This window comes from Muscardinus avellanarius, assembly GCF_963383645.1.
Source record: "Muscardinus avellanarius genome assembly, chromosome: 12".
Classification (NCBI taxonomy): domain Eukaryota; kingdom Metazoa; phylum Chordata; class Mammalia; order Rodentia; family Gliridae; genus Muscardinus; species Muscardinus avellanarius.
This window is the reverse complement of record NC_137798.1, coordinates 55,654,935-55,727,023: the sequence shown is the minus strand read 5'-3', so window position 1 is coordinate 55,727,023 and position 72,089 is coordinate 55,654,935. Positions and strand designations below refer to the sequence as shown.

Below are 72,089 nucleotides of genomic sequence, written 5' to 3'. Positions count from 1 at the left end.
TGCGGCTCAGAGGTGGAGCACTCCTGGGTTCCATCACCAGCACTGCAAAATATAAAAGAAAAAGAAGACCAAATGAACGAGTTCTTGTAAAGTATGAGGGGGCATCAGAATGGAAGAATATTTCCCCCTAATTATGACCCTATCACACCGTGAGTCATCCATTATTGATTTCAGTTCTTATCCTTGGGATGAACAGAATTAAATGAAACAGATCAACAAAGAAATAGACTAGAAGTTGGAAGTAAAGGTCCCAAAAGCCATTCTTAGACTATCAAATGGTACTTAGTGAAGTACCTTATCAGACAGAAGAAGGTGGGTGTATGAATATAAAGTAAGCCCTTGATTTGAAATTACTTAATTGAAGCAAACTACTGTGTAAGCAGAGATTATATTTCTTGTGTATTTATTTATTTTTGTGGTACTGGGGATTGAACCCAAAAGGGCACTCTATTTCTGAGCTATATCTTCAGCCCTTTTTTTTATTATTTTCTTTTGAAACAGGGAGTGCCCCACTAAGTGTGGGTGGGCTCACTGAGTTGCTGAGGCTGGCTGCAAACCTGTGGTCCTCCTGTTACAGCTTCTCAAGTACTGGAATTGCAGGCATGCACCACCATGTCTGGCTAGAGCATGTGTATTCTAAGTACTTTCATCCTTGTTAAACTAAGAAGCACATGCCCAGAATCACACAGTAGTTTGGAAAAACCATCACGAATACAGGCCAAACTGGCTCACAAGTCTTTTCACAGTCTCAGGGAGTATATAATTTTATATTCAACCTAGTATCAAATCAACCATATCCCCTTCTACTACATACCTATCAGAATGGTTAAAATAAAACAGTGGCAATACCTAGTACTGGTGACAATAAGTAGAAACTGGATCACGTACACACTGTACAGCCACTTCAGAAAACAGTTAGGCAATTTCTTATCAAATTAAACATGTAGTTACCAAAATAGCCCAGCAATTGGACTCTTGAGCACTTAGAGAAACAAAATCAGATTCACACAAAACGCTTACAGTAATGTTTGTAACAGCTTTATTCATGACACCTGAAAATTGGAAACAACTCAGATGTCTTTCAAAGAGTAAAGGGTAAAACATATTGTAGTACATTTACTTTATGAAATACTACTCAGCAATAAAAAGAAATGAACTAAGCTGGGTGCGGTGGCGCACGCTTGTAATCCCTGCACTTGGGAGGCTGAGACAGGAGGATCGCACAGGTTCAAAGCCAGCCTCAGCTACTTAGTGAGGCCCTCAGCAACTTAGTGAGATCCTGTTTCCAAGTAAAGTGTAAAATAGGTCTGGGAGTATAGCCCGGAGGTAGAAAAGCCCCCGGGTTCCACCCCCAGTACCACCAAAAAAAAAAAAAAGAAAAGAAAAGAAAAGAAAAGAACTGATACATGCAACAATTTATAAGAATTCCAAGAGATTACTCTAAACTCAAAAGGCCAATCCCTACAAAGCTACATACTGTGCAATTACCTAAGAGTCTTAACATGATAAAATTTAGCCAGGTGTGGTGGCACACTCTTGTAATCCCAGTACCTGGGAGACTGAGACAAGAGGATCGCCATTCCAAACAGCCTCAGTTACCTAGTGAGGCCCTTTGCAACTCAGTGAGACCTTGTTTAAAAATTAAAATAAAATAGGGATGAGAGTGTAGCTGGAGGTAGAATGCCTCTGGGTTCCTTCCTAAAACCACACACACAAACACAAAAGATAAAGCTTTAGAAGGAAAGAAAAAATTGGGGGAGGGTTATAAAACTGTGGTTATACAGGGCATCTGGGAAAATCCCTGTGGAGATGGAACTGTACTGTGCCTCAACTGTGGTGATAGATACAAGAATCTACACACTCTAACCTTCCGATCTAAATGCCTACCAAGACATGTAAAACTAGGGAAATATGAATAAGTCTGTGTCAATGTCATTTGCCTGATTGTGACATTGTACTATAGTTTCACCAGCTGTTTTCACCAAAGAAGATGGGCAAAAGGTGTGCATGATCTCTATATCTTACAACTGCATGGGAATCTAAAATTACCTCAAAATTAAAAAATGGAATTTTAAACATAACCATCTTTTTTTCATCTGTGATGCCATAAGCAGGCAACATTCTATTTTTTTCGCAAATAAAATATAAGCTGGGCGTGGTGGCGCCCACTTGTAATCCCCACGCTTGGGAGGCAGAGACAGGAGGATCGCGCAGGTTCGAAGCCAGTCGTGCTGGCTTAGGAGACCCTGTTTCTAAATAAAAATATAAAAAATAGGTCTGGGAGTGTAGCTCGGAGGTAGAAGGGCATCCAGGAACCCCAGTACACCACACACACACACACGCCACTCACAGTCCTAGTGGTAAACTATTCAAGCATGACAAACGCTCTCCTTTACCTAATGCTTTACTGTGCTCAAGCTCTGATGAACATTTTCTTCTGTGATCCGCTCAAGAGCCCTAATTCACAGAGGAGGGACTGAGGCAAAGAGGTAAAATGACTTCCCAGATCTAGATCTACTTTCAAACAGGCTTCAAGTAAGGTCCTTCCAGCAACAAAGTTGTATCACTCTGTTTTAGTTCTGTTCCGCTGTCCTTACCCTAAAAATTCAAAACTGCCATCAAGCTGAGAAAATAAGTATTACACTGACACGGTGACAGAACTGCATGATTTTACAGTTGGAAGGTCCTTTAGAGATTACAAAGCCCTTATTTTACAGATAAGAAAATAGGGTAAGGTGACTGCACAAGGTCCAGACAGCATATTTAACACGGTACCTCTGTCCAGTATTTAAGAAAAGGTCAGATTGCTCAGCAACGGCTGAGACTGAACTGTAGCCCAGTGCCCAGTCCAGTCCAGTGCGTGCTCACAATTAGCAGGACGAATGAATAACTGAACGATAAAGCCAGACGTCTTATAAAAGAAGTCCAGAAGGCTGCAGGCTGCCAGGCGTGGCACAAGGGTGTCGGGGTGCCCAGGTGAGCTAGGGCAGAGCCCGGAGCGCCCCAGCAGGAAAAGGGGGCCGCGCAGTTAAGATTGTTATTTTTATTTTTTGTGGTACTAGGGGTGGAGCCCAGCGGCTACCTCCGGGCTATACTCGCAGATCTATTCTATACTTTAAATGAAAACGGTCTAAATTGCTGAGCGCCTCACAAGGTAGCTGAGGCTGGCTTCTAACCTGTGCGATCCCCCTGTCTCAGCCTCCCAAGCGCTGGGATTACAAGCGTGCGCCACCACGCCGGGTTTAAGATTTTTAAATAGTCTCAGCCGGGCGTGGTGGCGCACGCTTGTAATCCCAGTACTTGGGAGGCTGCGACAGGAGGATCACGGTTCGCGGACAGCCTCAACTACTTAGTGAGGCCCTCTGCAACTCTGTGAGACCCTGTTTCAAAATAAAGAATAAAAAAAATAGGGCTACACGGAGGTAGAATGCACCTGGGTTCCATCCCCAGTACTGCAAAAATAAATAAATAAATAAATAAATAAATAAAGTCTCGCTAGTTTGATGAGGGTCTTGTGATTTGCTGAAACTGTCCGCAAGCCTGCGATCCTCCTGTCTCAGCCTCCCGAGTACCGGGATCACAAAGCGTTCTCATGGTGATCACGCGCAGCCCAGGTCTGTTCGGCGGAGAAATTCGAAGGCGCGCGCCTGGACGGGGTCAGTTTTTAGGTGGGCCAGGCGCGGGTGGAGGGGAGAGGGCAGGGCGCGCCCACCCCCCGAGCCCGCCCGCGCGGGGCCCCGCTCCGCTACTCACGGCGTCGCGGGTCGCCGAGCGTCCCCACGTCCGCCGCGCGCCGGCCTGCCCTTCGCCCTCCGCCGCGCGCGCCCATTGGCCGCCGGCCTCTCCCACGTGAGGCGAAAGCGCGCGCCTCATTGGCCGGGGCGTGGGGGCGGGGCCGAGCGCCGCGGGACCGCGCAGGGTCGGGTGGGAGCCGCCTCCCGGGAGGCTGAGCGAGGGCAGGGGGCGCCGGCCATGGTGCCCGCGCTGCGTTGCCTGGCCGGCGTCTGCGGTCGGGCCCGCGGGGGCTTGGCGGTCGCCGGGGCGTGTGGGCCGGCGGCCCGGAGGCCCTGGCTGCTGCGTGTGGGCGGCCGCAGCGCCAGCAGCAGGTGAGTGACCGCCGGCCCGCCCCGCCCCTGCGCGGCCGCCGCTCTCCCTGCGCCTGGTGCGGGTCCCGGGTCCCCACCTCCGGTCCCGAGCCAGAGGGAAGGTCGGGCTCCTGAGGCGCTCCAACCTCAGATCCCTGGAGCTGCCAGCTGTGGGGTTCATTTGTGGCATTTTTGGGCGGAGGAAAAGCATTGTTGAGTAAAGGTCAGGATCTGCTATAGGCGAGTCAGTGAACCTTAATGGCTCACTTGTGAATAGGATCTTGGTCTCGGGTGGGCGTTTGGGGCATAAAAGGACCTAGCACGCTCTGAGCAATCAATATACTGCTTATTAGTTCGCAGCTCTGGCGTTGCTTGGAAGATCTGGAACCGGCCTTAAATCTGCCGGGTCCTGGCACCACCCGTAGAATTGCCCCAGTGACAGGCATCTCAGTTGCAGATCAAAGCCGGCAAAATCCAGTGCCCTGTCATTTCAAGTTTGGAGGTCAGTCGGGTGTGGTGCAAGCTTGTAATCCTAGTACATGGGAGGCTGATACTGATCACAAATCTGAGGACCATGTCAGCATTTTACTGAGGCGCTCAGCAATCTAGACCCTGTTTCTAAATAAGTAAAAATCGGTCTGGAGGTGTAGCTCAGAGGTAGAATGCAAGGCTGGAAAGCTGTAGATTATTTTGAGAAATAGAGGTGGGTAATTATAAGTTTGGAGCTTAGTGAAAGTCAGAAGGTGTGGAAAGACAGGAGAATGGGCTACATCACAGCAGGGTTTTATTGACTTTTTTTTTTTTTTTGGCACTGGGGATTGAACCCAGGGGCAAACATTTTACCTCTGAGCTACACCCTCCACCCAATTTTATTTTATTTTATTTTATTTTAAATTTTAGAACAGGCCGAGCGTGGTGGCACACACTTGTAATTCCAGTGCTTGGGAGGCTGAGACAGGAGGATCGCACGGGTTCGAAGCCAGCTTCAGCTACTTAGTGAGGCTCCCAGCAACTTAGTGAGACCCTGTTTCCAAATAAAATGTAAAATAGGTCTGGGAGTGTAGCTCAGAGGTAGAAAGCCTCTGGATTTCACCCCCAGTACCACCAAAAAAAAAATTTAGAACAGGATCTTACTAAGTTGCTGAGGCTGGCCTGGAACATGTGTTCCTCCTGTTTCAGCCTCCTAAGTGCTGGAATTACATGCATGTAGCACCACACGGGCTTTTATTTACTTATTTAAGGGGTACTGGAGATTGAACCTCTTGGAGGACATTCTACCACCAAAATACACTCACTAGCTTTTTTAATTTTTAAAATTTGATACAAGGTCTTGCTAGGTTGGTAAGAGTTCTGCTAAGTTGCTGAGGCTGGCCTCAAACCTCCAGTCCTTCTATCTCAGCTTCCCAAATACTGAGCTTACAAATGTGTGCCACCAGCATGGCCACAGCAAGGTTTAAATTTTAATTATGCACTGAATTGTACTTAAGAGCCACAGGGAACTATTTAAAGGATTTTAAGATGGGGGAAGATGTGGTTGTTTCAAAAGTTGACCGACTACTATGTGCTAATGAATTGGAAAAGTATAGGAGTGAGATACTTTGAGGAAGCATTTTTCTCTCTCCCCTCCCACACTTTTGTGTGGGTACTGGGGAATAAAACCCAGAGGCATTTGGCCTCTGATCTACAACCCCAGCCCAGCCCTTTTTTATTTTTTAATTTTGAAACATGGTCTCACTAATTTTCTAAGGATAGCTAAATTGCTGCGGTTGACCTTGAACCTCTGACAGGTCAGTCTCAGCCTCAAAAGTTCTAGGATTATAGTTGTGGGCCACTACTGCCCTGGGAAGGCTTTTCTTAAAGGATGATCATTCAGGAAGGAAGGGCCTAATCTCTGATAATTCCCTCATCCTATGGTTCTTTTTTTTTTTTTTTTTTTTACCTCTGGGTTACACTCCCAGACCTATTTTTATACTTTTTATTTGGAAACAGGGTCTCTTAAGCCAGCGCGGCTGGCTTCGAACCTGCGCGATCCTCCTGTCTCCGCCTCCCAAGCGCGGGGATTACAAGCGTGCGCCTCCACGCCCGGCTCATCCTATGGTTCTTATAAGATAGATTTAAGTCAGGAAGATTTGTTGACCAGTTGTAAACTGTACATACCACTTATACTTTTTGTGTGTGTGTGTGGTACTGGGGTTCCTGGAAACCCTTCTACCTCTGAGCTACACTGCCAAACCTATTTTTATACTTTTTTATTTGGAAACAGGGTCTTTTAAGCCAGCGCACGCAGCTGGCTTCGAACCTGTGTGATCCTCCTGTCTCTGCCTCCCAAGCACGGGGATTACAAGCATGCGCCACCACGCCCGGCCCCCACTTATACTTTTTAGCTTTTAAAAATTTTTATTTTGGGGGATGACTTGGGATTGAACTCAGGAACATTACTTTTGAAATAGTTGTGTAATCCATGTTTTTCATGCCTAAGATTGTGTTTTTGAGTGCGTTCTGAACTATTTCCCCAGTCGTTTCCCCGCCCCCATGTGTGTGGGGGGGGTTCTGGGGATTGAAGCCAGGAGTATTCCAACTCTGAGCTACACTCCCAGCCCTTTTTGTTTGAAACAGAATCTAGCTAAGTTACCACATACTGGCTTTAAATCTGTGATCCTCTTATCTCAGCCAGGAGATACTTGGGAAGTATTGGGATTACAGGCGTGTACCACCATGCCCGGCTTATTTCCCTAAAGCTTGATCTTCTCGCTGCTCTTTTCTTCTCAACAGAGAAGAAAAAAAAAACTATAAATTCTGGCACACTGAGGTAGTAAAGGCATAATGTATTTGTATATCATTGAGAATACTACTAATCTTAAAAGACCAGATAGTAGAGGAAGTGTAATAGTTTAGTAATCGCTGCTCTCACTGGCCAGGTGGGGGTACCATAGAGACATGGAGTAGCTTGGGTGACCAGCTGTCTTCCCAGCCAATTAATCTACTGACCAGCAGTGCATGTAACTTCTTAAAGGTGTGTTCATGAATGTGAAGTCAAATAGCACAAAGCCCAGCACATATTTGGGTTTAATTATTACAAATTTATGATGTAATTGTCCACTGGTGATGAAAATTTCGCCTGTGAAGCATAGTGAGGTCTACTATAAACATGCATTCCTTTAAAGGCTGTTTCCTCTCAAAGCTCATTTGATGTAGTCATTGTCGGTGGAGGAATTGTGGGGCTTGCCTCTGCCAGAGCACTTATCCTGCGACACCCTGCGCTCTCCATTGGCGTTCTGGAAAAGGAGAAAGATTTAGGTAGGTCTGTTTTGGGGGTGTTCTTTGAGCTGGCTTGGACACCTGCTCCTTCTGTTGAGTTCTGAATCCGTCGTGCTGAATGTGTTATCTTATTCCCTTGAAAGCAAGACCTAGGACGAGGACTCGTGTAGGTAATTTATTTGAGAGGTTGTCTGTGGTGGCAGAAAGGGGTTAGGGGATGGGGAAAAGCCACACCAAGGTGCATTGTTGTTGTTATTTATTATTATTATTATTATTAATTATTTGCAGTACTGAGGATTGAACCCAGGGACATTTTGCCTCCAAGCTATACCCCTGGCCCTATTTTTTATTCTTTATTTTGAAACAGAGTCTCTCTGAGTTGCAAAGGGCCTCACTGAGTGGCTGAGGCTGTCCTCAGACCACGATCCCCCTGTCTCAGCTCCCAACAAAGGTGCGTTGTTGAGGTCCCTGTGGGAACTGTGTGTGCGGTGGGACCTCTGAGGAGCAGTGTAAGATTTCCCAGGAGTGCACTCATTTATCCTTAAGCTTCTCCCTCTCTTGTTTGAGAAATGCTTCTGGTGATGTGTGTCATCCGCACCCTTCCCCCAAAGACAGAAAGGCACTGAGGCAGAGCGCCGAGCGCCGAGGTGGACCCTTGAAGTGGCGTGCTGATAGGAGAGGTGGGTGTGCACACCATAGTTGTAGCTGAAACCAGAGGGGGCAGGACTGGTATGGCGTGGACACCATGGACAGCTACTAACGGAAGTTACCAGTTGAACGAATTCAACGAGAATTGTGAATGACGTAGTCTACAGTAGCTTCAACTCTAATTTTCTCTCGTCTCCTGGGTTTTGGTATTAATCATATGCTTTGTCTTGTCTGATTTCTTTTGCTCTGTAGCTATTCACCAGACTGGACACAACAGTGGTGTCATACACAGTGGAATTTATTATAAGCCAGACTCTCTGAAAGCTAAACTGTGTGTCCAGGGTGCATCCCTCATCTATGACTATTGTAAGCAGAAGGGAATTTCCTACAGGCAATGTGGCAAGGTATGGCATTTTACTGGGGGTTGATTTATTTGTAACTAGCATTTTCTTAGTGATTTTTATTATTTCTTGGGTACTAGGGACTGAATCCAGGGGCATTCTACCTCCAAGCTGCATTCCAAGCCCTTCTTATTTTGAAATAGGGTCTCGCTAAGTTGCTGAGGCTGGCCTCAAATCTGTGATCCTCCTATTTTAGCCTCCCAAGTACTAGAATTACTGGTGTGCACCACCATGCCTGACCTTAGTGATCTTCTTTTCTTTTCTCTTCTTTTCTTTTCTCCTCTTTTCTTTTTTAGAAGTACTGGGGATAGAACCCAGGGGCATTCTACCTCCAAGCTACACTCCCAGCCCTATTTTTTATTTTGAAACAGAGCGTCACTGAGTTGCAAAGGGCCTCTCTAAGTAGCTGAGGCTGTCTGCAAACCATGATCCTCCTGTCTCAGCCTCCTAAACCTGGGATTACAAGTGTGCACCACCACACCAGGCTCTAATTTACACTTTAAAGTGGACAATTCAGTTTTTAGTATATTCAGGATTACATAATCATTATTACTACCTAATTTTAGAAACCGCATACAATTAGCAGTCATTCCCCATTTCTGCCTCCCCTTACCCTCTAGCAACCACTACTGTACTTTTTGTTTATTAATTTGCCTATTTTTGTACATTTCATGCTCAAAATAGATCTGTCAATAACTAGAGCTGGGATTGATAAATCTATTTTGAGCATCTTTTCATAGCCTATTGTTCATTTATATATCTTTGGAGAAAGGTATATTTGAATCTTTTGCTCAATTTAAAATTGGATTATGCCGGGCATGGTGGTGCACCCTTGTAATCCCAGCATTTGGGAGGCTGAGACAGGAGGATCGTGGTTTACAGACAGCCTCAGCTACTTAGTGAGGCCCTTTGCAACTCAGTGAGAACCTGTTTCAAAATAAAGAAAATAAAAAATAGGGCTGAATGTGTAGGTCGGAGGTAGAATGCCCCTGGGTTCCATCCCCAGGACCGCCAAAAAAAAAAAAATTAAAAATTTGGATTATTTGTTGAGTGCTATGCTCTCTTTATATATTCTGTATGCAGTATGCAGTAGTCCCTTCCCAAGACCCCAAGACCCCTTGTGAATGCCTAACACTTTGGAGAATACTGAACCTTAAATATGCCTTGATATTTCTTATGTATACACACCAATGATCAAGGTGGTGTGTGTGTTATTGGAGATTAAACGCAAGGGCATTTGGGGCATTCTGCCTCTTGAGTTACAGCCCCAACCTTATTTTAGTTTTTTTTTTTTGGGGGGGGGTTAATTTTGAAACAGTCTCTCATTAGGTTGCTTAGAGTCTGTCCCAAGTACTAAGCTTGTAGGCACGTGCCACTGCACCCAGCAAAGTGCTAAAGGTTTTAATTTTAATAAAGTCCAGTTCATATTTTTTCTTTTGTTGCTTGTGCTTCTAGTATTATACCTAAGAAATCCTTGCCCAACATAAGAGCATTAAGGTTAATTATTTGTTGGTTTAAATAGCCTATATACCTCAGCTGGATGTGGTGGCACATGCCTCAAATTCTAGTACTTGTGAGGCTGAGACAGGAGGATCACAGGTTTAAGTTTTGAGTAAAGGTGATGAATTTACTATTTTTTTTTCCCTCTGTAACAGAAGACATTAGTAAATAGTGTGTAATTTTTTTTTTTTTCGGCACTAGGGATGGAACCCAGGGGCATTCTACCTCCAAGCTATATCCCCAGCCCTAGTTTTTATTCTTTATTTTGAAACAGGGAATCACTGAGTTGCAGAGGGCCTCACTGTCCGCGAATCCCGATCCTCCTGTCTCAGCCCCCCTAATGCCGGGATTACAATCGTGCACTACCACGCCTGGCTAATAGTTTGTAATTTATTCCAGGAAATAAAAGGGACCGATTTGTATCAGTGATGTCCTGTTAAAGATTAGCTGTCTTTTTGATGTGCTGATATGTCACATTTTCTTATAAAAATAAGGCCTTTTTTTATTTTTTGGTGGTACTAGGGGTGGAACCCAGAGGCTTTCTACCTCCAGGCTATACCCCCAGACCTATTTTTTATTTTATTTGGAAACAGGGTCTCACTAAGTAGCTGAGGCTGGCTTCGAACCTATGCGATCCTCTTGTCTCAGCATCCCAAGCACAAGGATTACAAGCGTGCGCCACCACGCCCGGCTAGGCCATTTGTTTTGAAAGATACAGTGGCTAAGCAACCTGTGCTTCTCTCCCCACTGCAGCTGAGGGAATGGTAATGATGAGTTACTTACAGCCAACAAACAAGTAGAAACGAAGATAGTAGAAGTGACATTGAGGCTGCATTTCACCTTTGGGAAAAATGTATTTTAGTTCTGTTTTCTTAAGACAAGGATCGCAGGTTTGCAGCCAGACTCAGCTATTTAGTGAGGCCTTCCACAACTTAGTGAGACCCTGTTTCAAAATAAAGAGTAAAAAATAAGGCTCGGGATGTAGCTTGGAGGTAGAATGCCCCTGGGTTCAATCTCCAGTTCTGAAAAGTAAAATAAATTTTCTTGGTGAAGTAAGAAAATTAAATCATAAAGAAAGGGGAAAGTAGATATATGAAGAAAATTTTTGTGTGTGTGGTGTTAGGAATTATTCTTTAATTTGAAACAGGGTCTCACTGAGTTGCAGAGGGCCTCACTAAGTAGCTGAGGCTGTCCACAAACTGGGATCCTTCTGTTTCAGCCTCTCTAGTACTGGGTTACAAGCGTGTGCTACCACACTTGTAACCAGATGAAAAATATTTTTTTTAATTAACCCTGTTTGAGTTATTAAATAATCTATGATTCTCAAGCCGAGCGTGGTAGCTCACGCTTGTAATCCCAGTGCTTGGGAGGCTGAGATAGGATCACGTAAGTTCGAAGCCAGCCTCAGCTACTTAGTGAGGCTCTCACTATAAATTAGAAAATAAATTAGAAAAATAGAGCTAGGGGTATAGCCCAGAGACAGAAAACCCCTGGGTTCTATCCTTCAGTACAACAACAACAAGAAATAATAATCTATGATTCTTACTGAATATATCTTCATGCATGATGATACATTTAACTCTACCCATGCTGTTTATCTTTTTTTTTTTTAAGCTAATAGTAGCTGTTGACCAAGAAGAAATCCCTAGACTTCAGGCCCTCTATGAGAGAGGCCTGCAGAATGGTGTCCAAGGCCTGAGACTGATCCAGCAGGAGGACATAAAAAAGAAGGAGCCATATTGTAGAGTAAGTAATTCACCAGCCTCATGTACATGGAAGTTCTCATTTAGGGCTCAGTCCTGTTACATGAGGCCCGAGGGTGAGTTTATAGGAGGCAGGAATCATAAAATGAGTTTCTTGGTCCTGGCACAGAAGTCCGATGTAACAGATATAAAAGGGCATAACACGAACCCTTGATTTCTTCATTCCTGTGAGAAAATACCAAGTCCAGCCCGCAAAGGCAAGGTGAGACAGTATGGTGTGGAAAATACTGAACAGTGAGGTGCGCCTGGAGCATAGTGTGCAGGGAGAGATAAGAGAGGAGGCTGGAAAGGCAGGATTAGGTCTATATAAAGGAATTGTCATCCATACTACTAACTTTGAAATTTTCCTAGTAGGCCTGGGAAGCAACTGAATTAATTAATTAATTAGTTAATTTATTTATTTTGTGGTACTAGAGATTAAACCTAGGGACAGTCTCCCTCCAAACTATACCCCCAGACCTATTTTATTTTTTGTTTTGAAACAGGATCTTGCTAGGTTGCTGAGAATCTTGCTAAATTGGTGATGCTGGCCTCGAACCTATGATCCTTGTGTCTCATCCTCTCAAGTACTAGGATTACAGGAGTGCACTACCATGCCCGCCTGTAACAACGTTTTTGAGGAGGGTGGCTGTACTGTCTGATCTCTGTGTTAGGAGATATGCCTGGCTTGAACGTGGAGGATGAGTTGTAGAAAGCATTTATGGGGAAACTATTCTTGAAGGAGATATATGTATATGTATATTTCCAGATATATATATTTCCAGTTAATGGCATTATCTCCTGTTCACCCTCTTCCATTATTTTATTGATACTATACAACAGTTGGGCTCTGCCTGTTTTAGAGAATGTGGCCTTGGCCAGGTAGTGCTCATCAAAATCTTGGTATTGGCTGATGTGGTGGTGCATGCCTGTGATCTCAGTACCTGGGAGGCTGACACAGGAACTTGCAGGTTCGAGGCCAGCAGTACTTCGTAACTTCCTAAGACCCTGTTTCAAAAATAAAAGAATAAAGTAGAGCTGGGGATATAGCTTAGAGGTAGAGGGGCCCCTGGGTTCAGTCCTCAGTACCCCCTCCCCCACACAGGCTCGGCTTTGAAAAATATTATTTACGGACAGTAGTCTATAGCACATAGCCTCTCCATCTCTGCAGACCATCGGAGTGGCACTCCCGCACCACAGTGCTTGGCTTTCCCTGTCCTACTCCCACCCCCAGTTTCTCTCTTTGCATTACGCTTTGGTCTCGTGGCATTGGCCCATGGGGAAGGAAGGTCACTGTGTCACTCACTGTGGTCTCTGCATAAGGATGTGGTTGAAGACCTGTGTTGTGTACTGTGTTACACAACGCTCTGCTCTGAGAACCCTCTGAAAGTTCTCTTAGATCTTAGTTCTGAGAATAGTTTCGCTCTCCCTGAGGACAGTTGGCTTGTTTTGATTTTATGGACATTGAATCATTTCACTGATTACATTTATTACAAGGAAGCCAGGAGACACATTCAGACCCCATCCTGCCAGCTATCTCACACCTAAGGCGTACATTTTAATTTTTTTTTTTTTGGTGGTATTGGGGTTCCTGGAAACCATTCTACCTCTGGGCTACACTCCCAGACACCTATTTTTTATATTTTTCAAAATTTGGAAACAGGGTCTCTTAAGCCAGCGAATCTGGCTTCGAACCTGCGCGATCCTCCTGTCTCCACCTCCCAAGTGCAGGACTACAAGCGTGCGCCACCGTGCCCGGCCCATTTTAATTTTTTATTTTCTTGTCTTACTGGGAATTGAACCCCGGGGCATTCTACCTCTGAGCTATACCCCTAGCCCTATTTTTATTTTTTGGTTATTTATTTATTTATTTATTTATTTGAGACAGAGTCTCACTAGGTTGCTGAGGCTGTCTTCTAACCTTTGATCCTCCTGTCTCAGCTTCCCAAGTACTGGGATTATGTATGGTCCATCATGCCCAGCTATTTTAATTTTTATGTACTAATTTAATTTCCTTCTTTATCTTTCCATTTCATTCTCATTAATTGTCTACCCCAATTTTTTTTTTTTTTGTACTGGGAATTGAAACTAGGTACATTCTACCTCTAATCTACACCCTGGGTCCTTTTTAATTTTTTCTTTGGAAACAGGATCTTTCTAAATTGCTGAGGTCTCACTAAATTGCTGAGGCTGGCCTTGAACCTGTGATTCTCCTGGCTCAGCTTTCTAAGTACTGGGATTATAGGTATATGCCACCATGCTCTGCTAATTTTTTGTAGTTTTAAGACAAGAGCTCACAAAATTACCAGGCTTTGAAATTGCTATTCTCCTTCCTCAGCCTTCCAGGTAGTTGGGATTCTAGACATGTACTATGTGGGACAATATTTCCTGAAGCTTTCCTTGAATCTGTGATTCTCCTGTCTTAGCCTCCCAAGAACTGGGATTACAGGTATGCACCACCATACCTGGCCAACTAAATTGTTAGTATTATCCTACATTAGCTTTCAGGTTGTATTTTGTTGGGGGTACTGGGGCTTGAACCCATAGCATTTTACCCCTGAGCTACACTCCCAGCCCTATTTTATTTTCTATTTCTATTTTGGGGGTCTTGCTAAATTATTGGCTAGCCTTGAACCTCCTCCTGTTTTAGCCTCCCAAGTAGTGGGATTACAGGCTTGCACCACTGCACCTGATTTTAAGGTTATTGTACTCAAAATACTATCTGTATGTTAAAGTTGAGCTGTAGCTATTGACCTGTGCATTCAGGGGTTTGGGGGCAGTAACTAGTTCTGATGAACAGTCTTACATGTATCTACTGTGTTGAAACAGAAGAAATGGTTTCATATATTGAGCAAATGCTCTCATGTTCTAGAAACAAAACTATCAGGAAAATGATAACTTTTGCCAAATACTTCTTTCAGTTTGTAAAAACAGACTGATGTTTTATAACCCTTAGCATGATCTGACTGTGTGGAAATTTTGACCAGGGGTTGGTGGGAAAGCCAAAAGCCTTTTGTGTGTGTGTGTGTGTGTGTGTGTGCGTGTGTGTGTGTGTGTGTGTGTGTGTGTGTTGCTAGGGATTGAACCCAGGGGCACAGAGGCATTCTACCTCCAAGCTACATGCCCAGCCCTATTTTCTATTCTTTATTTTGAAGCAGGGTCTCACTAAGTTGCAGAGGGCCTCAGGAAGTAGCTGAAGCTGGCAGTGAACCTGCGATCCTCCTCTCTCAGCTTCCCAAGTACTGGGATTCCAAGCTTTGCCACCACACTTGGCTCCCAAAAGCACTTAAGAGCCAAGCAGGTAGTGTGTTGGGGTGGGACGATGAATATAAGACTGAGATATTTAAAATAATATTATTTCAAGTGTTATTATTAAAGTTGCAACAACAACCCTGCTGTGCTTGCTAAACAAGAGGATAGCAGAATTGACCAGTTGCGCTGAGTTTCTGGACATTAGTTATCCTGGGAACCTTTTACCCTCTTGTGAGAAATTAACTGGGAGAATTGATAGACTCAGATACATAGTAAGGCAAAGGAAATGGTATTACCAAGGTCCTATCACCAAAGTGTAATCTGGATTTAGTGTGTATTACAAAAGGCCAATGGCACACATTCAGCCTGTTTTTTTTTTTTGTTTTTTTTTTTTTGGTGGTACTGGGGTTCCTGGAAACCCTTCTACCTCCGGGCTACCCTCCCCGACCTATTTTTTTTATATGTTTTTATTTGGAAACAGGGTCTCCTAAGCCAGCGTGGCTGGCTTCAAACCTGCTCAATCCTCCTGTGTCTCCGCCTCCCAAGCATGGAGATTACAAGCATGCGCCACCAAGCCCGGCTCAGCCTGTATTTTAAAAAAATAAAATAAGCATGGATTTAGTTTATTCATCTGCAGAATTTGGGTATGTCTTAAGTGTCAAAAATAAAGAATCAGGTTGTTAGTTTCTTCTATTACCTGAAGGGAAAGTTTGATTTAATCATAAAATCATTTCATGTTTGTAGTCTTGAAGATAGTGTCTGCAGCAAATCAACACAGTGCACTGCAAACATTGTGAATTGCAAGCTAGAACAGCTCTGAGTTTTCACCAAGTGTACGTGATGCATGATACACCACTGGGAAAATCTCAATAGAGCTTACTTAAAACACAGTCATTTGATGATACAGAATATGATTCAGAATCAGATGTGAATCAGATATGGTAGGAGGTGAATTAAACAGGAAAACTCATCGTAGTAGGTGGAAGAGCCTGTCAAAATTAACTCCTCAGAGGAGGAAAATTGTTTCCTGATTATAGAGATTTTCTTATTTAGTTAGTATTTATTTTTTGTTAGAAACATACGTGCTCATGATCAAATGTAGGCACTTAGCAGAACAAACTTCTCTGTTGTTTTTTTTAAGACTATCAGATTTTTGCCGAACAAGGATAATTGATGTGTGTCATCCATTAAAGTAAACAAGCAACTAAGTGATGTTGTGTCTTATACAATGTATCGTTATGAATCTCAGTATGATGTTACAATTACAGTAGACCAACAAAAGATTAATACAAAATACACACGCACAAAAATTCAGCCAAAAATAAAATTTTGAACAAGCCCTCATTGATTCTTGTTCTTATTGCTTAACTTTTTCATAATTCCATTCCAGGGTCTAATGGCAATTGATTGTCCATATACTGGCATTGTGGACTATCGGCAGGTAGCTTTGTCATTTGCCCAGGATTTCCAACAAGCAGGTGGCTCTGTCTTGACCAATTTTGAAGTAAAAGATATTGAAATGGCTAGGGGAAGCCCTTCAAAAAGTAGTGATGGTAAGCTATTCTTGTCTTTTGTTTCAAATACTTATATAGACTTGGAATTGTTTTGATTGGGGTAGTGCGGTAGGAGCTCCTGGTAGGAGGGCCACCAGGAGCTAGACTACTAGGATGAAGCGCCAGAGGCAGATGCAGAAGGGAGAAATCGGATGCAGGAAAACCAGAACTCCTGAGGGTTCTGGTGCTAATAGAACTATGCTCAGATTAAACATTCTGACTGATGCCAAACTCTGAAAGTTGCTAACACTTCTTGACCCTACATTTTAGAGTCAGTGTCTCTTGGCAATACATGTTAAACGTACAGATTTTATTTTAGCATCACCTAGACTTACTGAGTCAGACTGACCGGGGATAGGCCCTTGGAAAAGGTAGCAGTTAGTGATTCTTGGACATACTTTCAGTTTCAGAATTGCAGCCTAGGTCATATTCTGATTTTGAACTACTCTTTTTTTTTTTTAAGTGAGAATTAAGAGTATTCTGCCTCCAAGGCTATATCCCTAGCCCTTTCATTTTTTTGAAACAGGGTCTAAGTTATTGAGAGTCTCACTAAGTTGTTGATGGGGGGTATAGCCCAGAGTTAGAATACCCCTGCATTCAATCTCCAGTAAAACACACACATACACACTTTTTTTTGTGTGTGTGGTACTAGGGGTGGAACCCAGGGGCTTTTCTACCTCCAGGCTATACTCCCAGACCTATTTTATATTTTATTTGGAAACAGGGTCTCACTAGGTTGCTGAGAGCCTCACTAAGTAGGTGAGGCTGGCTTTAAGCCTGCGCGATCCTCTTGTCTCAGCCTCCCAAGCACTGGAATTACAATTGTGTGCCAAGCCCAGCACACACACACTTTAATTAAGGGACGAGGGTATAGCTCAGAGATATAGTGTCCCTGGGTTCAATTCCTAGTATAAATAAATATCAAATCCATGATACAGGTAGATTATATTCTTTATTTGTTATAAATATGTAACTTTTTATTTTGTTTTATGCTGGAGATTGAACCCAGGGTCATTCTGCCTCTGGGCTACACCCCCAGCCCAATTTTTTATTCTTTATTTTGAAACAGGGTCTCACTAAGTTGCAGAAGGTCTTCCTCCCTAAGTAGCTGAGGCTGGCCTTGAACCTGCGATCCTCCTGTCTCAGCTTCCCAAGCACTGGGATTACAAGCATGTGCCACCACACCCGGCTTGGGAACTAATTTTTATAAGTTGTCAGTTTATTATTGGATTTTGTTTTGTGTCACTATAATTGTTCCTTCTTTGAATAATGCAATCCCTGGAAGAAATCAGGTTACAAACACTTGAACACTAAGGTTTTTCATATCATAGCTTTAGTTTTGTGGGAAAATTTTTACTGATTTATGATACTCTATTATACAGCATGATTCTAGGATTGTAGTTCAGTGAAAAGCTGAGACTATGTTGGAACTGAGGTGGGAAATAGTTGATAAGCATTGATTAAATGAGTTAAAGCAAGCTAAATACCATGCTTCTTAAGTTTATATTGTTAAGTGTGAATTTACTTAGTCTTGTTATTTGATAAAAAGCTTCAGAATGAGCTGGATGTGATGGCCCACTCTTATAATCCCAATACTTGGGAGGCTGAGACAGGAGGATTTAGGGTTCTCAGCCAGCCTCAGCTACTTAGTGAGGCTCTCAGCAACTCAGTGAGACCCTGTTTCCAAATAAAATATAAAATAGAGTTAAAAATAGGGCTGGGGGTGTAGCTTGGAAGTAGAATGCCCCTTGGTTCAATCCCTGGTACTGGAAAAAAAAAAAAAAGCTTCAGAAGCTGGGAATGGTATAGTACATGCCTGTCATACCAGTATTTGGGAGACTGAGACAGAAGGGTTGTAGGTTCGAGGACAGCCTCAGCAAACAGTATGACTCTCATCAACCTAGTAAGACCCTGTTTCAAAATAAAAATAAAACTTGACTGGCGTGTAGCACAGAGGTAGAATGCCCAGGGTTCAATCCCAGTACCACACACAAACCCTTTAGTATGAAAGGTAGAGTATAATTATTAATTATGACAAAAGTAGTCTTTTAAACTTGTTGAGTATATTTCAAATAATTATGACCTCCTTTTTCTAAAAACACTAAATAAAACTTTAATTCTTTTCTTTTTTTCAGGGCTGAAATATCCAATTGTTATAAAGAACACAAAGGTAAAGGTTCTTAAGCAAAACTGTTGTCTGCTTTCACCCTCCCCCCTTCCTTTCTTAAAATGTTTACTTAACTCCAGGCTATACTTGAAGTAATTGAATGAAATTTGCTTCTTGTAAGAGAAATTCTTTTTTTCCCCCTAGTACTGGAGATTGAACTCTGGGGCATTCTACTTTAAACCACATCCCCAATCCTATTTTACTTGTTTTTTTTTATATTTTTTATTTTTTATTACTTTTTATTCTTTGTAGTACTGGGGATTGAACCCCGGGACATTCTACCTTTGAGCTACACCCCCAGGCTGATTTTAGTTCTTTTTTTGGAAACAAGGTCTCACTAGGACCTCATTCCTATGTGTGTTCATGCAGGCAGTGGGCTGGGGCAGCTCTTGGCCAGGAGGGTCACTAGTCAGGAAATAGAGCTGGATATGCAGATGAACTCACTGGGCAGTGAATATCTGTCACCACATTGAATGAGGACAGCTCCCAGAAATTGTTGACTACTGTTTTGTTTCTGCCTGCCAAGTCATACGCAGTTCTTGTTTTGATCAGCATTGAGAACGTCCAAAGAAGCCCGGTGTGGTGGTGCATGCCTGTCATCCCAGTATTTGGGAGGATGAGACAGGAGAATCACAGGTTTAAAGATAGCCTCAGCAATTTAGGAATACCTTGTTTCAAAATAATACAGGGCTGAGGTTGTAGCTCAGAGGTAGAGTGTCTCTGGGTTCAATCCCCAGTACTAAAAGAAAAAAACATCACTTAGAGGAGGGGATTGACCAAGGTGACCCAGCACATACATACCCCTGCCGTCTACGCTTTGTCAACCTGGCCCCTTATAATCATATTGGGGTTCCAAATAAAGACAGTAAAATTATGCTTCTACCTAACAAGACGTAACTATTTCCCTTTGAGATTCTTTAACTTAAATACTAAATTATAAGGGTAACCACTCTTGAACCACTACTCTTAGATTAGTAGTTGTCAACTAGAAGGGATTTTGCTTCCTAGGGGACATTTGGCAAAGCCAAAGACATTTTTGGTTATCACAGCTGGGGAGAGGGGCAGACCTACTGGCATTTAGTGGGTAGAGGGCAGGGATGCTGCTAAAACTTCCTCTGTGTGGAGAACAGGCCCTCAAAACAAAGAAGTCCATCCTCAAATGTCAGTAGTACTGAGCTTGAGAAATGCTGTTAGATAATGGAAGGATGATAGAGGCGTGTGTATGAAGTCTTCTCAGACTGCCATAACAAACCACCATACACTGACTGACCTAAATAACATCACACCGTTCTGGAGGACGGAAGCCCAAGATCATATAGAACTGTCAGGATTGGTTTCTCATCAGGCCTTTATTCCTAGTTTGTAAAGGGCCGCTTTCTCACTGTGTCTTCACATGCCCCCTTCTCCAGGCCTTGGGTGTTCTTCCTCTTATAACAGTCTTTTAAGGAACTGTACTTTTAGGACCTCATTTAACCTTAGGCAATTACCTTCCTAATGGGCCTATCTACCAATATACTCATGTTGGGCTTAGCGCTTCAATATATGAATTTGGGGAAACACAAGCCCATAACAATGAGGATAAACAGAGACCTGGGTAATATATAGACACATATGTTTATTTCAGAGTAAAAAAGACTCATACCTACTATATTCCTCATTTCCGTAACTGGTCATGTGGTCACAGCTGACACTTATAATTTCCTTCTTCTGCTACCTATTCCATATTCTTTTTGTCTTTAGCAAGCATCTCAGTAGGTCATAGTTCTTAGTCTGGTGAGGTAAATCAAACAGTGAGTCTTGAAGTATGTGTACCATTAGCATTCCTGCCTGTTTTGGGTTGTAGTTTCTAGTAACTTCTGGAACAATACATGGGAATATTAAGAGGTCTCTCAGTGGATGACATGCTCCGTTTTATCATCCCAAGCCCTCTCTGTGGTAGAAATCCATTTCTCCTTGAGAGTCAGGATCAGTTACCCCATTCAGTGATACAGTCCCCTCTTTGCCTGTTGATTCATTGGCCTGTTAAACCCGAGGAGGCCAGTAGTGGCAGTGTCAGCTCCTAGTTTAATGGAACCATTGCTTATTTTCTAGTGGAAATATTTCTCCTTTGAAAACTAAGACATCAAAATCTTCTGAGCCCCAAAGTTGAAAGTTGAAAGGGTAGAAAGCAAAAATTTCACTAGTCACTAGTGGATCATTGGGTAATGGTAACAATGGACTCCTTTTTTTGTGTGTGTGATATGGAGTATTCTATCTCCAAGCTCCACCCCCAGCACTTTTTTAAAATTATTTTTTATTTTGAGCCAAGTGTGGTGGCGCACACTTGTAATCCCAGAATTTGGGAGGCTGAGACCGGAGGATCACAGTTCATGGACAGCCTCAACTACTTAGTGATGCCCTCTGCAACTTAGTGAGACCCTGTTTCAAAATATAGAATTAAAAAATAGCACAGGGGGTATAGCTCAGAGGTCGAATGCCCCTGGGTTCCATCCCCAGACCCGCAAAGTGTGTGTGTGTGTGTGTGTGTGTGTGTGTGTGTGTGTGTGTGTGTGTGTTTTACTGGGAGTGGAACCCAGAGGCTTTCTACCTCTGGGCTATACTCCCAGACCTATTTTATATTTTACTTGGAAACAGGGTCTCACTAAGTTGCTGAGAGCCTCACTAAGTAGCTGAGGCTGGCTTTGAACCTGCGCGATCCTCCTGTCTCAGCCTCCCAAGCACGGGGATTACAAGTGTGCGCCACCACACCCAGCTATATTTTTTATTTTAAAACAGAGTCTCACTAGGTTGCTGAGAGTCTTCACTAAGTTGCTGAAGCTGGTCTCAAACCTGTGATCCTCCTGTCTTAGCCTCCCAAGTACTGGGATTACAGGCGTGCACTACCAGCCTCAGCTAGCTACTCCTGTTTCTACCTCTTGGTTTCAGATTTGTGAATCCTGGGTCTGGGGGAAACACTACCATACTTCAGTCACTAAGTTAGAGACATAGTGCATCCTGAGGACATTTGCCCAGTGTTGCTATAACTGAATCTTTAAAAGCTCACCCCACTTCCTATTACCCAGGGCCTTCCATATGATAGAGAAAATGAATCCCACACGTGTGAGCTGATTGCTACACTTCATTTACTACAGAATAAGCTCATTATTTAGAAGCAGTGCTTCTGTGTAAACACTACGATGGTGGAAAAGGCATCTCATTACTTTGTAGATGCCAGTTTCAGCAGAAGTACTGAAGGCAGAGAAATGGGTTCTGTATCTAGATCAAGTGTTTTCTCCAGTAAGAACAAAATTCTACCTTTCTCTGGTGGAAGTGGTCCAGGGGCCACATCACTTTTTCCATGGGTCTCTGTTGGCAGGTCACGCTACCTCAGTGATGGCTGGAGACAGGCCAGCCTGGGTGAGTAGGTCCGTGTTGCTGAGCCCATTCATCACCTTCATCCTTGCCATCATTTTTTTCAGCTATATTGAGGTATAATTGACAAATAGAGTTATAAATATTTTAGCTATACAGTGTGATCATTTGATGTATGTATACATTAGGAACTGATTAACATAATCAAGTTAACACATCATCTCACACTGTGAGTGGAAACACTTAAGATCTGCTCCCTTAGCAGATTCCAAGTGTGCTACAGTATCATTCACTGTAGTCACCATGCTATACATCAGATCTTCAAAACTTACTCATCTTTTAACTGAAAGTTTGTACCTCTTAACCAACATCTCATTCCCACCTTCCCAGCCCTTATCCCTAGCAGCCACCATTTTCTATTTCTATTTCTATGAATTCAACTTTTTTAGATTCTCCATAAAAGTGAGATCATACAGTGTTTTTCTTTCACTGTCTGGCTTATTTTCCCTTGCATAATACCTTTCAGCTTCATCCATGTTATCCTAAGTGGAAGGGTTTCTTCTCATTCTTTCATCTGTTAATGGACACCTAGGCTGTCTCATGTCTTGGCTGTTGTGAGTAGTGCTGCAATAAACTTGGTGGTGCAGATTTCTTTCAACATGCTGATCTCATTTCCTCTGGATTTACACCCAGAAGTGGGATTGCCAGATCATATGGTAGTTCTGTTTTTAATTTTCTGAGGAATTTTCATGCTTTTTCATGATGTCTATACAGTTTTTATATTCCCACCAATAGGGCATTCTACATCCTCACCCATGCTTTTGTTTTTTATCAAAAAGACATCAAGTAGCCATACTAATAGGTGTGAGGTGATATTTCATATGGTTTTGATTTGCATTTCCCTCATGATGAGTGATGTTGAGCAACTTCTCTTATACTTGTTGGCTATCTATATGTCATCTTTAAAAAAGTTCAGGGGTCTACTGCCCATTTTTAATTGGATTTTTTTTTTTTTTTTGCTATTGAGTTGCTTGAATTCCATATATATTTTTGGATATTAACCCCATATTAGGTGTATGATTTTCAAATATTTTCACTTATTTCATGGTTGTCTATTTACTCTGTTGAGTGTTTCCTTTGCTGTTCAGAAGTGTTTTAGTGCAATATACTCACTTGTTTATTTTTGCGTTTGGTACAGTATTCAGAAAATCACTGCCAGTGACAAGGAACTTCCCCTGTATTCTTTGTGTGTGTGTGTGTGTGTGTGTGTGTGTGTGTCCGTGTGTGTGTCCTCTTATTTTCAAACAGCGTCTCATTAAGTTGTGTCGGGCCTCGCAAGGTTGCTGAAGCTGAAATCCTCCTCTCTCAGCCTCCCAAGTACTGGGATCACAGGCATGCACCACATACCTGGCTGCTTTCTTCTGGTGCTGTTGTAAGTCTTGAATTTATAACTAGTACATTTCAAGTTAATTTTTTGAGTGGTATAAGACAGGGATCCAGTTTCATTCCTTTGAATATCTAGTTTTCCAAGCACCATTTATTAAAGGGACTAATCTTTCCCCTAAACGTTTAATTCATGAAGCCACTGGGTAAAGAGAGGGGTGTGTGGGGCAAGAGGCTGACTCACATCCACGGAATAGGTCCTCTTTTCTACTAAGTATTGAAACTCCTCCTCGGGTTGGTGAACATTCATACTGGACTCAGATGTCTTTACCTCTGAGCCTGACTGAAGTGGTATGTTCACATATCTTTTCGTCTACACTCCTTTTCCTAACCAAACCATTTGTTTATTACATGTGAAGCAGCTTAGATCCAAATCTCTGGCCATCTCTCTTAGGTAAGATAAATGAGCTGTGGTGTTCAAAGTTCTGCTTACTGGGAAAATTTCTCTTTACCACAGTCTTTGAGGGCCACTCCTGAGTGTAGTGTTCACTTTCGAGGGGTGCCAGAATGTTATGCAGAACCATTTGTAAATCAGGTCTGTGAAGCCAGGCGTGATGGCGCACACTCGTAATCCCAGCATTTGGGAGGCTGAAACCAGAGGATTGCAGTTCATGGACAGCCTCAGCTACTTAGTAAGGCCCTCCGCAACTTAGTGTGGCCCTTTCTCAAAATAAAGAATAAAAAATAGTGCAGGGGTTGTAGCTCAGAGGTCGAATGCCCCTGGGTTCCATCCCCAGACCCGCAAACAAAACAAAACAAAACAAAACAAAAAAATCAGGTCTGAGTTTTTTCTTCCTTGGTCAGCTGGTCATAGAGAGCTCCCTGTGGGTCCATAGGTGCAAGTTGAGAGGAAGGAGGCAATTTAGCAGGAGTAGCATCGTGAACCACTAGCCTCTGTAGCTTATACGTGCCCGCAGGACCTACAGACCCAACCTTACATATTTTACTTCCTCTTGATGACAGAGTGCTGCTATACACACCCAATTTTGTGGGTTGATGAGTCAGATACAACCCATTAATAAAATGTAGTTCACATGGTAACTTGGTGACCTGTGGTCAAGCGTTTAGTCAAAGCCAAAAGTACTTTCCCCAAAGGAGGATTATTATCATCTACCAAGGATAGTATAATGTTCCTTTCAAAATCCTAAAGCTTTGTGCTGAGTCTGTGAAAAGGCTTTGTAAAACATCACTGTTTGTTATAATCATTTTAATTACCATCAGTCTTGCTGGATAAGGTGGCCCAAGTGTCAGAGCAACCAGTGTTTCCATTCAAAGAGGGACATATAGTCTGTTTATGCACCTTCCCTCAGCTGTGGAGGTTTTCACTGAGTGTGTCTTCATGTGATGAAAGGCATGCAGAGACCTTTGAGACACCAACAGTTATCAGTTTATCCAAGGTTATTATATTGTTGCTTTTTTTTCTTGGCGGTGGTACTGGGGATGGAACCCAGGGGCCTTCTACCTCTGGGCTACACTCCGAGACCTATTTTATTTATTTATTTATTTATTTTTATTTTTTATTTTTTTGGTGGTACTGGGGTTCCTGGAAGCCCTTCTACCTCCGGGCTACACTCCCAGACCTATTTTTACATTTTTATATTGAAACAGGGTCTCCTAAGCCAGCGCGCGCGGCTGGCTTCGAACCTGCGTGATCCTCCTGTCTCTGCCTCCCAAGCGCGGGGATTACAAGCGTGCGCCACCACGCCCGGCCCTATTTTATATTTTTTTATTTGGAAACAGGGTCTCTAAGCCACCAGAGGCTGGCTTTGAACCTGTGCGATCCTCCTGTCTCAGCCTCCAAAGTACAGGGATTACAAGCGTGCGCCACCACACCCGTATTATTATATTGTTGCTTTTTATCTTGGAATTTTCCTGTAGTATAATTTTGGAGTTCAGATGTAAGTTTTTGGGTTCACTTCTCAGGTTAAACATCTGTACTTTGTGAGAGGTTAAAAGAAAATAAACTTTTTGTGTGTGTGTGATTCAGGGGCATTCTACCTCCAAGCGACATCCCCAGCCCTATTTTATTGTTGTTATTGTTGTTTTGTTGGTACTGGGGGTAGAACCCAGAGACTTTCTACCTTTGGGCTATACTCCCAGACCTATTTTCTATTTTATTTGGAAACGGGTCTCACTAAGTTGCTGAGAGCCTCACTAAATAGCTCAGGCTGGCTTCGAATCTGTGCGAGCCTCCTATCTCAGCCTCCTAAGCACGGGATTACAAGCATGTGCCACCATGCCCAGCTCCCAGCCCTAGTTTTTATTCTTTATTTTTTATTTTATTTTTTTATTATTATTATTTTTGGGGGGGGAGGGGTCTGGGGATGGAACCCAGGGGCATTTGACCTCCGAGCTACACCCCCTGCCCTATTTTTTACTCTTTATTTTGAAACCAGGTCTCACTGAGTTGCAGAGGGCCTTACTAAGTAGCTGAGGCTGTCCACGAACCGTGATCTTCTGGTCTCAGCCTCCCGAATGCTGGGATTACAAGCGTGCGCCATCATGCCTGGCTTATTCTTTATTTTGAAACAGGGTCTCACTGAGTTGCAAAGGTCCTCACTTAAGTAGTTGAGGCTGGCTTTGAACCCCTGGCTTGAAAATGAACTTTAAAAATAAACTGCTGGAAGCTGGGCATGGTGGCGCACGTTTGTAATCCCCGTGCTTGGGAGGCTGAGACAGGAGGATCGCGCAGGTTCGAAGCCAGTCTCAGCTGGTTTAAGAGACCCCGTTTCCAATTCAAATATAAAAAATTAGGTCTGGGAGTGTAGCCCGGAGATAGAAGGCCCCTGTGTTCCATCCCCAGTACCACCAAAATAAAATAAACTGCTGGAGCAAGTTGTGGTGGTGCCATATCCCCAGCCCTGTTTTATTTTTGTTTGTTTTTTGTTTTTGCGGGTGTGGGGATGGAACCCAGGGGCATTTGACCTCCAAGATACACCCCCTGCCCTATTATTTTTTTTATTCTTTATTTTGAAACAGGGTCTCACTAAGTTATGGAGGGCCTCACTAACTAGCTGAGGCTGTCCGTGAACTGCAATCCTCTGGTCTCAGCCTCCTGAATGCTGGGATTACAAGTGTATACCACCACGCCCAGCTCTTATTCTTTATTTTAAAACAGGGTCTCACTGAGTTGCAAAGGGCCTCACTAAGTAACTGAGGTTGTCCTCGAACTGAGATCCTCCTGTCTCTGCCTCCTAGATGCTGGGATTACAAGCGTGTGCAACCACGCTCAGCTATACTCTTTGTTTGTTTGTTTGTTTTTGGTGGCACTGGGGTTCCTGGAAGCCCTTCTACCTCCGGGCTACACTCCCAGACCTATTTTTACATTTTTATTTGGAAACAGGGTCTCCTAAGCCAGTGCGCGGCTGGCTTCGAACCTGCATGATCCTCCTGTCTCTCCCTCCCAAGCACGGGGATTACAAGCGTGCGCCACCACGCCCGGCTATACGCTTTTAATAAGAGATTAAATATATGTTTTATGTGCCTATACACTTGTCTAAATATAAATTAAAAAAGGAAAGAGGAGAGTTTTAGAAGGAGGCCACAAAGAAGGGCTAAGATTTGAACTAGATTTAGAGGCAAGAATTCATTAAAAGTCTGAGCAATTTCCAAACATAATATCAGGACATAAACATGGCAATCTAAAAGAATATGAACAGCTGGACATGGTGGCCCATGCTTGTAATCCCAGTACTTGGGAGGCTAAAACAGGAGGATCACAGGTTTGTGGCCAGTCTCAGCTACTTAGTGAGGCCCTCTGCAACTTAGTGAGACCCTGTTTCAAAATAAAGAATAAAAAAAATAATAGGGCAGGGGGTGTATCTTGGAGGTCAAATGCCCCTGGGTTCCATCCCCACACCCGCAAAAACAAAAAACAAACAAAAACAAAAAAAAAATAAAACATAAATTTAAACCTCACATACAAAAAGTAGTATTTATTTTATTTTAAAAAACAAATTGAATAAAAAAAATTTGTCAAATTAAGTGGGAAAACTTACTGAATCAAGAAGGTAGCATTCGGTAGTGAGGCTTTTATTATCAAATAGTACTGAAAAACAAGAGAAAACAATTTTTAACTTAAGTTCTACATATCAAATACCAAAACAAAAATAGAGGCTGTTTTATGCTACACACACACACACACACACACACACACACACACACACCCCTATTTAATTTTTTCTTTTGGTACTGGAGATTGAACCCAGGGCATTCTACCTCTGAGTTACAACCCCAGCCCTATTATTTACTCTTTATTTTGAAACAGGGTCTTACTGAGTTACAAAGGGCCTAAGTAGCTGAGACTGTCCACAAACCTAGATCCTCTGGTCTCAGCCTTCTAAATGCTGGAATTACAAGCGTGCACCACCATGCCTGGCTCACACACCCCTATTTTGATAATACTGTTTTCCTTAATTTCAGTATAAAGTATCTTCTAGACAGGCACGATGGTGCATGCCTATAATCCCTGTAATTTAGGAGGCTGAGAAAGGAGTATCACAGGTTTAAGGCCAGCCCCAATAAGTTAGCAAGAATTTTTTTTCTCCCCCTAGAACTGGGGATTCAACCCAGGGGCATTCTACCTTTAAGCTACATCCCCATTCCAATTTTTTATTCTTTATTTTGAAACAGGGTCTAAGTTGCAGAGGGCCTCACTACATAGCCGAGGCTGGGAGGTGTGAACTGGTGATTCTTCTCAGCTTTCCAAGTACAGGAATTATAAGCATGCACCACCCTGCCAAGCAAGGCTGTTTCATAATAAAGAAATAAAATAGGACTGGGGTGTGGTTCAAAGGTACGATGCCCCTGGGTTCAATTCACAGCAACACACACACACACACACACACACACACACACACACACACACACACGTCCACACGTCTTTTACAAAGAAATCTCATGCTTGTAATAGTAAAGGCACCCAAAAGATGCCGATCAAGTGCAGTTGGTGGACATTAAATGTCTGGCCATAGTTTTACCATTTTATTTCACATTAGGCCTCAGGCCAACACCACAGAGTAGCAGATGAAAATAACAAATATAACTAGAACACATCATATTATAACAAAAACATAAGTTCTTTTTCCTCTTATAGAACAGTCACAAAGTAGGTAGGAATTATGAGGAAGGAGGAAAAATAGGCTATTTTTCAGGTTTGGGATCAAGAGAAGTGTGCTACAGCATATTTTATTTTTGCAGTATTTGGGATTAAACCCAGGAGTGTTCTACCACTGAGTGATATCCCCAGCCTTTATTTATTTATTTTCTTGACACTGAGGATTGAGCCCAGGGCACTCTGAGCTACACCCCCAGGTCTTTTTAATTTTCTTTTAAAACAGGTCTTGCTAAGTTGCTGAGACTAGTCTTCCACCTGTGCCTCTTCTCTCTCAGTCTCCCAAGTACTGGGATTACAGGCGTGCACCACCACACCAAGCTTCACGTAATTTTCATGAGATATTTATGGTGAGCATCCAATTCCTCAACTCTCATCTTTAGAAACTGGTACTCAGATTTACGATAATTTATACCTTAATCCAAGATCATTTTTTTTCTTCCTTTTCTTTTTTTTGGTGGTACTGGGGATCGAACCCAGGGGCATTCTACTTCCGAGATACATCCCTAGTCCTACTTTTAATTTTGAAATAAGGTCTCACTAAATTGCAGAGGACCTCACTAAGTAGATGAGGCTGGCCAAGATCCTGTGATTCTCCTGTCTCAGCCTCCCAAGTACTGGGACTCCAAGTGTAGGCCACCACGCCCAGCTTCCCAAGTTCATTTTTCAACAAGGTCTTATTGTGTTTTAAGTGATTTTACCTGATTGAGAAGTTTTAGCTTCTTCTTGCAAGGCATTATGTTGTGATGGCATATTTTTTTCAGGGCTACTCATCAAAACACCTTGTGAGGTAATTGAAGAATTTGTTTCCGTTGTTTCTACAACCTCTGAAATTTCTTTTTTGTTAGTAGTAATATCTTCTGCTACTCCACCAGTGAGAAGAGGTAAACTAATTCTTTCACCAGGTAAGCAATCCATCTCACAGTTTATCTTATTTACATCCTGGAATTAAAAGTGGTCATTATATTACAATAGAAGTCTTGCTGCTATCAAGTAAGAAAAACAGAAAAGTGACATTCTGAACACAAGCTATAGAACACTAAATCTTACTGTCTTGCTTCATGACAATCTGTTCAAATAACATTATAGAAGAAATAGGAACAAAGGCAAGATTCTCTACAAGTACCTACACTCCAGGGAATAGCAAAAATTCTGTGTGAAGGACTAGACAGTAAATGTAGAAGGTTTGGTGGGCCAGAATCTCATTATTAACTCCACCAATGCTTTGCAAAAACAGCTAGATATAAACCATAAGCAAATAAGCATTGCTATGTTACAGTGAAGCGGTTTACAAAAATAATGGCCATAGCTGGGTGTGGTGGCACACACTTGTTATACCAGTACTTGGGAGGCTGAGACAGGAAGATTGCAGGTTTGCGGCCTGCCTCAGTAACTTAGTGAGGCTCCCCACAACTTAGGGAGGCCCCGTTTCAAAATAAAGAATAAAAAATAGGGTGAGGTTGTAGCTCAGATGTAGAATGCTCCTGGGTTCAATCCCTGGTACCAAAAAGGAAGAAAAAGAAAGAAAAGAAAAAAAAGAAAAAAAGTGGCCCAAGTTTGATTTCTCTACCTTTCTACTTTTTCTGCTTCTCTACTTTGTGGGCTCTGTATTCATCTTGATATAGATTGAAGAACAAAAAGGCATGGTTTCAAACAATCTAAAGGCCACTGAAACAAGCACTCTGAATAAATGACTGATTTAGATGTCCAATGGAAATTCTGGGTGTTGTTTATGGAGGCATTACATATAATGGCATAGCAAATGATGTACTGGGCTATCTACCATTCTGAAATGGGACTCACATGGTTTATTTCAATTAAACCCTGCAATCCAGGACACTGAGCATCTTCTACTATGCTCTTCCTGAAAAAGAAAAGAGCCAAAAACAAAAGAGCAGCATTATACTCAGATAACTAAGCATATTACTATCTTTTTTGGGAGTACCTGTTACTGAACCTAGGGGCACTCTACCTTCGAGCCATATAGTCCCAGCCCCCCCCCAATTTTTTTTTGTGGTACTGGGGTTCCTGGAAACCCTTCTACCTCTGGGCTACACTCACAGACCTATTTTATACTTTTTTTTTTTTTTTTTTTGAAACAGGGTCTCTTAAGCCAGCGTTCCTGGCTTCGACCTGCGCGATCCTCCTGTCTCCGCCTCCCAAATGCTAGGAACAACATATTTTTATTATGAAATTCTTAATTCATATTTTATTAGAAATATCTGTCTCATAGTAGTACCACAGGTTCAATGCTAGTGTATACCCACCATAAATTTAGTGAGACCCTGTTTTGAAATAAAATTCAATAGGGCTGAGGGTGTAGCTCAGAGGTAGAAAACCCCTGGGTTCAATTCCCAGTACCCACCTGCCAACCCATAGGAAAATATTTATCTCAATCTCTGAATTTTTTTTTAATTTATTCTTTTTCTAGTATCTTGCTTCACTTTGCCTTTATTGTACAGAGTTGTTTATTCTAAGATGCCCTTTTCAGGACTGTTTTTTAGCAATTAAGTAAATTTTTAAGAAATACTTGTAGTATGACTCAAAAGTATAGCTATTCCTAGTACAAGATAATAAACTACAGGATATATAAAAGTAAAAAATGATAATAAACTGATCTTTTATAACCTACAGATTTCTATAATACCTGAAAGATTTTTATCCTCATAAAACCTAAAAAGACTTTTGGCATATATTAAAACCTGAAAAAACTCATTCCATGAAATATTTAAGCATTTCAAAATAAAAACTGTCATTTGCTTTGCCTACTTTAATTCATAGATGCCTTTCCTACTTTCCTCATTTCTTTAGTGCAATTTGCTACAATAACTGAATTTTCGATTCTGTCCCATTTCCAGATTAGTGATAAACCCAAGAGTCTTTTCTTGGTACTAGATTATAATTTTATTTCCAACTTAAAATACCTCTTTCCTATCATCACTGTGCACTCATGTTCCATTAACGAGGACTTTTGATGCATTTGTGTAGAGGCAGTGCTACGAAGTAGAAAAAAAGCAGACAGTATCCAGCTTCACCGGTCATAAGCTGAACTTTTCAAGTTTTCTCAACTGAAAAATGGGGATCTACTACCTTGTAGGGCTTTTGCAGTGATTAAATGAGATGATACAATTAAGAACCTAGAACCATCTCTATCCCCAAATCGTTGTTCAGGACACACCAACTCTCCTTTCTCTATGCTCTGCCATCTGTCAAGATGGCAATTTGAGGTACCTTTTCTAAAGGCTACTATAAAAGTGTCTACCTCTTTTTTTTCCTTCTTTTTTCTTTTTGCAGTACTGGGGATGGAACCCAGGGGCATTCTACATCTGAGCTCTACTCCCAGCCCTATCTTTTATGCTTTATTTTGAAAGAGGGTCTCACTGAGTTGCCAAGGGCCTAAGTAGCTGAAGCTGTCTGCGAACCCGCGATCCTCCTGTCTCAGCATCCCAAATGCTAGGATTACAAGCGTGTGGCATCATGCCCGGCAAAAGTGTTCACCTCTTAATGACCCTGGAGGGAGAATCACCAGCACTGTTGTTTTGTAGATGAGGAGGAAGCTGAAGGTTAAGCTGAACCAAAGTTTCACAGCTAGTAAGTCACAGAGCTGTGTTTTAGCTCAGATCTACTGAACACCAAAGGATACCTTATTGCATCTTTTCTTTGTAGTGCTGCACAGAATGTACTTTGCCCATCTAAACATGACCAATTAGCAACCTGAATTTTTTTTTTTTCTTTTGCAATACTGGGGATTGAGCTGAGGGGCATTCTACCTCCAAGCTACACCCCCAGCCCTATTTTTTATTCTTAATTTTGAAACAGGGTCTCATTAAGTTGCAGAGGGCCTCACTAAGTAGCTGAGGCTGGCTGTGAACCTGTGATCCTCCTGTCTCAGCCTCCAAAGTACTGAGATTACAAATGTGCACCACCACGCCTGGCTTGTTTTGTTTTTTTGAAATGCGGTCTTACTATGTTACCCAGATAGGTCTGGGACACAAGTAATCCTCCTGTTTCAGCCTCCTGAGAGGATGGGACTACAGGCATGTGCTATACGCCAGCTCTAATCTGAAATATTAAGACTCCATTTCCTCTTTTTTTTTTGGGTACTAGGAGTTGAATCCAAGGGCATTCCTCTCTGAGCTATACCTCAGCCCTTTTTAGGTCTTATTTGTAAACAGAGTCTTGCTAAATGGTTCAAAAATATTGGGATTACAGGTACATACCACATGCCTGGCTCCTTATTTATGAAAAGGAAGATTTACCTATGTTATAAGGTCATCGTAAAGCTTAAAGCTGGGTGTGGTGGTACATGCCTGTAATCCCAGTACTTCGGAGGTTGAGACAGGAGGATCACAGGTTCAAGGACAGCCTCAGAAAGTAGTGAGACTATCATCAACCTAGCAAGACCCTGTTTCCAAATTAAAAATTAAAAATAAATAAATAAATAAAAGGGCTAGGGGTGTTGCTCAGAGATAGAACACCCTGGGCTCAATTCCCAATCCCATCAGCAATAAATAAATAAATAAATAAATAAATAAATAAATAAATAAATACAATTAATTTAAAATATATGCTGGAAATATATTACCTGCTTGAGAATCTAAATATTTCATACCAGCATTTGTTAAACTCTTAATAACATGATAAATACCTGCTTTCGGGAGTATTTGAAAACAAAATCTCATCAACATGTTCACTTTTGGTCCTCTGAGGATCAGGATTCTCTGATGACGTTGTTTGTCCTAGAGGGTCTGTATCAGCTGTGCTCTCACGCACAGCTTTGCTCACAGATTTAGGAGTTCCACGTCTTTGAGAAGGACAGTCAGAAGAAAGTACTAGAAGATGAAAGATATCACACACACACAAAATCATCAAAACACCAAAAAGTTTTATTAATTTTTCTTTATAACCAGGAAGAAAGTACAAAGCCTACTTATTGGTTTTTATCTATCTATCTATCTATCTATCTATATTGTGACACTGGGGATTGAACCCAGTTGCATTCTACCTGAGGTATAGCTCAGCCCTGTTTTATTTTTATTTTGAAATAGAGTCTCACTAGGTTAATGAGTCTTACTACCTACTAACTAGTTTCTTCCTCCTGTCAAGTAATGTTTGTTAGACTCCTGGGATTTTCTGTTAAAGATGATATTAGACCCTCACATTAGTCTGTGATTCCACCTGACATCCTACCGTAACATTAACAAAAATAATCAGAAAAGGCAGAACTCTACAAGGAAAAATGATTCTGAAGAAGAGACAATAATGAGACCATTCTGAAAGCTGGAGTGTAAATTGACATGTGGGATATTATCTAGCAAATCCAAACAAATGAATATTAAACCACCAATCAGAAGAGAAGAGAGTCAATCCTATTTCTGCCACAGAATCTTTCAAAAGAACTGGTGTCCCCACTGTATCTTTCAAAGTGGAGATAAAATGGAGTTCAGAACAGGACGAGGAGTTCACAGTCAGTAGAGGACTAATTAGAGGAGAGGTCCTTTGATCACTGCATAGCAAAGCAACATCCCTCCCCACAAAAAACAAAAACTACCAGGTTATTTCCTCAAAGAAGAAACAGAGGGTTTCTGGTTTGGGGGAATATAGATAAAGCTGAAAGATGAGGTAATATATGAAAAATAAAGGCACAGGTACATATTTACAAATCAACTGCTGAGACACTCGGCTTATCTTCCCCTAATAGTTCCTGAATGGCTGGCAGCCAAAATTTTACCCACCAGGCAGCAGAGGAGAATAATTCTCTCTGGGGAATCCAAATAGCCTATGAGAAAAGATTCAAATGCAGCGATGTGTAGGTTCCTGGCATAACGGCCCAGCTCTCTCTCGGTAAGGCTCTACCCATGCGCTCAGAGGCTCTTGTCAGTACCCATTCCTGACTATGAGCAAGTAGTAAAGGATCAGATTCCTGGGAAAAACATCTAATCCGAGGGACAGAAAACAAAACAGATGAAACCATCTTGAAACAAATACTGACTACAATGGGGGGAAAGCATAAAACCATTATCACTATCCACACAATGGTGAGAAGGTGCAAATATGAAACACTATGCAGAAGGTTAGAAAACAGGGCATTTGGGGAATAGGAAAGAGCTCTCTGAAATGAAAAACATGATAGCTAGTGTCACAGTTAGGAAACCGAGTCAGGCTGGTGGTACATGCCTGTAAACCCAGTAACCCCAGGAGGCTGAGGCAGGAGGAAGACAGTTCAAGGCAGCTTAGTGAGACTCTGTCTCAAAGAATAAAATAACAAAAAAAGCCTTTTCTAAGTTGAAGAAATCCTCTTAGATAAAGAAAATAATAAGTACAGGAAGGAAAGATAACAAATCTACCAGAAGAAAAATATGTTTTAAACAACAAAGCCTTAGCCAGGCGTGGTGGCACACGCTTGTAATCCCAGTACTCCCAGCATTCGGGAGGCGGAGACTGGAGGATCACAGTTCCAGTTTGCAGACAGCCTCAGCTACTTAATAAGGCCCTTTGCAACCGGTATGGTGGCGCACGCTTGTAATCCCCGCGCTTGGGAGGCGGAGACAGGAGGATCGCGCAGGTTCGAAGCCAGCCGTGCTGGCGTAAGAGACCCTGTTTCCAAATAAAAATATTTAAAATAGGTCTGGGAGTGTAGCCTTGAGGTAGAAGGGCTTCCATGAACCCCAGTACCACCAAAAAAAAAAAAAAAAAAAAAAAAAAAAGGCCCTTCACAACTCAGTGAGATCCTGTTTCAAGAAATAAAGAGACTAAAATAAACAGGGCTGGGCGTGTAGCTCCATGGCACAATGCCTCTGGGTTCCATCCCCATGAGAAAGAGAAAGAGAGAAAAAAGGCCTTATTTAGAGAGATGGTGTTAAACAACAAAAGATTCCAATAAGAATGGAAAGGATTGTCTCTAGGGGTTGGCAAATGGGAGGAGAGGAGCTTCTATAAGGACTATATGTTAACAAGACTCACATAAACTGTACTTTGTAACTGAAAGTCAGTTTTAAAAGATCGTAAGACCTGAACCAGGTATAAAGAAGAAAAGAGAGAGAAGCCACTAGGATCCTTGAAAAGTAGCCAGGGGCCATGCTATTAACAGTGGAGGAGATGCCTGGGTATCCAGAGCACAACTGCTTAAAGAAAACAAATCAAAGTCACGCCAGCCTTTGTACCTAAAACAGGAGGCTTAATATATTTGTGCTTTATTTATATTTTAATAAAAATATCTGATAGCATGTATTAGAGAGAAGTAGGGGTTTACTTTTAGAAAACATTCTAGCGAGCTGGGTGTGGTGGTGCGTGCTTGTAATCCTAGCATTCAGGAGGCTGAGACTGGAGGATGGCAGTTCACAGCCTCAGCTACTTAGCAAGGCCCTTTGCAACTCAGTGAGATCCTGTTCCAAAAATAAAAAGACTAAAAAATAGAGCTGGGGATGTAGGTCGGATGTACAGTGCCCCTGGGTTCCATCCCTAGTACTGAAAAAAAAATGAAAAAAAAAAAATCCTAGTATTGGGTGGCTTATAGGAGGATCACAGGTTCAAGGAGAGTCTTGGCAAGTAGTGAGACTCTCATCAACCTAGTGAGACTCTGTTTCCAAATAAGAAATAAAATTGAGCTAGGGGTGTAGTTTAAAGGTAAAATGCTGGGTTCAATCCCTAGTAACACACATACACGCACACACAATATCCAATTGGACACAGGCTTCCTAGTGGAAACCTGTGGCTTATACATAATTTCAACTGAGATAAATATATTTAATGAGTAATCTATGAAAAACTGCTACTGAAAAGTGGCTGGAAATTCACGATCTCCTTAAGCATTAAAACCTGATTTCAGGGGCTGGGGATATAGTTCAGTGGTAGAACACTTGCCTTGCATGTGTGAGGCCCTGGGTTCAACCCTAAGCACCACACACACAAAATAACCCCCGATTTCACTAGTATATTTTATTTTTTGTTTAGTTCTTGGTGCTAGGAATTGAACTCAGGACCTCTTAAATGCTAGATATGAGCTCTACCACTGAGCTACATCCTCGGCCCTTAAGATTTTATTTTATTTGTGGTACTAGGGCTTGAACCCAGAGGCTTTCTACCTCTGAACTACCCTCCCAGACCTATTTTACTTTTTATTTAGAAACAGGATCTCACTAAACTTTCAGAGGGCCTTACTAAGTAGCTGAGTCTGGCCATGAACCTGCAATCCTCCTGTCTTAGCCTGGGATTATGAACACATGCCACCATGCCTGGCTTAATACAATATTTTAAAATTAGAAAATTAGTACATTTACTATTTTTCAAAAAGACATGAGTAAAACTTTTAACTCTAATAAAAACGAAAACAAGCCTGCCTTCCATAAACTTTAAAGTACGACTAAAGAAGTGTTAAGGTTTGCTACCCAATTTCCTCTGCATGTGATTCTGACTCAACTTCTAACTGACCTGAAGAAAATCACTTTACTTCTCTAGCTTCCACCACTATTCTTATCTTTGAAGAGCCAGTGACTTAACCAAAAGGTGAAAACTAACCTGAGAAGGATCTGACAGGACTCTCCACTCTGAAAAACCCGGCATCAAATACTATTTTGTCAACTTCTCTTGATACCGCGGCACCTGTTGCCTTGGTATGTTCCTCCTGCTTCATTTTCTCTCTCATTGCATTTTTTATGGCAGCAAGGCGATTTCTAGCTGCCATCCTTCCACCATCATCTTGTTTTGGTTTACTTGCTGTACTGGCGACAGGTTTTTTCTGCAAAGAGAAATTATTATATTTATTAAAGCCATCTTATGAAAAAATAGTTTTCAATTTTATTTTATTTTATTTTGTGATACTGGGGATGGAACCCAGGGGCATTCTTGAGCTACACTCTTAGCCCGATTTTTTATTCTTTATTTGGAAACCGGGTCTTGTTGAGTTGCAAAAGGCCTCACTAAGCAGTAACTGTGGCTGTCCTTGAACTGCAATCCTCTGGTTTCAGCCTCTCAAATGCTGGGATTACAAGCCTGCGCCACCACACCTGGCTTAAATTTTAATTTTTAAAAATGAAAAGAAAAGCCGGGCGTGGTGGCGCACGCTTGTAATCCCCGCGCTTGGGAGGCGGAGACAGGAGGATCGCGCAGGTTCGAAGCCAGCCGTGCTGGCGTAAGAGACCCTGTTTCAAAAATATAAAATAGGTCTGGGAGTGTAGCCCGGAGGAAGGAGGGCTTCCAGGAACCCCAGTACCACCAAAAAAAAAAAAAAAAAAGAAAGAAAAAAAAGAAAAGAAAAACAAAGTACACATAAAATATGTCATACACTCATCATTTATCTATCACGTTTGTGTGTAAAAAAAGTTGTGCAGTAAGTATGGTCTGAAATACAAATGTGAGAATCACTGAAGTGAAAACTGGGTTGGTATTTCACAGGAGAGGCTGGAGATGTAGTGGTATAGATCCTGACTAGCACAAACAAGGGCAGGGCTCAATTCCCAGCACTGAAAATAGAAAGGCATGGGGGTTTGGCGGGGGCCGGGCGGGGATAATAGAAAAACAAACTTGCAAACACGACTGAAGAATGGGCAGAGGGGTAAGAAGAAAATCAACAGAATATAATTTCAAGAAAGAGAGGAGGGAGGAGACTATTTAATACTATACTAGAGTTGTTAGATTTTATAAATTAAATATTAATAACTTCAGTAACCCATAGATCAATAGTGTTTATAATAACTGTTCTAGAGGAGTAAGGAGGGATGAAATTGAATACCAATAAGTTGGAGACAAACAGGAAACAAAATAGTAGAGAGAGAGGTAACATTTTCAGGATGCTTGAATATTATTGGGAGGAAAGAGAGGGGAACAAAGAGGGCAATATAAAGGATTAGAGGGAAGCACCACAAATTGGCTGGTGTGTTTGTAAACAAAGGTAAGACATAAACACATCTAAACACTGAAGAAAACAGGGGGAAAGTAAGGCTAACTGAATGAATAAGAGTGGTATCAAAATACAAATAAAATTGGTTTTATTTTACTTGTTTGATCATCTTAACAGTAGTCTGTAAGGGCTGGAAAGTATAGCTCCTGCTAGAGCACTTGCCTAGTATCCACAGGGCCTCATGTTCTCTCCCCAGCAATGCAAAACAAACAAACAAACAAAACCCCAAGAAAACCCAAAACAAGCAATAGTAGCCTATAACTTAAAGTAGAAGGAGAGAGACATCTGGTGACAATAAGCAGAATTACAAGATCCTCTCATGATGCAGCCATCAATTAGCTTCATCAATGATAATATTAATATTTCTAGGACTAGGTACTAAGTAATAAACATGCACTAGGTGTAGTGGTGCATGCCTGTAATCCTAGTACTTGTGATGCTGAGACAGGAGGATTGCAGGTTCGAAGCAGGCCTCAGCAACTTAGTAAGACTCTATTTCCAAATAAAAAATAGCTCGGAGGTAGAAAGACCCTGAGTTCTATCCCCAGTATCGCAAAAAATGAAATAAAAAATAAATACAAAATAGGGCTGTGGGTGTAGTCTGAAGGCAGAAGGCCCCTGGAGGGCTCCATCCCAATTACCACAAAAATGAGTCTATCATATAAAAAAAGCATATGAAACAAAGTCAACTGCTTATGGATCAGGTTATTTTAGAAAAAGAAAGTCTGGCCTGAATCCAGCTCCACTTCAGGCAAGTGACTAATATTCCTGGGGCTCAGATCCCTTTTTCATAAAATGGGAACAACAGCACCCATGTCATAGGATTGTTTTAAGGATTAAATGAGTTAATACATATAAAGTACTTGGAAGCCGGGCGTGGTGGCGCACCTATTCGGGAGGTGGAGACCGGAGGATTGCGGTTCGCAGACAGCCTCAGCTACTTAATGAGGCCCTTCAGAACTCAGTTCCCGGGTATGGAATCCAAAGTTCCATACCCAGTACCACTAAATAAATAAATAGGAATGATATTTGGCACACACAAAGCATCATATATTATTATTACTACTGCAACCAAATACACAAGGACAGGTTAAAGATAAAACCTCCACTCAGGTATCCACCTGGTATCTTAAAGCCACCTGGGAGCCCCAATTCAACCATAGCACATACTTTGTTCTCAGAAATAAACACCCTACATTTTGATCATTTCCTGGCTCTTTCATCAAAGGCTATTAGGAAGTTGTAAGTAATACATGAAATTTACTTTGTAAAATGAAAAATCTAAAAACTTATACACAAAATTCAATTACAGTAGAAGAGTCTATATAGTAACTTTTTATTTCAAGTCCAAACTTACCTTTATAACTTTTTTGTTTGTGTTATGATTGTTTTGCCACCCAGAATCCTCTAATTTCATCAGATTGTTGAATTTCTGTTTTACATCTTCTATCTATTAATAAATAAAGCCCAAGTTTATCAGATTCATGTTAACCATATTAAAGTTACAAACTACTGAATTGAAACTTCAAACAAAAATGGAAACTGGTGACTGGGAACTGTTGAGCCATTAAAAATACACTGAAAATTTTTTTGTAGTACTGGAGATTGAACTTGGGGTGCTCTGCCACTGAGCTACATCCCCAGCCCTTGTCATTTTTATTTTTTAATTTTTGGTACTGGAGATTGAACCCAGGGGCATTCTACCTCTGAGTTGCACCTCTAACCCAGAGGTACTAGGGATGGAACCCAGAGGCATTCTAGTACACCCCCCAGCCCTATTTTTTATTCTTTATTTTGAAACAGGGTTTCACTGAGTTAGTTGCAAAGGGCCTTAGTAGCTGAGGCTGTCCGTGAACCAGGATCCTCCAATCTTACTCCAAATGCTGGGACTACAAGTGTGAACCACCACACCCAGCTTTGTGTGTGTGTGGTACTGAGGGTGAAACCCAGGGGCTTTTCTACCTCCAGGCTATACTCCTAGACTCAATCGCTGGGATTACAAGCATGCCCCACCACGCATCAGCCTCTTGAGTAGCTCAGATTACAGGTGTATACGTGCACTCAAAAGTGATATTCTTAATTTAGTGTTCAAATTAAGAGTGGTGGTGCATACCTATAATCTCAGTACTTGGGAGGCTGAGACAGGAGGCTCACAGGTATGAGGACAACCTCAGCTACTCAGTGAGACCCTGCTTCAAAATAAAACATTTGGGGGAAAAAAGCTGGGGGTATAGCTCAGAGATGGCGCCCCATTGGACTCAATCTATAGGACCACCGCAAAACAATAATTATAAATAAAATACTATATAAAATTGCTCATTATTATTTTTGGTATGACAAAAATCTCCAAAATCTCAAAAAGGATGTCATATATGGATAACTGTCCTAAATTTTTTTATGCTTTTATTGGCACATTTTAATTATACAACACAATGAGATTCAAAGTGATACATTCATACATGACCTAGATTATGCTTGATCACTGAAATGGTAGGAAAAATATTCTAAATCCTTTCATTTCTAAAATTACATGATATGGGCTGGGTGTGGTGGAGCACGCCTGTAATCCCAGTACTTGGGATTGCAGATTTGAGGACAACTTCAGCAAGTAATGAGACTCTCATCAACCTAGTGAGACCTTGTTTTCAAATAAAATTGGACTGGGGGATGTAACGCTAAGATAGAATGCCTTTGGGTTCCATCCCCAGTATCACAAAAATGAATGAATGAATGAATAAATAAAATTACATGATATGAACACAACATTTAAAAAAATTTAAAGAGTTATTTATGCATTCCCCTACTTAAGGACATTTTGGTTGCTTTCAACTTTTTGTGGTTATGAATAATGCTGTTATAAACATTCCCATGTAGATTTTCATACGGACATAAGTTTTCAACTCATTTGGGTAAATGCCAAGGACTACAATTGCTAAACCATATGGTAAGAGTATGTTTAGTTTTACAAGAAACTGCCAAACTGTCTCCCAAAATGGATGCGCTACTTCGCATTCTCACAGCAACGACGGAGAGTTCCTGTTGCTCCACATCCTGTTGCTTCCTCACCAGCGTTTGGTATTGTCAGTGTTTTAAATTTTCTGCCATTCTAATAGGTATATAATAGGATCTCATTGTTTGAATCTGCAATTCCTTAATGACATATGATGTTGAGACGTATATCTTTTGCTTATTCACCATCTGTTTTTCTTCTTTGGTGAAGCATCTGTTCAGGTCTTTTGCCCATTTTTTAATTGAGTTGTTCATTTTCTTATTTTTCTTTTTTCTGGTGCTGGAGATCAAACTCAGGGCCTCTTGCATGGCAATTATGCCCTTTATCGCTGAGCTATATTCCTGGGTAACTTAGCAAGATTGTCTCAAAATTAAAAAGCTGGGGGAAAAGCTCAGGAGTGGAGTGCTTGGCTAGCATGTGGAAGGCCTTGGGTTCAATACCTAGTACTGCCCAAACAAATAAGCAAGCAAGCAAACAAACACACACACACACACACACACACACACACACACACACACACACACAGAGATATGCGAATGGTTAAAAGGCCTGGGAAAAAAGTTGGTTAACTGCTGGGCATGATGGCGCACACTTGTAATCTCAACATTTGGGACACTGAGGCAGGAGGACTGCAGTAACGAAAAGCCTCAGCTACTTAGCAAGGCCCTTTGCAACTCAGTGAGACCCTGTTTCAAAAAGATGATTACATCTCCAGTACCATGAGGAAAAAAAAAGTTGGTTAACATCACTACTCATTAGAGAAATGCAAAGAAGGCTATGAGATATATTTCTTTTTCTTTGTGGGTGTAATACTGGGGACTAAACCCAGGGCCATTCTACCTCTATTCTACATAGCAGTCCTATCTATTTATTTAATACTGGAAGTAGATTCAGAGGGATTCTACTTCTGAGCTATACCCCATACACATTTTATTTAATTCAATCAATTAATTACTTAATTGATTGTGATACTGAGAATTGAAGCCAGGGGCATTCTACCTCTGAGTTACACCCAACCTTATTTTATTTTTTATTTGGAAGCAGGGTCTCACTAAATTGCTGAGGGCCTCTCTAAGTTGCTGAGGCTATCCTCAAACCTGTGACCTTCCTGTCTCTGCCTCTCAACTACTGAGATTACAAGCATGTGCCACCATGCCTGGCACTATTTTATTTTTTTATTTTGAAACAGGAAGGACCTAAGTTGTGGAGGACCTAGCTAAGTTGCTGAGGCTGGCTGCCAACCTGTCATCCTCCTGTCTCAGGCTCCCAAGTACTAGTATTATACAGGCAGGCGCCACCATGCCTGGCCTAAAATTGTTTTTAAAAGCCTAGAAATCAGCCAGGCATGGTGGCATACATCTGTGATCCCAGTACTTGGGAGGCTGAAGACAGGAAGATCACAGGTTGGAGGACAGCCTCAGCAAGTAGTAATACTCTCATTAACCTAGGGAGAACCTATTTAAAAAGAAAAATAAAATACAGCTGAGAGTATAGCATGGAGGTAGAAAGCTCTTGGATTCAATCCCCAGTATCATTTAAAAAAAAAAAAAAAAAAGGTACTGCTGTTGGGTTGGATCTATCTGTGCTTAGAGACAGTATTTGTGAGGATCTGGAAAAACAGAACACTCAAACTATTGACGAGAATGCTTTTCTCCATGCATAATTGCTTTGGAGAACATTTTGGTAGTTTCTTAAGTTAAATATAAATATAGTACATGATCTGGCAATATATAGTTATTTACCCAAGAGAAATAAAGTCATTGACAGAACAAGCCAGGTGTGGTGGCACATGTCTGTGATCCCAGTACTTGGGAGCCTGAGACAAGAAAATTGTAGGTCCGACAGTCTCAGCAAGTAGAGACTTTTCTCAACCTAATTAGACTTTTGTTTCAAAATAAAAATAAAAAATAGGGCTAGGGGTATAGCTTTCAGGTGGAATGCCCCTGAGTTCAATCCTCAGTACCACACACACAACAATAAGAATTATCAACACACTAGTATTTGTTTTTGTTTTGTGGTACTAGGGTTTGAATCCAGGGGCATAGTGTACCTTCAAGCTACACTTGGTTGATGAGAATCTTACAATTTGCTGAGGCTAACCTCAAACCTGCACTCTTTTTGTTTCAGTCTCCCAAGTACTGAAATTACAAGCATAAGCCATCATGCCCAGCTCACAAATAATATTTGTATGTAAATATTTATATATTATTCATAATCACCAAAGAATGGAAACAATATAAGTGTCCATCAACTGGTGAATAGATACATTCATATACAGTGGCCCCTCAGCATCCTTGGGGAATTGGGCTGGGAGTGCAGCTCAGTAGTAGCCCACTTTCCTGGAATCTGCAACACCCTAGGTTTATCCCTAGCACTAGAAAACAAAACCAAAAAAAGCCTCTCAGGTAGTCAAGTCCCTTATATAAAATGGCAGTACAATCTTCTGTACATTTTCCATAGGCTCTGAGAATGGGTGATACTGCCTCCAGGAGGGGCGCAGAAATAAATATAGATACATAAAATCAAACTACAAACTGCTCCAAGACAGAGAATGTGTGTGTGTGTGTGTGTGTGTGTGTGTGTGTGTGTGTGTGTATCAACTAATACAATGCTGGGCAAACAAAAGGAATTTAATTACTGCTAGTTCCACTAAAGTACTATAGATTGACTCGTTTTTCACATGTAGAATCAGTACAGACTGTTCAAGAGTTGAGTATCATTTCAATTTCCAATTCATGCAGAAATTATCCTGACAATATGGGGGTAGGAAACAATCATAAAATTTAGATAGTGCTTACAGTTTGAGTTATTCTAATATCTCAATATTAAAGGTATGTAAGCAGCTACTATTCCCCCATTTTACCACTGTTACTTTGATTTTTGGGTGGGGGAGTACTATGGATTAAATTTGCATTCTACCTCTGAGCTACCACTTGCCCTTCTTTTTCTTTTTTCTTTTCTTCAAACATGGTCTTACTAAGTTGCTGAGGCTAGCCTTGACTCCCAATTCTGTCTCAGCTTCCCAAGTCCTGAGATCACAGGTGTGTGCCATTACACCTGCCTCTGTTACTCCACTTTTTAAAAATTTTAAAGTTCTTATGTTTGAGTCGGGTATGGTGGCGCACACTTGTAATCTCAACATCTGGGAGGCTGAGACAGGTGGATCATGGTTTGCGGACAGCCTCAGCTACTTAGTGAGGCCCTTTGCAACTCAGTGAGACTGTTTCAAAATAAAAAATAAAAAATAAAATAGGGCTGGGGGTGTGGCTCAGAGGTAGAATGCCCCTGGGTTCCATCCACAGTAAAAGTTATGTTCAAAATACTTGACCATGTACCTGAAAACCAATCATATCCCAAAACTCATCCAGATCTGTACAGGTTGTCTCCTTTTCACCTCTTTTATATTCACAATCATTCACCACTTCTTCGAACTGTTTGAATCTTTCCTTAATAAGGAGTCTTTTTTGGCCAACTGCCGTGAAAATAAGATCTTTAGCTAAAGGAGATAAAAAGTTTTTAAAAGTTAAAAGACAAAACAGGACCTTTATAGCAAACCAATCAAGTGATAAAATTCCATGACAAATATTCTAGGGCATTTCAAATCAAATTCTTAAAAGCAAAACAACAACAACAAAATCTACCATAAAATTCTGTCATACAAATTCAGAGCATTAAATATTTGCTTTGATCCCTATTATTAATTAGTAATGTTAAACTCATGTCTATTGCTTTTCTTCGTATTTTATAGGAGTTCAATCTGAAACAACTCATCGAACCATAAATATCTATTTAAGATGGACTTCATACTGAATCTACAAATGATTTTTTTTTTCTAAATAGTTTCACCAAATAAGATGAAATCACTTTTCAAAAAATCTTTTCCATCTTGCTTTCATTAATTTTCATTCATAAATTATTTTTGTACAATTAATACTGGATATTGACATCAATCATAAAATCATATTTAAAAATCTAGTAATAAAACACAAAGTCTTAAACTATTTTAGCACAAATATATGACAAAACACAGGTTTAGAAATGAAAACTTTGCTATTCTGGGTAATAATGAAATGATAAATTAGGACAATATTAAATTTACATGTTTCAGATGAATCTAACTATATGAAAAGAAACAAAGCTAAGACATCCACAATTATAAATGTTCTCTCACCATCGTCTGGAATGTCCAGTTCAAGCTTTCTGTCCCACTCAAGGCAGTATGAAGTTAATTTCTCAGTTTCCAACTGCAGGATATTTCTAAAGTTACGATATATATATATATATTTCAGTTTTACAAGTGTTTCCCACACTAGTATCAGTATTAGTATTATTATACTATGTTACATAATATTAGAAAGGTATTTAAATCTTGGATGGATAATGCCAACAACTTACTCTGTGTGTGTGTGTGGGGGGGGGGACCTGGGTATTGAACCCAGGGGTATTTTACTTCTGAACTATACCCTAGACCTATTTTATTTTTTGAAACAGGGTCTGGCTAGGTTGTGGAGTACTTCACTAAGTTGCGGAGACTGGCCATGAACCTGTGATCTTCCAGTCTCAGCCATTCATGTACTGGAATTACAGGTGTGCACCACCGTGCTGGGCTAACAACCTATTTTTCAAGCTAACATTTCTGAAGGCTGATTAAAGTCTAACATTCCTTAGTACGCATTAGATTCTTTGATATTGCCCATGGAACTGAGACTAACACAAGTGCCAAGAGCAAGGTGAAAACAAAAACCACAAGACTGTGATTACAGTTATATGGCCTTACAGAATCTCTTTAATTATTTGGCTTTGCTTATGTAAAGGTAATGGTCCTCAACTGGAGTCAATTTTGCTCCCTCCTGGATATTCAGGGATGTCTAGAGACTGTCTTCATTGTCACTACTGTTAGGAATGCTACAACAAAACATCCTACAATAAGCAAAACACACCCTACGACAAGAAGTACACAAACCAAAATGGCAATAGGCTAAGATTGAGAAACCTACATCTAAAGAAAGTTTAATCTGTCTCTCTAAAAAAAGCATCCTAGCATGCAGGAATACTGAAACGCTTGTGTACTGTCAGTGGGGGGTATAAAATGGGAAGTTGCTATGGAGCTGGGCACAGTGGTGCACACTTGTAATCCCAGCATTTGGGAGGCTGAGACAGGAGGATCTCAGTTCAAGGACAGCCTCAGCTACTTAGTGAGGCCCTTTGCAACTCAGTGAGACCCGGCTTCAAAATAAAGAATAAAAAATAGGGCTTGGGGTGTCGCTCAGAGGTAGAACCCCCCTGGGTTCCACCCCCAGTACCACATAAATAAATAAATAAATAAATAAATAAATAAATAAATAAATACACAAATAAACAAACAAATAAATAAGATGGTAAGCTATGGAAAATATATGGCATCTCCTCAAAATGTTAATAACAGAGTTACAAATGACCCAGAAACTTCATTTCTTAGTATATACCCCCGAAAGAACTTTAGTGAGATCTCAAAGAACTATTTACACACTCATTCACAGTTGCTCATAGTTTCATAGCTAAAACATGAAAGCAACCCAAGATTCATTGACAGATGGATAAACAAAATATAGAATTAGTATTCAGGGTTAAAAATTAAAAAAATTCTGATGTGTGCTACAACACGGGCGAAGTTTGAGGACACTATGCTACGTGAAATAAGCTCATCACAAAAAGCCAAATACTGTTATGAGTCTATTTTTAAAATTATGAATGTATTTATTTCTTTTGTAGTACTAGGAATTGAGCCTCCCACAGGGGTTGCCACCGAGCTACATCACCAGCCCTATTTATATTTTTATTCTGAAACAGGGTCTAAGTTTCCATGTGCTGCTGGCCTACAATCTGCAATCTTCCTATCCCAGTTTCCCAAGTAATATTATGACAGCACAGTCAAGACTCTAGAAAGAAAGGGGCTTGCCAGGGACTGTGGGAGGGGAAAATGGAGATTTACTGTTCAGTGGGTATAGTTTGAGTTTAACAAGATAAAAAGAGTTACGGTGATGGATAATAGGGATGGTTGCATAACACTATGAATATATTTAATTCCAGTGGACTGAACTTTACACTTACATTATTAAGATAGCAAATTTTAGCTGGGTGTGGTAGTGCACGTCTGTAATCCCAGTACTTTGGAGGCTGAGACAGGAGGATCTCAGGATTGAGGATAGTCTTAGCAGCTTAGCGAGACCCTGTTTCAAAATAAAAAATAAAATAGGTCTGGAAGTGTAGCTGAGAAGTAGAATGCCCGAGTTCAACTCCTAGCACCAAAAAAAAAAAAAAAGGGCAAATTTTGTGTTATGTATATTTGACAGAAATGAGGGGAAAAGTAAAACAAAACAAAACAAAACAAAAAACCCCAAATGTATACCAGCAGGGAAAAACATGAGTTTTTCTTTTTGTTGTAGTGTTGAGTATCAAACCTAGGGCCTCCTGCACACACAGCTCTAGCTCAAGGTTTTTGTTTCTCAAAACAAAAACTTAGTTGTTTATATTCAGTGGCAAAAGCAGAACGACTGAATTAATGAGAAAGGAGACCTGGCTTACTCTGACATTATATATTGGATAAACTGCTTAATGTCTCAATGACTCAGTTGCAAAACACGATAGACTAGCTAATGTCTAAAATCCCATATCATTCTAAAACTTTATGTTCTAAAACTGAAAGTGGTTCTCAAGCATATAAAGCCAGGTGTGCTACTGTTGTCTGTAATGCCAGCTCGTGGGAGGCTGGGACGGGGGTTGGTGGTTGTGGCCAGCCTCTGCAACTTAGGTCCTTAGCCTAACGACCTAAAAGGCCATTTGAATTTTTACAAGTATCTTCATTTTGACTTAAGCTATGTTCTATAAATTAAACATTACATATAATTTTCAAAGCAGCAATTCCTAAATGAGACCATTTCATAACAAAAAGGGCTAAACGATCAGCCATGGTAGCACACACTTGCAATCCCAGTAGTATGGAGGTGAAGACAGGAGGATCCCAGGTTTAAGGTTAGCCTCAGCTACTTCATAAGGCCCTCCACAATGTGGTGAGACCCTATTTCAAAATGAAGAACAAAGAATAGGGGTAGAGATGTAGCTTGGAGGTACAATGCCCCTGGGTTTAATCCCCATAATGGGGAAAAAAAAAAAAAAAAAAGGGCAGAGGATAAGCTGAGCATGGTGGTGCACACTGCAATCCCAGTACTTGGGAGGCTGAGAAGGAAGGATCTGGGTTCTCGGCCAGCCCCAGGTACTTAGTAAAGCCCTCCACAACTTAGTGAGACCCTATTTCAAAATAAAGAATAAAAAATAGGGCTGGGGGGATGTAGCTCGAAGGAAGAACACCTCTGGATTAAACCCCAAGTTCCACACACACACACACAAAATGGCTAGAGGTAGCTCTGAGGTAGAATGCAACTGGATTCAACTCCATTACCTCCCACCACAAAACACCTCTGCAAAATAAACAAATGAATATTAAAACTATAGTAAGAGAATAGTTCTCAGCCATTTGATTGGCAAAGCTCAAACATATTGATACTACATTGAAAAAAAAAAAGTAGAAACTCTCATACAGTGCTGGAAGGAATACAAATTGAGATTATGTATTTGTACAAAAGAGAACTGAAAAGTAAACAAGGCTGTTCCTTGTAGCCTTGACTGTAAGAGTGACAAACTGAACCCAAAGTTAATAGTCAAGAGAATCTTATTAAACCAATTGTGGTGCATCCATAACTAAGTACTATGCAACTTTAAACACAAACTCACATGTACATGTATACATGGAGAATGTCTTCAACATTTAACATTAAATAAAAATGATAAATGTGTACTATAAACTTTATATTTCTTAAAAGAGAAAATATTTGCCTACATCATACATTATTTATCTCTGGAAATATCTGTAAGAAATAAATAGCACCCAAGAGTAACTCCCTTCTCAATGGAGCATTGGGAAGGAAACTTTTCACTTACACTTTTTCCTACGCTTTGAATTAGGAACCACCTGTGCTACCAACCAGCTTAATCTGCCACCCCCCACCCCCAGTACTGGGAATTGAACCCAGGGGCATTCTACCTCCGAGCTACACCCCCAGTCTTTTTTGTGTGTGTGTGGTACTGGGGGTGGAACCCAGAGGCTTTCTACCTCTAGGCTAGTCCCAGATCTATTTTATATTTATTTGGAAACAGGGTCTCACTAAGTTGCTGAGAGCCTCACTAAGTAGCTAAGGCTGGCTTCGAACCTGTGCGATCCTCCTGTCTCAGCCTCCCAAGTGTGGGGATTACAAGCGTGCGCCACCAGGCCCAGCTTATTTTTTATTCTTTTTTATTTTATTTTTTTGTACTGGGAGTGGAACCCTGGGGCCTTCTTCCTCTGGGATATAACCCCAGAGCTATTTTTATATTTTATTTGGAAACAGGGTCTCACTAAGTTGCTGAGAGCCTCACTAAGCTGCTGAGGCTGGCTTCAAACTTGTGTGATCCTTCTGTTTCAGCCTCCCAAGTACTAGGATTACAAGCATGCACCACCATGCCCGGCCATATTCTTTATTTTTAAAACAGGGTCTCACTAAGTTGCTGAGAGCCTCACTAAGTAGCTGAGGCTGGCCGAGAACCTGTGATCCTCTTCTCTAAGCTTCCCAAAGACTGGGATTACGAGTGTGCACCACCACGCCGGGCTTAATTTGGCTTTTAAATGTCTACATATAAGCATTTTTCAAAATAAAGAATAAAATCAGGCTGGGAGTGTAGCACAGAGGTAGAATGCCCCTGGGTCAATTCCCATTAACACACACACATACACACCCCTACACATTAATACAAAATTCTAATGCAAGGAACAAACACACAGACCTGAAATATGGCACATCATGCTCTGGCAGAGATGCCTGACTCTGATTTATTTCAAGTGATGAGACTTCACTTCTTGAAAGACCATTTGAATTTGTAGTAGTATCTTCATTTGGACTTAAGCCATGTTCTATAAATTAAACAGTACATATCAATTTCAAAGCAGCAATTCCTAAAATGATATCCCGCCCATTTTTTTTGATCTTTCAATTTTTTTCAATGTTGAATTTACAAATTTCATTTCTGCCTCAATTATTTCATTCACACCTCCTCAAATGTGGTTCTCAGTATTATTCATATTGAATATACTTAATACCAGTGAACTGAAATTTTACATTTAAGCCGGGTGTGGCGGCTCACACTTGTAATCCCAGCTTTTGGGAGGCTGAGACTGGAGGATCTCAGTTCACGGACAGCCTCAGCTACTTAGTGAGGCCCTCCGCAATTCAGTGAGTTTCAAAGTAAAGAATAAAACCCTGTTTAAAAATTGGGCAGGGGGTATAGCTCGGAGATCAAATGCCTCTAGGTTCCGTCCCCCAGACCCGCAAAAAAAAAAAAAAAAAATTAAATTTACATTCAAATTTATATTTTTTTCCATCTCCTCAGTCTGTATTCTTCATTCTTTCTCCATGTTTTCCCATTTCTTCTGAATCTGAGGTCAAATATCAGAACTAATATGGTGAAATTGAGCTCTAAACAAAGCTCTAGTTAATCATAACCCAGAAAAGTATAAGTTTAATTAAAATACTATACCATCATTCAAAACTGTTGGAGAACCCAAAGAACACTGTAATTTATCTGAATCTTGCTGTATTGTCTTGGTAGATTTTCGTGCCAAGATTTCTTTTGTTGCTTCTTGAGTCTTCTCTCTAAAAACAATAGCAAAAATATACTTCATAAACATTAACTCCATATATCTAATTATGAGATTTCAGAATTATGGTGCTTTTTAAAAATATGGAATAAATAAAAATGTTTCTATTTTAAAAAATAAGTATATTCTGAAGGAGAAAAAGTTTAAAAACTTATAATGGGAAGGTCTGTCTTTATTAATTATAATAAGATGGAAAAATGTGTGTGTGTGTGTGTGTGTGTGTGTGTGTGTGTGTGTGTGTGTAGCACTGAAGATTAAACCCAAGGGCATTCTACCTCCAAGCCACATCTCCAGCCCTATTTTATTTTGCAACAGGGTTTCACTACTTGCTGAGGCTGTCCTTGAATCTGTGATCCTCCTTTCTCAGTCTCCCAAGTACTGGGATTATAAAGTGTAACATCACACCTGGCTAAATGCAAAGATGTTGAAGACTTCTTAATGAAATATACGCATTTAATAGTCTTGGATACTCCTGAGTAGTTTTATTTTTTGTTTGTTTCTGCTGCCAGCTAGTCTCTGAAAACAGCCTTGCCATTTCTTTTAAGAGTCCACACTTTGCAAATCAATGATTTTTTGTTGTTGTTAGATATACTTTTCCTAAAGTAACTCTCAGGGGGGAAAAAAAGGGGCAAAAACAAATTAAAAAAAGCCCTGAGAACTGTTTTTGTTTGTTTGTTTTTAAGTACTAGGGATTGAACCGTAGCCCTATTTTTATTCTTTATTATGAAACAGGGTCTCACTCAGTTGCACAGGGTCTCATTAAATAGGTGAGGCTGGCTGCAAATCTGCAATCCTGTCTCAGCCTCCCAAGTACTGGGATTACAAGCATGTGCCACCATGCCCAGCGAGCCCTGAGCATTTTTATGGCGCCTTTCTTTTTGTAAAAAATTTTACTTCTGCTGGGTGTGGTGGTACACATCTGAAATACAGTTGCTTTGGAAGACCCTGTATCTCAAAATATAAAAGGGGAATGCAGCTCAGTGGTAGAGCACTTGCCTTGCTAGCATGTTTGAAAGGCCCAGTAACATGTTTTATATCAATGAATATATATGTGTTATAATTAAGCCACTTATGAAAAGCAAAATTTAAAAAAAAGCCCTAGATTGGTGAAAATAAAAAGTACATAGGAAATAGCAAAACTGTAAAAAAATGTTACTACAGCCTTCTGAAGAATGATTTTTGAAAGAATTTTTTATAATTATAATAATTATAATTAACCCAATTCAAAATCACAGGCCAAATCTATAAAAGGGATTTGTTACTAGCTTTCTTAGCAAGAAACAAAATCTCACTAAGATTTTAAGATTTTATATGTACATTTGTGTGTGTTTACACGCACACATATTTTTCCATTTTTAAGATTATATTCTGCCTGGCGTGGTGGCGCACGCTTGTAATTCCCGCGCTTGGGAGGAGGAGACAGGAGGATCATGCAGGTTCGAAGCCAGCCTCAACTGGTGTAAGAGACCCTGTTTCCAAATAAAATATAAAATAGGTCTGGGAGTGTAGCCCGGAGGTAGAAGGGCTTCCAGGAATCCCAGTACCACCAAAAAAAAAAAAAAAAAAAAAAAAAGATTATATTCTTACATTTCTGTTTTTAGGGGGCTCCAGATATAACTTGGCGTCAAGAAAGCATTGGCACTTCTGGGAGTCATGGGTGCTACTTGATAGCTCTTCAGACCATCCAGGGGATGAAACATAAAGTCACTGGGTGCAAATGAACTCTTTCCTTTGGTTTTAATAGGATTTGTCTTAGAGAATCTTTCCATATTCGATAAGACTCCATCTGGATCCAATCCGTTGGTTGCACTGGCTTGTGAATCCAAAGTATTTCCTTCACTATCAACTTTAAAAGAAACGACCTAGATGTAAGTAAACAGAATAAAGTAAGAATTTCTCTTCTAGAGATAGGTTCAACCAATTTTTGCAGTTTTGAAAATATGACAACTGAGCTATATGTTGCAGGTACATAATTTGAGAGACAAAGCCAAATAAAATTAAAATGTATATATAAATGTATATATGGAATATATCATTGGTTCTCTCTCTTCCTGAATCATAGCAATGGTTTTATCTTTTTTTTTTTTTTTTTTTTTTTGCGGTACAGAGATGGAGCCCAGGGGCACTGTACCTCCAAACTACAGCCCCAACCCTATTTTTTTTTTATAGTCTTTTTACTTTTTTGTTTGTTTGTCTGTGGTACTGGGGGTAGAATTCAGGGGCTTTTCTACCTCCGGGCTACACTCCCAGAGCTATTTTATACTTTATTTGGAAACAGGGTCTCACTAAGTTGCTGAGAGCCTCCCTAAGTAGCTGAGGCTGGCTTCCAACCTGTGCGATCCTCCTGTCTCAGCCTCCCAAGCGCTGAGATTACAAGCGTGCGCCACCATGCCGGGATGCTGGGGATAGAACCCAGGGGCATTCGACCTCCGAACTATACCCCCTGCCCTATTTTTTTAATCTTTATTTTGAAACAGGGTCTCACTGAGTTGCAAAGGGCCTCACTAAGTAGCCTGGCTGGCTGCAGTTGTTTTTGACACAAACCATTACTATGATCCAGGAAGAGAACCAATTCTAATCAAAGGAATAAATAACACCCTGTACATATTACAACACATTAAAATATAGGAAAACTAAGAGGGAAAATGTATTCAACTAACAAATATCTTTTTACTTAAATTTACATAGATAATCACAATTAATTTAAAATAAGGGATTTAGTATTTTATTAGTGGACTAACATTATTATTAGAGACCAAATCCTTTCTCTTTTTTTTTTTTTTTTGGTGGTACTGAAGATGGACCCCAGTGGCATTCTACTTCCCCAGCCCTATTTAATTCTTTTGTTTTGAAAAGGTCTCATTAAGTTGCAGAGGGCCTCACAAAGTATCAAGAATCTGCAATCCTCCTGTCTCAACCTCCCAAGTATTGGGATTATAGGTGTTTGTCACCATGTCTGGTGCCAAATTCTCTTTTAAAATAAACTTAAAATTTTTTAAATAAATAAATAAATAAATAAAATAACCTTAAACCAGATGTGGTAACACATCTATAATCTCAATACTTGGGAGTATGAGACAGAAGGATCACAGGTTGGAAGACAGCCTCAGCAATTTATGAGACTCTCAGTAACCTAGCAAGACCCTGTTTCAAAAACAAAAATAAAGAGGGGTAGGAGTTTATCCCAGATGTAGAATGCCCCTGGGTTAGATTCTCAGTATCAAAAAATAATAGATGATATATAAAATATAAAAATAATAACCTTATGATAAGAATATGTTACAATGTAACACAGTAAGATAAATCATACAAAATATGGTATTTTCTTTGCCAGGTCAATTAATTAATTTATTTATTTATTCATTACTTTTTGTGGTACTAGGGATTGATCCCAGGGGCATTCTACTGCTGAGCTATACCCCAAACCCTCTATTTTATTTTTTATTTTGAAACAGGGTCTCACTAAGTTGTGGAAGGCCTCACTAAGTAGCTGAGGCTGGCTGTAAACCTGCAGTCCTCCTGTCTCTGCCTTCCAAGTACTGGGATTACATGCCTGTGTCACCATGCTCAGCTTTTCCAGGTCAACTTGTTACTTAGTATTTAAACATAATTTTTGGAGGTTCCTAAGTTTCTGGGTTTTTTTTTTTTTTTTGGCGGAACTTGGGGCGCAACCCAGCGGCATTCTACCTCTGAGCTACACCCCCAGCCCTATTTTTTATTCTTTATTTGGAAACAGGGTTTCACTGAATTGCAAAGGGACTCATTAAGTGGCTAGGCTGTCCTCAAACCACAATCCTCATGTTTCAGCCTCCCAAATGCTGGGATTACAGGTGTGCACCACCACACCTGGCTTTGATTTATTTTTTAAGTTTCTTATTTTTAATGAGATCTGAACTCAAACCACAGTATTTTGACCTGGACAAAGAATTAAGTGGCAACATTATCCTGAAGACCAGTGTGGCAATAACATTAAACACCAGTGATAATATTTAAGAGGAAAATAAATCTTAAAAGCAGAGCTATATGGTCTAGCTGGTTTATAAGATTCACCCTGTACTGCCTTCCTAGAAGATCTACATTTGATCCTTAAAAATAATCTAGACAGGTTGGTTACTGTTCAACCTAACTTTTTTTTTTAAAGGTATAATTTTAGCACTAATTATGAACCAAAAGATCAGGTCCTCAAAATAATGCCTCTGAGTGAGACCTCACTTAAAAAAAAATTAAAATAAAACAGAGCCAGGCGTGGTGCTGCATGTTTGTAATGACAGTACTTGGGAGGCTGAGACAGGAGGAGCAGAGGTTTGCAGCCAGCCTCAGCTACTTAGGCCCTCTACAACTCAGTGAAACCCTGTTTTAAAATAAAGAATAAAAAAATAGGGCTGGGGTGTAACCTGGGAAGTGTAACTCCCAGGTCCATCCTCAGTTCTGCAAAAAAAAAAAAAAAGTAAAAATAAAAAATAGGGCTGGGGGTATAGCTCAGAGGTAGAATGACCCTGGATTCAATCTCCAGTACCACAATAAAATAAAATAAGGCTGACAGTTTAATTCAAAGGTAAAATGCTCCAAGGTTCATTCTCCAGTGTCACCACTAAAGGAAAAAAAAAAATAGTACCTTTTTTGGGAGAGCCTTATTAGATACTACACTAGATGCCTTCAGAAACATCAGCTAATTTTTTTTTTTTAAAGTATTGAACCCAGGAGGGTTCTACCCCCAAGCCATACCCCAGCCCTATTTTATTTTTAAACAGGGCCTTGCTAAGTTGCTGAGGCTGGCCTCTAACCTATGATCCTCCCATCTCAGCTTATCAGGTACTCAGAGTACAGGAGCGTGCCACAACGCCTGGATTAGTTAATTCTTACAACTATACTCTGAGGGAATTCTAGGGACGGAAACTCAGTGACATAGCATGCCCGAAATTATGCAGCTAACTGGAAGCAGAGACAAGATGCAACCGCTGGTCATTGAATCCAAAGTCAACACATTGCACCCTTTTCCATCCTATTTCTTATCTAATTCTCACATAATGGTTCCTCTCAGCTGTGTTTTTAGTTCAAGGTTTTAACATATGTGGCCTAACCTCTTAAGTAGTTCTATATGCTTGATTTCAACTTGATCAAAGTAGGAATGAAGTCTTCAAGGCACCTAGAAATGAATACATGTTTATACTCTACCTTGTCAGGTTTTGTTTTTACCTTTTGGGCAGGTCTTCCTTTATTTGGTGCATTCCTTTCTGATTCATGATCTAAATAAAAACAAAGTAAGATTACCAATTTTGACTGATATAAAATGTTGCATTAAAAGTATGAAGTAATTTGGGAAAGGTAAAAAAGGCAACAGGAATGTATGTCTTAAAGAATTTTTATGATGGAATTCAACTGTAAAAAGGGATAAAAACAAAATGTCCTGCTAAATATACACCAGCTACTTCAAAACAAAACAAATAAGCCAGGCATGCCTGTAATCCCAGTACTTGGGAGGCTGAGACAGGAGGATCACTGATTTGAGGACAGCCTCAGCAAGGAGTGAGACTCCAATCAACCTAGTGAGGCCTAAAATAAAACAATAAAGCAGGGCTAGAAGTGTAGCTCAAAGGTAGAATGCTCCCAGGTTCAATCTCCAGTACCACAAACAAAACAAAAACAATAAAGGCATTTTTTACCTTTTTCTTTTTCCTCTGAATACCAAAGATTTATTTTCTCTCCTTTCGCCTAGACTACCAGCCCACTTCTTTTGACCTTCACACACTAATATCAAAAGCAAATCACTCCTATCAAAAGCAAAAACAAAATCTTCAACAGTTCTAATTCTCTTTTATCAAAATCATGCCAGCTCCTAATGCCTGCTCTATAAACAATAGATGTGACTCTTGGTTAAATGCAAAAGCCATTGCTCATTTTTCCTCCTTCCCTGTATGTTCCTTGCCTTCTAAGATACTTTATTTTCATCTTTCTGAAATTATTCCTTTTTCTTTAGCTGTTTCTTCTTTTCTTTTTTGTAGTACCAGGGATTGAACACAGGGACATTTGATTTCTGAGCTATACCCCCAGTCCTTTTTTTTTCTTCTGAAACAAGGTCTCACTAGATTGCTGAGAGTCTCAACAAACTGCTGACTCTATCTGGAACCTGAAATCCTCCAGGTTCAGTCTCCCGATTACTGAGATTACAACTCTAATTGCCAAAATTCCTTTTGGGCAAACTGCAAGGATGAATTCTTGGCTCTTTTCTTTTTTTCTTTCTTCTTCTTCTTTTTTTTTTTTTTTTTTTTTGGTGGTACTGGGGTTCCTGGAAGCCCTTCTATCTCCGGGCTACACTCCCAGACCTATTTTTACATTTTTATTTGGAAACAGCGTCTCCTAAGCCAGCGCACGAGGCTGGCTTCGAACCTGAGCGATCCTCCCGTCTCCGCCTCCCAAGCTAGGGGATTATAAGCGTGCGCCACTACGCCCGGCGTTTCCTTGGCTCTTTTCTCTAAGTAATGTTTCCATTAGCAGAGTATTTTTATTTCAAAGATTATTTAATCATTCTATTTTAATGCTTATCAATTTATCTTGTCAAAACTTACACAAGCTCCAAAAGTAAAGACTTTAGGCTTCCTCTAAGACAATATAAATAAAATGCCACAATATCCCATAGGTGAATTCCCTTACAGCCTTTATTTTTAAAGATTATTTTACTTTTGGCCTCAAACCTGTGATCCTCCTGCCTCAGCGTCCCAAGTACTGGGATTACAGGCATGTGCCACCTTGCCCCGTCAGTCCTGTCCTTAAATGGTCAGGATTTAGTTGTAGAAAATATCAGTTATTTAGAATGGTATTTCAAAATTTTATTTTTCTGGCCAGTCCCCCCTGCCCCCCATAGGCATGAAATCAACTTTTACTTACTCTTAAAAGCACTTAAAGAACTTTACTTACTTGGCTTGATACTGGCCTTTTCTGGAACAAGCTCTTGAGACGTCTCATCTAATTCATCAAGAAGCCTACTTTCCAAGGTTGGAATATTGACATCTTTCAAACCAAAATGTCTATTCCGTTCATATTCCTTATGTCTGTTTTCTTTCTGAGACAATAATTTCCTATGGGCAATTTTAGTTCTTATCATTTCAGTACTTAAATCTTTTCTGTGACGAATGTGTAAACGTGAGGAAGACATCCTGTCAGGGAAACAAAAGATAGAAACCAACTTACATGGATTTTTTTTTCTTTTTTTTTTTTGTGGTACTGGGGGTGGAACCCAGGGGCTCTTCTACCTCTGTGCTATATTACCAGACCTATTTTATACTTTATTTGGAAACAGGGTCTCAACTAAGTTGCTGAGAGCCTCACTAAATAACTGAGGCTGGCTTTGAACCTGTGCGATCCTCCTGTCTCAGCCTCCCAAGCACTGAGATTACAAGCTTACGCCACTGTGCCCGGCTTTATTTTTTCATTATTTATTTATTTATTTATTTATTTATTTATTTATTGCATTACTGGGGATGGAACCCAGAGGCATTCTACTTCCAAGCTACAAGCCCAGCCCTAATTTTTATTCTTTATTTTGAAACAGGGTCTCACTGAGTTGCAGAGGGCCTCACTAAGTAGCTAAGGCTGGCCATGAACCTGTGATCCTCCTGTCTCAGCCTCCCAAGTACTGGAATTACAAACGTGCACCGCTGTTCCCAGCTAACTTGAATCTCTTGTATATACTAGTTGTAACTTTAAAGATTTTGAAGTTGTATAGCTTTCCATCTTTTTATTATTAAAAAAATTAAGTTGGGCATGGTGGTGCACGCCTGTAATTCCAGCACCTAGACTAAGGCTGAGACAGGAGGATTATAGGTTTGTAGCCAGCCTCAGCAACTTAGTTAGGCTCTCACAACTCAGTGAGACCTTGTTTCCAAATAAAAGGATAAAATAGGGTTGGGGGTATAGCTCAGAGGTAGAATGCCCCTGGGTTCCACCCCTGGGTTACACACACACACACACACACACACACACACACACACACACACACACATTAAGATTGCAGTTCAGCTTCTTGAGAGCTTTTAAAATAAAAAAATCTTAAAATACACAAGGAACAAATGTGAGACAATGAATACCGGAAAAGGGGTTTTCAAAGGACAAGATGGTATAACCTACTGTGAGTTCTAAATAGAAACTTATTTAACAGATGAAACCTAGAAAAACTACAGCCTAGAATATGGCCAAATTTACCATAAAGAACACTGGAAGAAGGAAAGGTAAAAATAAGAAAAAAAACAACTGTATACAAAGCAGTTTCTTTAACCTTCCTCCAGTGATAAATGCAGGAAGCCTTGTTGTTGTTGTTGTTGTTGTTCTTCTTCTTCTTCTTCTTCTCCTTCTTCTTCTTCTCCTTCTTCTTCTTCTCCTTCTTCTCCTTCTTCTTCTTCTCCTTTTTCTTTTCTTTCTTTTTTTTTTTTTTTGTGGTACCAGGTATGGACCAGGGGCATTCTGCCTCCGAATAATACTCTCAGCCTTATTTTTTATTATTTTTTTTGTGTGTGTGGTACTGGGGTTCCTGGAAGCCCTTCTACTTCTGGGCTACACTCCCAGACCTATTTTATATTTTTTTATTTGGAAACAGGGTCTCTTAAGCCAGCGAGGCTGGCTCCGAACCAGCAGCGCAAGCACGATCCTCCTGTCTCTGCCTCCCAAGCGAGGGGATTACAAGCGTGTGCCACCACACCCGGCTTATTCTTTATTTTGAAACATGATCTAAGTTGCAGAGGGCCTATGTAGCTGAGGCTGGCTGCAAACCTGCCATCCTCCTGTCTCAGCCTCCCAAATACTAGGATTACAAGCAAGAACCACCGCGCCCAGCTTGTAAAAAAGTGACAGGCACTCCAGAACATAAACTAAGATTCTACCTCTATATTCTCAAACACAAGAATTTCTGATTTTTGTTTTGTGATACTGGAGATTGGATCCAGCGCTCTGTGCACACTAGACAAGTAGACAAGTGTATCACTGAGCTATATCCCCAGTTCTCTCAAACTTCTGATTATCAGACAAATAATCCAATTTTGATCCTATCAACCTTGAGATGATGTCAGATCCCACAGATTAAGGGCTCAGTCCCACAAGACTGCTCTCCACATCCAGTGCCAACTGCCAGCCCCAGGCTGTTTTACCCGTGCTACTGACTTCTCAGCTATATATCAGGGTGCCCATGCCCTCTCCTCATATTGAACTAATTTGTTATAGCAACTCACAGAACCCAGGGAAATGCTTACTCGCAACTACCGCTTTATTATAAAGCATGTGATAAAGGATACATATGAAGAGATGGACAGGATAAGGTATGTATAAATTAGTGTGGAGCTTCCATGCCCTCTTCAGACACACTGCCCTCCATAAAGCTCCACCAGGTTCTATCTGAAAGCTTTTTTTTTGGTGGTGGTACTGGGGTTCCTGGAAACCCTTCTACTTCCAGGCTACACTCCCAGACCTATTTTATGCTCTTTTATTTGGAAACAGGGTCTCCTAAACCAGCAAGGCTTTGAACTCTGCCTCCCAAGCTCGGGGATTATAAGCGTGAGCCACCACACCTGGCTTATCTGAAAGCTTTTTTTTTTTTTTTTTTTTTTTTGGTGGTACTGGAGGTGGAACCCAGAGGCCTTCTACCTCTGGGCTATACTCTCAGACCTATTTTATATTTTTATTTGGAAACAGGGTCTCACTAAGTTGCTGAGAGCCTCACTAAGTAGCTTGAGGCTGGCTTCGAACAGGATCACCTGTCTCAGCCTCCCAAGCGCGGGGATTACAAGCGTGCGCCACCACACCTGGCTTATCTGAAAGCTTTTTTTTTTTTTTTTTTTTTTTTTTGGTGGTACTGGAGGTGGAACCCAGAGGCCTTCTACCTCTGGGCTATACTCTCAGACCTATTTTATATTTTTATTTGGAAACAGGGTCTCACTAAGTTGCTGAGAGCCTCACTAAGTAGCTTGAGGCTGGCTTCGAACAGGATCACCTGTCTCAGCCTCCCAAGCGCGGGGATTACAAGCGTGCGCCACCACGCCCAGCGTTGTTGTTGTTGATGGCACAGGTGATTGACCCTGGGGCATTCTACCTCCGACCTACACAACCAGCCTTTTTTTTTTTTTTTTTTTTTTTTTTTACTTTGAAACAGTGTCTAGCTAAGTTGCCTTGACCCTGAGACCCTCGGGTCTCCGCCTCCCAGGTATTGGGATTGCAGGCGCCTGCCACCACGCTCGGCTATTACTTTAATAAAATAGAGGAGAGAAATAACACTAAAGGCATACTTAATGTTCCCAGAAACCCTAAAAAGCGGCTTACTATTACTGTCATTGTAGAGATGGGGCACATCAACTGCCCGCATCTGGCTTGGGTGGTGGATCCCACGCCAGGCAACCTGGCTCTCACACACGTACATCTAAGTTCTTCTGCTGCCAGGAGTTCCTTCCCCCTTGAAAGTCTAAATGCGATGCTCGGGCTTGCTCGGACCTTCGCCACTGGGTGTTTTTCGTCGTCACCGAGTCTGGGAGGAGCGACTGGAATCCAGTGTCAACAGCAGAGATGCCAAACGTCCCGCACGGGAAGCCCGGTGCCACCGAGGCCAATCAAGCCCCGGCAGTGAAGCGAGAGCAACACACACTGGCACCTCGCAGCTCCGCGCCCTCAGGCGGGAGGGCGGGCGACGCGGACCCCGCAGCCTCCCCGCTGCTCACGCTGTCCCCGAAGCGGGCCGGCGTCCTCCCCGCCGCCACCCTCACCTACCTGCGGCACCTTCTTCTGGGAAACCTCAGCAGAACTAAAAGTAAAGGAATGCTCGGTTTCCGGACGACTTCGGTCGCCTCCGGAGCAAAAAAAGCCTACAATCCGGCCCTGCGCAAAATTCAAACCTCCCGCACGCATCGAGCCTCTGATTGAGCCTCTGATTGAGCCTCTGATTGGAGGGACTTTATCCAAAACTTCCGTGATAGTGCCCGCCCCTTCCCCCCCGACGAGGGTCGCGATAGGTGCGCTCCTCGCAACATTTGAATTGATTGACAAGCGAGGAGATGGTTCGAATGATTGGGTGTGCCGGGGAAAAGGCGGGACCGCGCCGCAGGGCGCTGGGCGGAGTAGGGGGGACCCCGGCGGTCAGCGGGGATCTGGGCTTCCCGGCTGTGACCTAGCGGCTCTGAGCTCCCGGAACCTCCGGGAAGAGGAAGAGATCTAGGCTAGGGTGCCACCGAGGGTCAGCGCCTAGGGGACCCAGTGTGCAGGGCGACTCAGTATCCTTGTTTAGCCACAAAAATCCAGCCGATCTTACTGGGACCTTTCTTTTTCTCCCCCATCCTTTTTTTTTTTTTTTTTTTTTTCGGTGCTATGCATGGAACCCAGGGCCTCATGTCTGTTCAGATGGTCGACCACTGAGCTACATCCCAACCTTTTAATTTTTTTTTTCCCCCCCCTGGTACAAGGTCTCTAAATTGCCCAGGCAGGCCTCGAATTTGTGCCTTCAGAGTTGCTAGATTACAGGTGTGGGCTGCCATACCTGGTGGTATATATTTTATTTTTTACATTTTAAAGTTCGGGCTTGGTGGCACATGTAATCTGCAATCTCAGTGTAAAAAGCATTGTGGAAAGACACAAACACTGCTTGGTCTATGTTAATGGCATAGCTTGCTCATCATAGCAATGTAGACCCCAACTTAAAAAAAAAAAAAAGTGAGAGAAAGAAGACAGGCAAGGTGGTACAGGCCTATAATCCTAGCTACTTGGGAGGCTGAAAAGAAGGATGGCAAGCTCAAGAACATCCTGTGCAATTTAGTTAGACCCTGTCTCAACAAAACAATAGCAGAGCAGCACCTCACCATACTAAGCATGAGCTCTACAAACAAGCTATATCCCTTAAGCAAAGTGGTCATTTTAAACTGTATTTGATTCAAAACCTACCTTCTTCCCATTCTCAATTCAGTATTAAAATGTGCTATGTTTCTAGACAGGAAGTTTAAAAGACTTGGGTTTGAGTCGTGATTCGGCTACCACTTTTTAATGGTACAGGGATGAATCTAGGGGGCATTATATCTTTGAGATATGTCCCAATTCTTTTTTTTTTTTAAAGAGTTTTGATAAATTGCTGAGGGCCTCACTAATTTGCTAAGGCTGGCCTCAAACCTGCAGTCTTCCTGTCTCAGTACCCCAAGTACTGGCGTTATAGCCATGCACCACCACACCTGCTCAGAATTTTGTTGAATAACAATAAATTTGTTAAATTCCTAAGTGCCACCACTTTCTTGCTGAAGCTATTCGCCAACCTGCAATCCTGTATCTCAGCCTCCCAAGTACCTCCAAGCAAGCACCACCATGCCTGGCAAGCATAACCATTTTTTGTTGTGCTTCAACTAGGCAGTCGTCTCTCACTTAGTGTCATGACCAAGGCAATTTCAAGTTTTTATTCCAATCTTAATTTCTAGCATGTATCATACTTAAATCACAATTCACACCTTATACAATGATATATGCAGGCTACAGAAAGGCAAAGAAAGGGTTAAAGCTGCACGGGGGTTCAGGGGACTTTGACAAGAGCAAGGCAGAGAGCAGATATGATGCCAAGTCACAGTTGGTCGGCAGGTAAGAGATTTCAGGAGCCAGTCCTGCAGAGGCAGAGTCAAGGCCAGGGCTCAAGGGTCCAGACAAACGGACAGCAGTTTCAGAGTACTTACTGCAGTGACAGCTGGAATGTCTGCCAGCTTGCGTGGGTCTCCTGGGGGTGGTTGCAGGCAGGTGAAACCATGCTGAGCCAAAGGACAGGACAGAGAATAGGAGGTACGTGAGGTTTATCATTGTGACAATTTTCCTGGGCATGGCTGGTGATGAGTAACCAGATGATGGGGTCAGGGGCCTACATGTTCAGTTTTGGGGTGCTCCTCCTTTTATGGGGCTCAGGTAAGGGTGTTATGTCTGGTGTGTTCCTAAACTCAATGGGCCTGTTTTTTCTGATATGGGGTCAACGCACCCAGGAGTCCATGTGTTACTGATTTAATTTGATAAATTCACAGGTGGTCATTACGTATTAGTAAAATTAACTCATTAATTGCGCCTTATGGTTGTGCTGCACAGGTGGTGTTAACTTGTACAGAATAAGGTGTAGAGTCATTCTACCTCAGCACTTGTTCTCGAATGGAGTAACCCATGGCAAACTACTGCTTTACAAAATAGTGATTCAAGGTTATGCACAGCCTAAAAACTGCTGTTCTATATATATCATGGTATAACTCAGAGTTAGGCATAGCCTGATCTCCACAGTTGCCCAACCTGGCCTTAAACTCCTGGGCTCAAATGATCCACCTGCCTCTGTCTCCTGAGTAGCTGGGATTATAGGCATGTGTCACTATGCTCAACTGGGTCTGGTATTTAATTAGCTGTGGGACTGTATTAATCTTCAGATTCCTTTCCATCATGGAAACCCTAATTCTGTGTTTCAGTTAATTCCCAATGAAGTTTTAATTCATTATATTTTCTTTTTTGCTACTACCGTTCAGCTGAAATTACTCTAAGACTAATCACATCCTTATTATAGCTGGGCGTGGTGGTACAGGTCTGTAATCCTTGTACTTGGGAGGCTGAGATAGGAGGATCGCAGTTTTAAAGCCAGCCTCAGCAACTTAGTGAGGCTTGTTAGCAACTTAATAAGATCTTTCTTTCTTTCTTTCTTTCTTTCTTTCTTTCTTTCTTTCTTTCTTTCTTTCCTTCCTCCCTCCCTCCCTCCCTCCCTCCCTCCCTCCCTCCCTTCTTTCTTTCTTTCTTTCTTTCTTTCTTTCTTTCTTTCTCTCTTTCTTTCTTTCTTTTGTTCTTTCTTTCTTTTTGTGGTACTAGAGATGGAACCCAGGAACATTCTACCTCTGAACTACAACCCCAACCCTATTTTTTATTCTTTATTTTGAAACAGGGTCTCACTGAGTTGCAAAGGGCTTCACTTAGTAGCAAAGGCTGTCCCAGAACCGCGATCCTCCTGTCTCAGCCTCCCAAAGGCTGGGATTATACAAATTTGGCCTGCTCCTATATAGCAGCAACTAAGATCTCTAGAAGATACAGATAGAAAAATAACAACCACAGTCAAAGAAAATACTTTTGTGATGTTTTTGGTTGTTTCAAACATTCTAAGGCCAAAGAAAAAAAAGAGAACATATATTTATAAAAACTAGGAATTAGCCGGGCGTAGTGGCGCACGCTTGTAATCCCTGCATTCGGGAGGCTGAGACAGGAGGATCGCACGGGTTCGAAGCCAGCCTCAGCTACTTAGTGAGGCTTTCAGCAACTTAGTGAGACCCTGTTTCCAAATAAAATATATTAAAAACAAAAGGTCTGGGAGTATAGCTTGGAGGTAGAAAGCCTCTGGGTTCCACCCCCAATACCACCAAAAAAACAAAAAAACAAAAACAAAAACACAAAAAACCAAAAATAACTAGGAATTAAAGTCTCTAGAAAATAGCAATATATAGAAAATGAGTGTGTGGAGAAAATAAGGGATAGAGGCTATACAAAATCTTGTCAATTAGAGATTTTTACAAATATAATGTGTGTGTCTGTGTGTGTGCACACGCACATGTGTGTATTACTGCAGATTGAACCCAGAGGCATTCTACCTCTGAGCCAGACCCCCATCCCTATTTAATTATTTGTTTGTTTGTCTAATTATCTAGAGTGGCCTACAGAATTCCAATTACCTGACTAAAGATTCATTTCTTCTATATTATTTTTTGGTGGTACTGGGGGTGGAACCCAGAGGCTTTCTACCTCCGGGCTATACCCCTAGACCTTTTTTTTAAATATATATTTTATATTATATATATATAACATACTATATATTTTAATATATATTTAATATATATTATATGTATATATATTTTAATATATATTTTATTTGGAAACAGGGTCTCACTAAGCTGCTGAGAGCCTCACTGAGTAGCTGAGGCTGGCTTTGAACCCGTGTGATCCTCCTGTCTCAGCCTCCCAAGCGCGGGGAATACAAGCGTGCGCCACCACACCCAGCTTTAGTATTTATTTTTGGACAAATCACTTCATGGTGGCCCCAAACCTTAGTTTTCCCACGTGTAAATTATGGGAATGATGACATCTAAATATGTACCCAATAGAGTTGTGGGGAGGATGCAATGGAAATAATGCATGTGTGCATATGACAACATTCTGAAAACTGTAAAACTCGGTAAGAATAAAAGCTGCTGTTTTTGTTCAAGTATTTTTAATTTGTAAGTAACATCATAAGTTCGTTTGTGATCTTTCCAAAATTACTAACTAGGCTCTACTGATGTTAAGTTCTTTAAAAATGTTTTTTGACAGTGATTGTCAGGAGGTAATTATTTATTTGAAATAATTCATTAATTCATAAAATATGCTAGTAGTTTCAACAAATAAGATAGCGATAGAAAGAAATGGAGAAAATAGTTGAACTTCTGGAATAAAAGCAGTTATTGAACTTCTATGGAATTTTATTCATCTAGATCATTTTAAGCTCTTCTAGGCCAAACCAGGTAATAAAACTGGCAAAGATCACACAATTAACTTAGTTGAGATTTTTACCATCAGAAGGACAAAATTTTTTCCCAATTAATGAAACATTTTAAAGTTAATGAGTACAGGTCTACAGAATTATTATCCTTTCTGTAAATATTTTAACTGTGCAACATTCATGATATACTGTAACCTAAAATAATGATGACCTAAAATCAGGATGTGTCTCAGTATTGAAAATTAATGAATCAGCAGTTATTGTAATCATAAAAACTCTGAAATTAAAAAACTGTCAAGAAAGAGGCTGTGGAAAAGAGGTAGCAGTGATACTTAAAAATATATAATTCCAGCTTGCCGTGGTGGCGCACGCTTGTAATCCCCGCGCTTGGGAGGCGGAGACAGGAGGATCGCACAGGTTCGAAGCCAGCCGCGCTGGCTTAAGAGACCCTGTTTCCAAATAAAAATATAAAATATCTCTGGGAGTGTAGCCTGGAGGTAGAAGGGTTTCCAGGAACCCTAGTACCACAAAAAAAATGTATATATATAATTTCATTACATATTTTAAGGAAAATAACTCTTCACATATAAAAAGAAGAATGCTATAAATAAGTTAATGATCTTCTATGTGGCAGGGAAATTATGTCAGATCATATTTATAACATTTAATGCAGGTGTATGTTGAGTTATTTTTACATAGCTGGTGACACTAGATTAACATAATCCTTTTCAAAAACAATTTGGCTGTATGTGCCAAGAGCCATAGAAACTTCAGAGCCCTTTTGACCCCAAAATGCCATATCTGACAAGTCATCATAAAATCATATGCCTAAAGAAGTTCACCAGTTTCCTCACAATGAAAAACTGAAAGCAATTTAAATGTCAACAATGAGGAAATACTTTAGTAAAGAGTCTAATCTATTTGATGGGGTGTTATGCAGTTGCTGAAAATAATAACCACAAATGCCAAATCACAACATAGAAAAATGTATATGAAAGCCGGGTGTGGTTAACACATGCTTACAATCCCAGCATTTGGGAGTCTGAGACAGGAGGATGGCAGTTCTCGAACAGCCTCAACTTAGTGAGGTCCTTTGCAACTCAGTGAAACCCTATTTCAAAATAAAGAATAAAAAATAGGGCCGGGGCCAGGCGTGGTGGCGCACACTTGTAATTCCAGTATTTGGGAGGCTGAGACAGGAGAATCATGGTTCGTGGACAGTCTCAGCTAAATAGTGAGGCCCTTTGCAATTCAGTGAGACCCTGTTTCAAAACAAAGAATAAGCCGGGTGTGGTAGCGCACGCTTGTAATCCCCTTGCTTGGGAGGCAGAGACAGGAGGATCCCGCAGGTTCAAAGCCAGTCTTTCTGGCTTAAGAGACCCTATTTCCAAATAAAAAATACAAAAATAGGTCTGGGAGTATAGCCTGGAGGTAGAAGGGTTTCATCTCCAGTACCACCACACACACACACAAAAAAAAAAAAAAAAAAAAAAAAAAAGAAAAAGAAATAGGGATGAGGGTGTAGCTCAGAGGTAGAATGTCCCTGGGTTCCATCCCCAGTACTGCCAAAAAAAAAAAAAAAAAGCATGTGATGTAGTGTTTAATGAAAAGTACAGTGTTTGTTCACTGCTGAAAATGAACAAGAACAGACCAAAATTATAATATCCACATTACTGTGGAGATAGGAAAGACTCTTTGCTTCAAATGTTTAATAGTGGCTTGAGGATGTAGCTCTGTGGTAGAGTACTTGTCTAGCATGCACATAAGGCCCTGAGTTTGACCCCCAACCCTGCTGTTTCTTCACAGGTTTGCGTTAAATTATCGTCACAAGCCAGGCATTGATGGTGCATGCTTGTAATCCCAGCATTTGGGAGGCTAAAATGGGAGGATCGTGGTTTGCGGCCAGCCTCAGCTACATAGTGAGGTTCTCTGCAACTCAGAAACCCTGTTTTCCAATAAAAAAATTATAAAAAAGAAACCCTGTTTCAAAATAAAGAATAAAAACTAGGCCTAGAGTGTAGCTCAGAGGTAAAATGCCTCTGGGTTTCATCCCCAGTACCACAAAAAAAAAAAAAAAAGAAAAGAAAAAGTTTGATTTGAGGTCAGCCTCAGCAATTTAGAGAGGCCCTCAAACATTTAATGAGACCCTGTTTTCAAATAAAAAATAAAATAAGGTTAGGTATAGCTCAGAGTTAGAATGCCCCTGGGTTCAATATTACCAAGTTAGATAACGTGTTATCTAACCTTTATGGTTTTTTATGGAGCTTAATTCTACATACATTGATCCAGGCTTGCTTAGAACTCTTGGTTCAAACAAACTCCTGTCTCAAACTTGCAGGTAGTCCACCGGCACACACCACCACACTGGGCTAGACCAAACATGTTTAAAATGGGCATGGTCTCATTGGGATGATGATGAATTGTGAATTGTGTCCTCTGTAAAAATCTCTAAGCAATTCTTCCAAGGAAAGGATTCTTGCTCCTATCTGGAGCAACAGCTGTATCCACAAGACTGCAACATGTTCACATAAACCAGGTGTGGCGGTGGCACATGCCTGTAATCCCAGTACTTAGAAGGCTGAGATAAAAGGTTTAAATTTTAAATTAAAAAAAAAAGGGGGGCAAAATCTTGAGCCTCAAGGCCGGGCGTGGTGGCGCACATTTGTAATCCCCACATTTGGGAGGCTGAGACAGGAGGATCGAACAGGTTCGAAGCCAGCCTCATCTAGCTTAAGAGACCTTGTTTCCAAATAAAATATAAAATAGGTCTGGGAGTGTAGCCTGGAGGTAGAAGGCCCCTGGGTTCCATCCTCAGTACCACCAAAAAAAAAAAAAAAAAAAAAAAATCTTGAGTCACATTGGGGTTTTTTGTTTTGTTTTGTTTTTGCTTCTGGAGATTGAACCCAGGGGTGTTCTATATCTTTGCTATACCCCAACCCTAAATTATTTTTTTAATTTTGAAACAGGGTCTCATTAAATCGCTGAGGCTGGTAGTAAACCTCGATCTTCCTGTCTCAGCCTCCTAAATACTAGGATTAGAAGTGTGTACTACCACGTCCACTCTTGTGGGTCACTTTGACATGGGGAACAGCCTCAATTCCTAGCCCAGAGTTTCAAATAAGAGGTTTTTACATTCTAGTTCCCAAGGAAACAGACAATAACACTATTAACAGAACCTAAAAATAAAATTTTATTTTATTTATTTTTATTTGAAAACAGGGTCTCACTAAATTGCTGAGAGCCTCACTAAGTAGCTGAGGCTGGCTTCGAACCTGCATAATACTCCTGTCTCAGCCTCCCAAGTACTGGGATTACAAGCATGAGCTAACATCCCCGTCCAAAAAAAAAAAGTGTTTCTGATGAGAGGAAGCCAAGGCTACATAATCAATCTTTCTCCTCCTGCTATGCATCTTCTCTCCTTTGGAGTGGCCACTGAGCTTTTTCCAGTGACATCCCAGTTCTGCTTTATTTCTGTCAGCTCTGGAACAGAGTCCTAAGAAACCCCAATTGTTAAACTGCCTCTGCTTCATGGCAGCACCAGCCCAGAGCCACTCCAGATCCCCAGACCCTTTGAAATTATTCAGTGTAAACCCAATCCCCGAGGTAATGAAACATCTCCTTTAGAATTAAAATCGACTGCTCTTTTGCATCATGAACTTTCTCAAGCTGAGACTGGAAACTGAGGAACAATCATTGGCCTGGAAGGGTGCTGGGGAAACTGAGACTGTGATGTGTTTCAGAGTAGAAACAAGCTAGCTAAATGTACATGTGCAACGCCGGGCGTGGTGGCGCACGCCTGTAATCCCCGCACTTGGGAGGCGGAGACAGGAAGATCGCACAGGTTAGAAGCCAGCCGCGCTGGCTTAAGAGACCCTGTTTCAAAAATATAAAATAGGTCTGGGAGTGTAGCCCGAAGGGCTTCCAGGAACCCCAGTACCACTAAAATAAATAAATAAATAAATAAATAAATAAATAAATAAATGTACATGTGCGTATTTCCTGCCTTCTGTCCCACTATGCCCCTCTTTCCTCTTACAGAAGTTATCCACACCCAGAGCCCCTTGTTTTAGTTAGTTTTCCATTTCTGTGACCCAAATACCTGATAAGAAGAACTCAGAGGAGGTAAAGTTTACGTTGGCTCATGGTTTCAGGGGTTCAGCCCATAGATGGCCGAATCCTGAGGCAATGAAACCTCTAAGAGGTGACAGCTGGCTGGAGGAAGTAAGGACACTGGAGCTGCCCTTAACAGGGATCTTGGGTGCCGTGTGTTTCCTTCTCTCTTTGCTTCTTGGTTTGCACAAGGTGAACAGACCTCCTCAGCCACACACCTGCCATGATATATTATGCCATCACAGACCCAAGGCATTAGGGCACGGAAACCATGAGCCAAGGAAAGACTTGTCTCTCTCTCTCTCTCTCTCTCTCTCTCTCTCTCTCTCTCTCTCTCTCTCTCTCGATTGAACCAAGAATTCTATCCCTAAGCTATACCTTCAGTCCTATTTTGATTAATTGATTAATTAATTTATTTTTTGGTGATACTGGGGTTTAAACCCAGGAGTATTCTACCTCTGAATGACATGACCTGTTTCACAATTAAAAAAAAAAAAGGAAGCTGGGCATGGTGGTGCATGCCTGTAATTCCCAGCGTTTGGGAAGCTGAGACCGGATGATTGAAGTTCCTGGACAGCCTCAGCTATTTAGTGAGGCCCTCTGCAACTTAGTGAAACCCTGTTTCAAAATAAAGAATAAAAATCGGGCTGGGGGTGTAGCTCAGAGGTTGAATGCCCCTGGGTTCCATCCCCAGACCTGCCAAAAAAAAAAAAAAAAATTTAAAAAAATTTAAAAAAAATTAAAAAAAAAAGGAAGCCGGGTGTGGGGGCACACACTTGTAATCCCAGCATTTGGGAGGCTGAGACCAGAGGATCACAGTTTGTGGACAACCTCAGCTACTTAGGCCCTCTGCAACTTAGTGAGACCCTGTTTCAAAATAAAGAATACAAAACAGGGCAGGGGGTGTAGCTCGGAGGTTGAATGGCCCTGAGTTCCATCCCCAGACCCACCCCACACACACACACAAAATAGCAGTCAGAAAAATAAAGAATAAAAAATAGGGCTGGGGGTGTATCTAGGAGGTAGAATGCCCCTGGGTTCCATCCCCAGTACCGCAAAAAAGATGGGGCTGGGTTGTGGCTCAGAAATAGAAATAGAATGCCCCTGGGTTCAACCCCAATATCACACATGCATGCATACACACACCACTATCCTCACTAGTACTACCACCAACAACCTTCATGATTTTTTGATTTTGGTACTGGGAATTGAACCCAGGGGCATTCCACCTCTGAGTTACATCCCCTATATTATTTTTTATCTTGAACTAGGCTCTTACTAAGGTACAGAGGGCCTCACTAAATTACTGAGACTGGTCTTGAACTTGAGAACCTCTTGTCTCAGTCT

At 41.1% G+C, this 72,089-nt stretch overlaps 2 protein-coding genes across 2 annotated transcripts; one reads left to right on the top strand and one right to left on the bottom strand.

Moving 5' to 3' along the window:
- Window positions 1–3,798: 3,798 nt before the first annotated feature.
- Window positions 3,799–21,979, top strand: LOC308271013 (L-2-hydroxyglutarate dehydrogenase, mitochondrial-like; the record flags this gene model as incomplete). The annotated part of the gene is made up of 7 exons (XM_080707147.1): window positions 3,799–4,106; window positions 7,267–7,382; window positions 8,244–8,395; window positions 11,507–11,638; window positions 16,277–16,439; window positions 18,575–18,609; window positions 21,962–21,979. Exons 1-7 carry the CDS (start codon window positions 3,973–3,975, stop codon window positions 21,977–21,979), a joined length of 750 nt encoding a protein of 249 aa, XP_080563273.1. The 5' UTR covers window positions 3,799–3,972.
- Window positions 21,980–24,174: 2,195 nt separating this feature from the next.
- Window positions 24,175–58,301, bottom strand: LOC308271012 (disks large-associated protein 5-like; the record flags this gene model as incomplete). Its single annotated transcript, XM_080707146.1, has 12 exons — window positions 24,175–24,320; window positions 29,215–29,455; window positions 30,317–30,377; window positions 33,162–33,345; window positions 37,031–37,250; window positions 39,769–39,861; window positions 44,757–44,917; window positions 45,593–45,678; window positions 50,278–50,404; window positions 51,028–51,143; window positions 52,736–52,994; window positions 58,064–58,301. The coding sequence occupies 12 exons, from the start codon at window positions 58,299–58,301 to the stop codon at window positions 24,175–24,177; spliced, it is 1,932 nt and encodes a 643-aa protein (XP_080563272.1).
- Between the last annotated feature and the right edge of the window lie 13,788 nt (window positions 58,302–72,089).